The following is a 69,660-nucleotide window of genomic DNA, read 5'->3' as shown; positions in this document are numbered from 1 at the left end:
GCCATTACAAATTGAAAAGAAAAATTACTTTTAATTAAATAAATTTTCCTTTTCAATGGCAAAAGAATTAAGGAAGTTTTTATTAAATCTTCCTTATTTGCCAAGACCAAGGATTATAAAAGAGGGGGTAGAGGAGGCTTCAAGGCTAAGGACTCTATTCTATTTTTCTCCCTCTTTTCCTTGGTGTGGTGGTCGGCCCTTCCCTTTCTCTTCTCTCCTCTTGTTGTGGCCGAAATCTATCATCTCTTGGAGCTTGGAGGATGTGGCCGGATCAAGGAAGGAGAAGAAGGAGAGAAAGCATGCATCCCTTGGAGCTTGGTTGGTGGAAAATTCTTCATCCTTTGAAAGTTCTTGTGCTTGGCCGAAACTTGAAGGAAGAAGGAAGAAGGTGCCTAGGTGGTTCTCATCTCGGAAGATCGTTGCCCACACAACGTCCGAGGTTAGAAGAGGAATACGGTAGAAGATCAAGAGGTCTTTCTATAAGGTATAACTAGTAATTTTTCCTTTCCGCATCATACTAGTTATTTTTGGAAATAATACTAAATACAAGAGGCATACGATTCTAGTGTTTCGAATTTGTTTTCAATATAGTGTTCTTTGATTTTTCTTTTTCTTGTGATCTGATTGTTCTTTTCGGTTGACCTAAAGTTATTTTAGGAAATTAAATATTAGCTTTCCTTAAAAGGTTTTGTCTAGTCGGTGGTGGTTGCTCCCATATCCAAGAAGGTCATGTGTCTCGCCACGTCAGTACTGGGAACCAATTTTGGAAATTAATATTTAATGGAATTAATAACTTAGGTGATTTGGATCAAACGTGTTAAGTTCCGCAGGAGATCCAAGTCAAAACCTAAAAGAACAAATAGATTAAGTTTTGGATCAAACGTGTTAAGTTCCGCAGGCGATCCAAAATTCAATTTAAAAGAACACATGGTAGCTAGGAAAAGGTTCAGACCTTTGTACAAAATTTTTTGTACAGTGGAACCTCTAGGTTTTCCGAGTAGCAACCAACAGACCGACCCTAAATGAATTCCAGACAATCATTTCTATTGGGACCTTGATGCCTGGTTAGAGGGGGTGAATAGTTTATCACCCACGTCGTTCGCTTCCTACACTTGCTAGCGCAACGGAAATACCAAATAAAAAGTATGAAAGCTAAAGACTATAAAGAAATACAAACAAATCGCTAACACAATCATTTACGTGGTTCGAAGATTAGAACTCCTACTCCGTCGGTGGATGACTCCCTAAAAAATCCCAACTAGCTCAAGTAGCTCATTGTGGGTGGAAAAACCTCGCCACAACCTCACACAAGCACACTTAATCACATGAGAGCTTAGAAGACTCTAATCGACTTTAAACAAGTCTACTTTGTCACCTCATCCAGCCACCCCGAGCTCTATTAAATAGAGCTCAGAAGGAAAATAGCAAGCTACTTTCTCGCCATCAGTCGACTGTTAAAGTCACCAGTCAACTGACCTCTATGAAAAAATTGACCATTACAACCCAAACGCTCGATACTAATCGACTAGTCTTCATGGGCTAAGAGAACAAAAACATTTTGTTCGCTATCAGTCGACTGCTAACTTTAGCAGTCGATTGCACCAGTCGACTGGTAACTTTAGCAATCGACTTATAACTCTACAATAGCAATCGACTGAGTTATTAGTTTTTAACCATCAGTCGACTGAGACATATATCAATCGACTGGTAAATCCTAACTTAGGATTTTACCCCCGAATACAATCACTCATGCATTCGTTCTTGCCCGCACAACTCTCGACCTTTCCTTCAAGCCTCTTCCATCAGTCTTTCATCCTTTACGTCTTGCATTCAAGAGCTTTCATCGGCCTTGTTCTTGTTGTCGGATCTTCCCATGACCTTGCCTTCTAGTCTCCTTCGGCCTCGGTCTTTATCCTTGTCAAACCATAGTTGAACTTATACCGCCAAGACTCAAGCTTAGACTTACATCGTCAAGACTCCACTTGGACTTTCACCTTTGCACTTGGACTTTCCTTGTTGTATCTGCATCCTGCATACTCACAACGCATATCAAATATAATAATAAATCTAATTTAAACTTTTGCCCAAACATCAAAACCTAGGGTCACACTGATTGCTCCAACAATCTCCCTCTTTTTAATATTTAGCAACTCGTTTAAGTTAGGAAAACATATTCTGCAATAACATGTAGATAAAACATGCAATCTACACATGCGTGAGTCAAGGAACCAAACCCTAGACTCCCCTTTCACCTAAACTCCCCCTTTAGCTATGATTTCTTGCACAGATATGTAGGCTTCCCACTTAAATATAATACTTCTCCCCTTTTACCATATATTAAAAAGAGCTCCAATAATATTTCAATTATTGGACTCTTTAACCTCTAATGATCATAATTATCATGTATTAATTCCCTTTAAGATTGCATACATGTACATAAACTTTTTAGTTATTTTCTATTGCTAAAAAATAATTTCAGATTGTATCAGTCCACTACCATAGGCCTCAATCAAATGCCCTCATGGAAATAACCTCATAGAATCATTTTGTGTTCGATGAACAGTGTTACCAGTCATCTGGTAACTGTATCAGTCGACTGTTATACTATTTCAACCCTAAACGACATTCTGAACCCAATTTCAGAAATACATCAAAAAAATTCATAGACCCTCAAAAATTCTCAAATTTTGTGGAGAGGTTTGCTTTACCAATATATACATGGAAAAAATATATATATAAATATTTATCATAGATCCCAAGATTGAAACAAAACCCAAAATAATTTAAATGGTTCAATTGAACCTTAACATAAAGTGCTAGTTTTGTCTTTCTCTTGATGTAACTGCCTATACTAAACTATAATGCATCCCTAGTATTAATTTATATAGCATTATACATCCAAAATAAATTGTCATATAATATGAACCTCTTTTCATATTTTTCATGTATGATACTCAACCCAATTGTGCTAATTCCTTATATTTGAGACTCAAGTTCGTTTCTAAACTATTTTGGCACATTTCATGACCTATCTATAATCCCAAGTAAGGTCCGCTTAAGATTCATTAACCATGGGTCTTGAAAAGATTCTTTAAGCTCCCCCAAAGCTCTTAATTTTAGCCACCTTCCTAGGTGACTCATCCACTATGGCTAAGCCACTTCGGTGCACCTCGGGTGACACTTTGCCTACAAACCTTATCTTCTTAACCTTAGACACTTTGTTCTTGGTTAATTTTTCCTTATCCTTAAATACTTTCCCTTGCCATTTCTTGGCCTCTTCTTGTTATAATCATATATCATCCTAGCATATTTCTTTTCACGGGCTTTGGATAACACTCTCTTACCCTTGATCATTCCTCCCTTATCAATGTCATGTGACACCCTAGCACTTGACCTCATTTTGGCCTTGGAGGAATCCAATTTAATATTTTTAAATCTTTGACCATCCAAACACATATTAAGTCCTCTAGGTCCAATAATGAACCTATCTAGGACTTTCTCCATTTCTTCAAGCCTTGTCCTTAAGGCTTGATTTCCAATTCTAGGGTTCTAACCCTAGAATCAACATATCCATCTTGGACATTTCTAGACCTATCCTTCCTAAGAATATGTCTCATCTTCTTGGGATTAATGTCTAGATTTCCCACCACTTTCCTCTCCTTAGGTAAAGTGGATTGTTTTTTATTAGGTCTACTATTAGCATATGATTTCCTAGGGTTATCAACATTGTTAACTCTATTCCTATTATTATACTTAAATCTATAATTATGCATGGGTACATAATTTTCATTATTTCTAACAAGTATGAAGGAATTTGAAATTAGATTAAACTTCAAATTAAAGATTACCTTCCCTTTTACCTTTGGAGCTCCCCCTTAACTTAAGCTCCTTTTTTTCTCTCATTTCTTTAAGTGCGCCAATTTCTTGACCTATCCTCTCCTTGGGCACTTCGTGTGATAGTATCCTAGCTCACCACACGTAAAACATTTAATGTGTTTCTTCTCCTTTACATTATCCCTACAACCCACGGTAGTTTTCAAAAGAACTTTACCGGATTTAGAGTTTACCTCATTTACTTTCTTGAGCAATGGACACCTACTCTTGTATGTTGGACCTTAATGCCCGACTAGAGGGGGTGAATAGTCTATCACCCACGACGTTCACTTTCTATAACTTGTTAGTGCACAACAAAATACAAAAATAAAATTAACAAGTAAAAAAGTTAAACCCTAGAAGACAATAAACAAGAAAATAAACCAACACGTTGTATTCAACATGGCTCGGAGATTAGGGCTCCTACTCTATGACTGTCCGTAAGGTGGACGATCCCAATCATTCGATGGATGACTCCCCAACAAACCCTAGCTAGCTCAAGTAGCTCCTTGTGAGTAGAGAAACCTCGCCATAACCTTGCACAAGCACGCTTGATCACATGAGAACTTGGAAGACTCTAATAGACTTTAACCAAGTCTATTTCGTCTAATAGAGCTCGAGAGAAAACACAAGCTATGTTTCCCGCCACCAGTCGACTGGTGTATGCACCAGTTGACTGGTCCTCTGTGGAATTAGACCGTTACAATCCAACGACTCGATACCAATCGAATAATACCAACATTAGTCAACTGCTCCACATTGGTTGAGCAAACAGACATTTTGTTCCCTCTCCAATCGACTGAGCCCATACAAGTTGACTTGTACAACCACCAATCGACTGGTCAAACCCTAACCCTAAGGTCTTGACCTTGGAGTACATTCACTCAGCACTCATCCTTGTCCGACCAACCTATACCTAGCCTTCTAGCCTCCTCCATCAGCCTCGCGCCCCTTAGATGCCTCCCCAACCTTAATGTTTTACCTTCAGGAGCTTCCATTGACCTTGCTCTTATTGTTGGGTCTTCCATTGCCAAGAACTCCTCGCTCCGGGACTTTAACCTTGCCAAGTCACACTTGGACTTACGTTGCCAAGACTACATACTTGGACTTATGCTGCCAAGACTCACACTTGGACTTTTTCCCTTTGCCAAGATTCCACTTGGACTTTCTTGTACCTACACACTCAAAGGAACATCAAATGTAATAATAAATCTAACTTAAACTTTTCCCAAACATTAAAATCTAGGGCACCTAGATTGCTCCAGCATTGTAGTATCACATCTCACCACAGTCAAAACACTTGATGTGTGATTTCTCGCTTTTCTTGGTAGTTGAGGTTAAGGGTTGGACTTTCAAGACTTCTTCCTCCCTTGTCTTGGACTCTTCTTCCTCCCTTGTCTTGGACTCTTCTTCCTCCCTTAAAGATATGGGCGGTTCTATTCTTCCTTCTCTTCGGATGTTGAGCTCGTCTCCATATCCGATTGGTCCTTCTCCTCCTCTTAGACCAATGAACCCTTCTCCTTGGGCTCCTCCACTTCTTGTTCTTGTGTAAGGTTTTCATGAAGAGCAATCACTTTGCTCGATAGCTCATGAGCATACTTGTGCTCACCTACACATGACACAATATTAGGAGGTAATACATTCAACACAATTATGGTTACCTTCATATTTGTCTCCAATTGCTCCATTTTCTTCTTGGTCCAATACCGAGGTCGAAGACGCTTCCCCTTCTTGTCCATCGGAACTTCAAAGGAAACTTCTAGCAAGGTATAATGGTCTCAATCCATTTGGAACCAAGTCTCCAACCGCTTCCTCCAATACTCAAAATCATCTCGATTGTATGGAAGTGGGATTCGGATATCCCATCCTAATGGTCCTTCTAACTCCATCTTCTTCATCTAGCGTTTTCTCCTTTAGGCGATTAGTCCTTCAAGAGCACTCCTCGCTCTGATACTAATTATTAGGATCTTGATGCCCAGCTAGAGGGGGGTGAATAGCCAATCACCCACGTCGTTCACTTCCTACACTTGTTAGAATAGCGAAAATACCAAACAACAAGTATGAAAGCTAAAGACTATGAAAAAAAATACAAACAAACCGCTAACATGTTCATTTACGTGGTTCAGATATTAAGACTCTTACTCCACGACTATTTGTAAGATAAACAATCTTGATCCATCAGTAGATGACCCCTTGGAAAATTCCAGCTAGATCAAGTAGCTCCTTATGGGCGGAGAAATCTCACCACAATCTTGCATAAGCACGCTTGATCACACGAGAGCTTGGAAGACTTTAATAGACTTTAACCAAGTATATTTCGTCACCTTAGCCAGCCACTCCGAGCTCTATTAAATAGAGCTCGGGAAGAAAAGACCAAGTTATTTTCCCACCACCAGTCAATTGCTAAAGTTACCAGTCGACTGACCTCTATGAAAAAATTGACTGTTATATCCCAATGACTCGATACTAGTCGACTGTCATATTTAACAGTCGACTGGTCTTCATGTGCTAATCGAACATAAGCATTCTGTTCGCTACCAGTCGATTGCTAACTTTAGCAGTAAACTGCACTAGTTGACTGGTAATTTTAGCAGTCGATTGGTAACTCTGCGATCACAAATTCTCCATCCTTCTGAGTTGTTGGTTCTCAACCACCAATCGATTGAGACATATATCAGTCGACTGGTAAACCCTAACTTAGGGTTTTACTCGCGAGTATAATCACTTATGCACTCGTTCTTGCCCACATAACTCTCGACCTACATTCAAGTTTCCTCTATCAGTCTTGCGTCTCTCAGATGTCTCCCATCCTTCACTTCTTGCATTTAGGAGCTTTCATCGGCCTTGTCCTTATTGTTGGATCTTCCCATGACCTTACCTTCTAGCTGTTGGGACCTTGACGCCCGCTAGAGGGGGTGAATAGCGTCTCACCCAAATCGATCGCTTCCTATAATGTTAGTGCACAAGGGAAATAAAAAAATAAATACTAACGAGAGAAAACAAACCTAACACGTTGATTTAACGTGGTTCGGAGATAAAGCTCCTATTCCACGACTGTTCGTAAGGTGGACGATCCCGATCCGTAGGTGGATGACTCCCCGGAAAACCTCCGGCTAGCTCAAGCTCCTTGTCAATGGAGAAACCTCACCACAAACACTTGAATACAAGCACACCGATCACACGAAGGTTTGGGAGACTCTAATAGGCTTTAACCAAGTCTATTTCGTCAACCATGCCCAAGCACCTCGAGCTCTATTAAATAGAGCTCGAGAGGAAAACACTAAGTTGTTTTCCCGCTACCAGTCGACTGCTAAAGTGTACCAGTCAACTGCTACAGTAACCAGTCGATTGTTGCAGTGCTGCTACAATATCACAACAGTACTGCTATAGTGCCGCTACAGTACTACTACAGTGTCGCTACAGTACTGCTGCAGTAAATCCTAAACCACATAGAATTTTGCCCTGAGTACAATCACTCAGCACTCGTCCTCGCCCGACCAACCTAGACCTAGCCTTCTAGCCTCCTCCATCAGCCTCACGTCCCTCGGATGTCTCCTCATCCTTCACGTCTTGTCTTCTGGAGCTTCCTTCGGCCTTGTCCATATTGTCAAGTCTTCCTTTGCCAAGAGGCTCCTCACCTCCGGGACTTCATCCATTGTCAAGTCACACTTGGACTTACGTTGTCAAGACTACATGCTTGGACTTACACCGCCAAGACTCATTCTTGGACTTTCCTCCTTTGCCAAGATCAAACTTGGACTTTCCTTGTTATACCTGTATCCTGCACACTCACAATGCATATCAAATACAACAATAAACCTAACTTAAACCTTTGCCCAAACATCAAAACCTAGGGCACCTAGATTGCTCCAACACTAGCCTCCTTCGGCCTCGGTCTTTATCCTTGCCAAGCCATTCTTGGACTTACACTGCTAAGACTCACTAGAAGAAAAATGCTCATAGACACTAGTGGAACAACAACAGTTTTAAGCAATTTTCGATGTTTTTGAGTATTTTAAATTATTTTTTTTCAAAAAAATGGTGTCTATGAGCGCATATTTTTGCTCATATACATCAATTTTTTAGCCGGGGGTATATGAGCGCTCTTATTTCGGAAATAGACATCAATTTTAATAGTATTTTTTAAAATCCAGTGTCTATAAACGCTTCCTTGTCCTATCTACGAAATCGTATAGTAAAAAACGCTAAGAATAAAAGTGATGTTAATTAAAAAATAATAATTAATTTTTCCCACCTATACTTAGAAAAATTTTCAATGCTTTAACTCTTCCTCCACACCAAACCCACTCTGTCGTCTGCTATCGCCGCTGCCATCTACCGTCATGCCTCTCTCCCTCTCGTCTGCAACCCATTTCTCTCACTTATTCTTTTGTTTTCTTGCCCTTTCTTCGCACTCGCTCGTCGACGAAGTGATCAAAGAGGGGGTGGAGAGGCAAAACCATCGTCTGTGTGTTCTGATCTGACGCTATTCCTACTAATCCACCAGCATTTGCTGGAAGATGAGGTAGGGTAGAAAGAAGAAGGGGGAGGGGGTAGATAGCGGCGACGGCGACGGAGAGATGTTGATAGAGGAAGAGAAGTTGTTGAAGGAGGTGAAAAACTTCCATGGGAGGATCAGCTCCTTCATAAGAATTGGAAGGTGCAAAACAAAGCCAACATCAATCTGGCTGCCATTTGTAGCTCCATTACTGATCCGAAGGATCCGCACCTCAGAGAGTTTGGTAAACCTTGATCCTTCCTCGATCTGAGTCGTTCCCTTTTCCTTTTTTCTGTGTCTGCTTCCACCTGATCCATGGTTTTTTTTGCTGGTCCGAGTGGTGACTTTTGTTGAATAAGTGAATGGAGAAGAAATGGAAGAGGAAAGAGACTCCATTGTGAATGAGACTTTAGTCCCACATTGGATGTTTCAAGTCATTTTTGTTGGTTTATATTGATTCACATACATTGAGGATGTAAACAAATGCACGGGGAGAGGCTCTCTCTCATGAGTGGGTGCGCAAGGGGGAGGGGGGTGCAAATCCAGGGCTCGGATTGCACTAAACCAAGTTGACTCATGTGCGAGCATGACCTGCGCACACGAATGCCGGACCGGTCGGGCCAAAATTTACCTAAGTGGAACAACCAACATTTTACCCAATTGATCTTTTGTTGTTGTGAAACGAATGTATTAAATTCGAGATTAATGTAGAATAAAACCGGCCGAGTAATATTGAGTGAAATGGTGGTCGTTTCACTGCTTGGCTAATAATGACCATTAAGATCATTAACTTTGGCCATTGATCCGAGCTCCTATATAAGGAGGCTTCGATCATAGGCAGAGAAGACACAACAAGCAAAGCAAAGGCTCTCCATTTTTCTTCCTCCTCCTCTGTCGTGCATCTCCTGCTCGGCGGAGTGCCCGTGGTAGCATTCAGGTACCACTCAGCTCGCCGTGACCACCAGTGCTTGGTCATATTCACGGTCGGTCGTTGTATCCTGGAAAACAGACGACCCTTGTAAGGCTCGAAGCACAGCCGGAGGTGGGTGAATCTGTTTCAAGGAAACTGCGACTCGCAGGCCTCGGTCAGCTCGCCCGGTCGGTCTCTTTATTAGATCAACAGACTTCTCTGCCCGCTTGGGATCTTCGCCCAGCCTGTCAGCTCGCCCGGTCGACCAGTCTCTTTGACAGCCCGACCTATCTGCTTCACTCGGCCTGTCTGCTCGACTCGGCCGACTTCTCTGACAGCTTGACCTGTCTGCTTCGACCAGCCTGTCTGCTCGACCCGACCGACCTCTCTGTCCGCCCGGTCTATCTGCTCGACCCGACCGGCCTCTCTTGCTCGGCGTGTCTGCCTTGTCCGATCGACCTCTCTTGCTCGGCTTGTCTGCCTCGTCCGACTGGCCTCTCCTGTTAGGCCTGTCTGCTTCGTCCGACCGACCTCTTTGCTTGGACGCTCTGCTCACTCAGTCACTTTAATGTTTACATTTGGATAAAAATCAGCCCCTGCTGACAGCCTGAGATCATCTGCTCAGGTCATCTCAACTATAAGTTGAATTTAAATTCTATTTAATATTTTAAATTCAACTAAGTCCCCTAAAAATCTCCGGCAACAGATTGTTTGTATTCCAACAATCTTGAAATAGACTCGCTTCTGTTGAGATGGTCACGGAACGAAATGTTGAGGTGCAACAGACTCAACACGTGCAGGCACCCTCCGCCCCGATTGAAACTGTGCCAATCACAGGGAAAATCCAAAGAAGTTCAGTGGACTAAACTTCAAGAGGTGGTAGCAGAAGATGCTCTTCTACCTGACTATGCTCAACCTGGCTCGGTTCTTGACCGAGAACCCTCCCAAGCGTGCTGCGGATGCTTATGCGCGGACCATCAGTACAGTGGAGGCATGAGCTCATTCTGAGTTCCTCTGTCGAAACTACATCCTCAACTGCCTTGCCGACTCGCTGTACGCTGTGTATAACATGAAGAGAACGGCTAAGGAACTGTGGGAGTCCCTGGACAAGAAATACAAGACATAGAATGCAGAGGTAAAGAAGTTCATCGTAGGCTGATTACTTAGAGTTTTTAAACAGAGGCCATGAGATACTTTATCATTTCAGACGTTTGATTAAAACAGCATAATCATTGGCAATCGTTGGATTGCAAAGAAGGGAGTATCATTGGTCCGTATAAAAAAATTGTGCATCGGCTGTCTCTTCAAATAATGAGGTAATGGGACATATGACACTTACCCATAGGTACTTATGATGGGCAAGACAACAATATTATTAAGCTGAAAAATCCTTCCTATTTATCATTGGCACGTTACTTGGCTTGCCAAAAGCCTAGCATGTATCTTTCCAAGATAAAAGTTGGTCGCGATATTTAACATGAGAGCGGGAACATGGCTAAACGATTGGACCAGAAGAACATTCAGCCAGTCAGACTGATAAGGTGGGCGATCGGGCGAAGATAAGACTTGAGTCTAGTTAGTTCGCTACAAACCTCATTCAACTAGACTTAAAGGGGAGGCTAGTGATACGAGGTGTTATTAGCAAACCCAGATATGACGTGGTAGCCAAAGTCAAGGTGAGAGGACAATCAAAATCAATGTGAGGTGACATCCAGCGCATTACCCTCATCGAGGTTTGCCTTCACTAGATAGTATTCTAATAAGCGACCGACTTAAAAATTGATCGTAATTGAAGGGTCCAATACTCCATTTATAAACAACTAGTCGACACAAACGCCGATCGAAATCATGGCTTGCATCGTATAACTCTGTTATATACTAGCCCGATCTAAAGGTCGTCTAGACATATTTAAGCCTAGTATTCACTCTCAATATATAGTTGAATGTCTCTATAGTCGGGCAAGCTTAATAAACATATCTCTCCATTCAGCACCAAAACATGCAAACTAAATCCGAACGACCTTGAAGTCGATTGAGCATATGAGGTTCAATTCTCCACTTCTGCAATATTACTTTCAGCTTACAAATGTTGTATTTCAGTATAAATCAGATCATCACAAGGCCAGTCGTGCCTACGAGTCCAAGCGCCTTATTATCCAATAGTCAATCTCTCATCATATAATTAGTCAATCCTAGAGCTGACCAACCCCACGAGAGACTTGACTCCTCATTACTTATCAAATCTCCAACATGAGCCTACGAGCATATTGCTAACCGTACTTATGGCGGTCAAACTTATGGGGTTTAACTCCCTCTTCAAAGAGTAAAATACACAAGGTTATGTCCATTATAAAGCCGATCGGATATAGAGATGGTCGGGATATCCCGTTCGTCCAAATATCCACCCAGATTATATCCCAGGAGATAACATTATCAGAAAATCCTAATAGATTATCAAAATAACAACTATCTTTTAAAGAATATTCTTTGATTACAGCATATAAATTCAGTAGAACCTCCTCACAAAGATGACTATACAATTTCTATCATTATTGCGGAGATTACACAAAACTATTCATATACATATAACAGAAATTTCCTTGAAAGACAACTATACAAATGTCAAACTGTACATCTTCCATTATCCGACATCTTCTGATACTGAATATTCCTTGTCACCTCATCATTACGAAATTATTAAAGGTGATATAAAAGAGGGATTATCTCCACTGGAGGTACATTTTTTACACACTTAGCAAAGCACAAGATTTCTCTCTACTACGCTCACCCAATTTTATCGTAGTCTTTCTTCAAATTTCACTTGGTTATCTACTAATTTGAGCATCAAATGACCTATATCAAGGACCCCTTTTTTTATTTTTACCCTAACGTTCTATTGGCTTGTTTAAGTGCACGCAAAGAGAAGGGAGGCACCCAGAGCCCTTTTCTTGCTCCAGCTCATCATCTTTTTTCTCCCGTGCAAAGTCTTCTTCCGATCAATAGCATCGTCACCTACCCAACACATCATCTCCTCCTGTTTCAAATAGAATCAATAAGTAAGAAGATAATGAAAAAAATTGATAAATCAAATAGCATTGAATCTAGGATGAGTAATTCAATTTCATAGAAATTTGTTATTGATAGTTAAAATAAATCAAAAAATATTGGAAACACTCGCGACTAAAAATTCAATATCCCATAATTATGAATTTCATTTTAAAAAAAATCTCTAAATATATTATAACCAGTGATCCAATCATAAATACTTTCATAATAATTTGACACCCTCTGTTGTTCGGTAGCGGAAAAAAAATCAAAAATAAAAAATAATGGGAAAGAATCGATAGGAGGGGATCGATTGGTCGTGGATGGGACGCGTGCCGTGGATAATGGAGCATGTGACGGGTAGAGGATCTAACCTGCACCAGTCGTTACCCAACGCCATCGGGTGCCGTTCGCCCAGTTCGGCAGGTCCACCTCAGCCAACGCGGGGCCTCGTTATTGTGGCCACGTGACCTCGCGTGAAGGCCACGTGCCCCCATCCGTCGCGTCGGCCCACCCTCGTAAAGTCGCTGTGGAAGGCGAAGGAGAGGACGACACGTAGAGTGAAAGTCGGACTGGTCCCTGTAGACCACCCATTCAGTGATTTTTTCTGAGATATTTCTTTCTTTTTAAAAAAAAAAACTGAAAATTACGGAAGCACCACCAGTCAACAATGACAATTGTGTTTTCATAATACTTTAAAAAAAAAACAGATGATTTTGCCATTATTGATTTTCACAGGCTAAATAATTAGATTTACTTTTTAACAAATTAAAAGACAGTATATTTAAAAAATGAAATAGAAAGCAGTCACTACCTTCTAAGCAAAGATAGAATACGAGTAGAAGAGTTAAGCAAAACCGAGCTACAAATTAAAGAAGCTAAATGAATAAACATATACGATGAGTCAACTGAAACTTAAGCTACTTACGATTGAGTCAGGTAAAGGAAATAAGAATAAACTAATTAGAACAAGCAAATTCTTCGGTAAAGGTCATTATTTTAGCAAGCAGGCATTGTTCCTTTATAAAGATCAACTATTTTGAAGTCTACAAGTAACATTATTTGTCTTCTTTATATTTTAGCCAGACAGTTACATTAATTATCACCAGCTAATAGACAGCACTTGTATTATTTCTTCCTGTTTCCCTGCGCCAACTTGGTTGAGTTGGTTCAGACAATATAATGCATCATACATAATTTAGACTACTAGAAAGATCAATAGTGATAGGTTCATGGATGATTGAATTTGAACACTAAAGTGATTAAAAATGATAACTTGGCAGAAAAACTATTGGGGGAGTTATGTGATCTGATTGACGGCCTCTCTACCAGAATGGTCAGTGGTGACTCAATTGAAGATACTCCCATGCCCAAGTAGTTTTGTCACAGTAGGCATCCATTGATGAACAACTTGTTCAGTAATGAATCCCATTAAATGTGTGCTGACTCATCACATTTAATGCTCCTTGGTGGATCTCCACTGACTGCATATAATGCATCAGTTGCTCCGTCAGTTAACCCATCACATTTAATGTCTCCATTGATCAAAGACATAATCAGTTAGAAGATCTCCCGTTCATGGAGATTCTACTGGCCAATGCTCTTGTGAGAAGTGGAGAACTTCTATTAGTCAAGATTATTTTACCTCTTCTCTATACGAAATTATTCCAGTCACCCTCTGACCCGATCCCACAAATCCAATAAACTTCCCGTGGATAAGGATCAAGCATCACAACTTTAATATCCATGTGTTCACAAGATAAATAGCTGAATTGCTTAGACTACTACTTTTCAAAATCTTATCAAAGCAAGGGACAAAATAGATAAAACCAAATGATTTGAGAGAAAAGTCGGTGACCTCCATTTTCCTTCTGTAGCAGTCTTATTCCATCACAGTCCCCATCACACGTCCTTTCAGTCTCTTCTCATTGCAGCCCCAGAAGCAGCCCTCGCTGAAAGAATGAGACATTGCCACGTCTACAAAATAAAGATGTAACGAGTCGTCTTGGTGAAATGTTTCAAAAGATTTAACTTTGAAAACTTAACCTTGCCGAGATGACAAACATTGCAAATCTAGGGAGGTTAGTATAAGATTTCAACTAAGTGAAAGTCAAATCTCTTTAATGATTATTACACTATGAGGCCCAGCAGAGGTGATAAGGATGTCAGACCATTGATTCGTGGTCGATATTTCCTCCACAATGCGAGCTGCCACCATCATGGGCGAGGGAGAAACATGACAATGTGTCCCTCTCACTGCCTCCTTCCTCTGCGGGTGAATAAGAAGTCAATCTATCACACACTCAATATAAAATGTAGTGGACCTAAGATTGGACCGGTAGATGAACCGGGTGGACAATGGGTTCCTGGTTTGGTTTTTATACAAACGATTAAACCGGCCGGTTCAGTATAGACTTGATTTTTTCCCCTCCCTGTTGTGCATATTTGGATATTAAAATGCACTACTTGTGGTGATGAAGTAAAACACTCAAAGCTGAGCAATAAAAAGATTAATATTTAAATTTCAAATAGGATAAATATTTTAGAAACTGAATTATGAGTATGCATTAAGTGAACTAAAAAGATTAATTGAACGACAACTGGATGCTTAAATTATAAATAAAAATAAAACTCTGATCTTTGAGTCTGTTCTCAATTGAACTTGTTAAATTAGGTTGTTGGTTAACAGAAAAAGGTAAAAAGCATAGGGTATGCAATAACTCCCTGCCCATCCAGGTACATCACTACGTTGCTTTCAGTGTTAACAGCAGGCGTAATCTTCAGTTCTAGAATTCAGTTGTCACACACACTTTCATGCTAGGATAAGAACTGGGAGTTGGTACCTTGAGTACTATACGCGCTATGTGCTAGAAACCAAGACAAGACGTGGATAAGCAAAAAAAAAGAGAGAAAAAGAGATCAATTACCTCGCTTTGTGCCTTTGTGCTCTGCCCTGCCTGTTGATGGTGTTGTCGTCGAGATCCAGCTGCCGAGCACTCAGAATATATCAACATTTGAAAAGAATTTTTTCGGGAATTGGTAGTACTTGAGGTCGCTTCCTGTTCCCTTTAGCCACTTTTGCAGGGTTGAAGCTTTTTTTTTTTTTTTTTTTTTTTTACCATTTTAAACTTTTTGAAGGAATTGGTTTCTTGTTGTATGGATCAAGAGTCTTAACTTGCTGTTAGTGCTTTTGAGTGTGCTCGGTTTCGTCCTTTGGGTAATATTTGTGATCCATTTTCTGTTTTCTGGCAAGAAATTTTGGATCTTTCTTCTGTTCTAGTAAGAAAATTTGAATCTTTGGCTGAAACATCTCTGTGTTTCTGCAGGTCTCAGTGTGAGATCTGGAAGCTGAGCTGAAACATTGTATCTCTGGAGACGTAAAAATAGATTCCGTTTATATCATGAACTCCTTCCCTGGACGATGAGGCAAAAGCAAGAAACCATACAATCAAGGATGATAAATGGCACATCTGACCTGTTCTCTATGTAAGTGTACAACTTATCCAAGTTGACTGCTAGATGCCTTGGTTCAATTCTGTTCTTGTTTATTGCTGTCTCTCATTGCATGCTCCGGAATGATATCTTACCTTGTTTTTACATGGATTTGTGATAAGACCTGATGATGAATTCGCCGAGTTAGCATGGGAGAATGGTCAGATTGTGATGCAGAACCAGAACAGTAAGGCGAGAAAGGGCTCCTTCCCAAGCGGTGCCTTCTCCTCCCGGTATGGCACTGTTCAAGAAAAGGATACCAGGGAAAAAGTTGGTAAATTTCCTCATCCTGGTGCAGTTGATGACCATCAGCTGTCAAGAAGTTCCGCTGACAACGGAGAGAATGCTCAAGATGATGATATTGTGCCGTGGATCAGTTATCCAATTGAGGAAGTTTTGCCAAGTGAGACTCTCCAGAATGATTATTGCGCTGAGTTCTTGAATGAGTTCTCTGCATTTGATGTGAATCCTCTATCAACCCACAGGAGTAATGTTGTTGGAACTGGTCGAACAGTGGGGTTAAGTCAAGAAATTAGAAGGTCAAACAATGTGGAACATGGCCATGTTCCAAAAGCACCTACATGGAGCAGTTTGGGTTCGAGCAGAATGAGAACCAGCCATCCACAGCAATTCCAAGCTCCAGCTCTCAATTCCAAGTCAACAGTAGTTGACATCAGGAGTAACGATAATAATGTAGCTCAAGAACTCAACAGAAGGCTGCAGAATCAGGGACCAGCGGGTTCCAAGCAGAAGCAGCAACAAGGCGGTATGGGAACTCTGATGAACTTCTCACATTTTGCAAGACCCACTGCACTTGCTAAAGCAAACCCCCATAGTTATGCTGGATCGCGAAGCAATGAGAAGGCATTTACTCCAAGCAGCAATCCTGTCACTCTGAGACCAGTTGAAAGTAATAGTGGCAGTAAGGATATTAACAAGGTACCAGGGCAATCAGGCTCTGGTCCACTCAGGTTGGAATTGGGATCATCCATGAAGAATCTTCATGGAGGAGGCTCAGCTGAATTTTCCAATAAAATCAGTGGGGAAGATACTCTGAGGAGCAGTAAGAATTGTACTAACTTGCCAGATGGTCTTCCAAGTTCAAGCTTCGCAGCCAGTGTGGCTCTTTGTAGGCATGACAACAGAAAAGATGCTGAAGCAGTTATGCCATCTTCGTCTATGTGTTCAGGGAATATCAATGTAGCTGCATCTAATGAACCCAAACATGGTGAAAAGAGAAAAGAATATGATGCAGAAGACTCTGATTACCTCAGCCACAGCGAAGTAAGTCAGTGATAACGACACTAGTTTTGCCAAAAAAAAAAAAAAAAAGAACAGACTATTGGATTTCCATTTCTAAATTGGCTAAGGCAAATACGTGTAGGATCTCCAAGATGAGTATGCCGACATAAGGAAGCCGCCAACTGGACGTGGTGAAAGAACAAAGCGAGGTCGGGCTGCAGAAGTTCATAACTTGTCAGAAAGAGTGAGTACACAAGCATATTTCATCACAAGTGTTCTAAAAAATTCTATTAATAAATGAAAAAACTAGCTAAGATGCTTTCTATTTCTTTTGTTGGGTTGATCACAAAGTGAATGTTTACACTGTCCATATGCAGCGGAGGAGGAACAGGATTAATGAAAAAATGCGTGCACTACAAGAGCTTATACCGAACTGTAACAAGGTAATCTATATTTCAATCTTTGTAGAAAGCAAAGCTATTGGTGTTTCGTACCTAAATGTAAAATATCAATGGTATTAAAGGCCTACTTATAGTATTTATGTTGATTAATAATATATATGTAGAAAAATAATCTGATTTTATCCTTATAACCTGATGTCAGGGCTAACCCTTTACCTGCAACAATGTTGAGCCCCTTGGTTCAATATAAAGCAAATAGAAAGTTAGAAAGAGAAAACAAAATGCTGAAATGAGTGTCTTTAAATATATTGAAAATATCAACAGATTTCCCACCTAAGATTGAGCTTGGTACACATGAATGAAATATCGGAATGCTTTGTTCCCTCTAGAATTCCATTTTAATGTTTGGATGGATACTTTGAGTGGCATTGATGTATTCAAAGAAATGACTCATTCTACAAATTGTATTTCATACTTTAAAAGGGAAAAGTTTCGTTCCACTTAAATGGAATATAGTTTTTATTAACAAACTATCATCTCAAAAGTTAAAAATAGTTAAATAAAATGGGTGAATTGGGCAGGCCAGTTGAGCTAGCCAAGCCATGTGATCAGTGAGAGCAAATTGGTTGTGCCAAGTAAATGGTTGGTTCAGTTAAACCGAACAAGATGGGTGGATAGATCAGGCCAATCAAGTTGGTTGAGCTAATGATGTCTAATGAACCAGGCAAGTTGAGCAAGTTAGACGATTTAGTGGAGCAACTAAGTCAAGAATGTCATGTAGATCAATGAAACTAGATGTGTCAAATGGATGAGGCTAATTGGGAACTCCGAAACAGATGGACCATCTAAGTTAAATTGGTTGGAAGAATTAGATGAAGACAAGGGTAAAACTTAGATTGAAGCATTCAACTAGCTATATATCATTCTAAATTACAACCAAACAAAGAAATGTATTGGATGTTTTCCCCTTTCATTTCATCCATTTATTGCACACCATTCCATTCATGTATGAATTTGTGTTGGATTGTGTTTTTGCTTGAGCCTTAACTGTCTAGGGAGGTAACCTTATTTTCTTAAATAGCAAAGTGGACTATCAGGTTATGTACAGAAGTAGAGTATAGAATCATGGTGCTAATAATAACATGAGAACTTATTTGGGTGAAACAATTGATGACCAAAGTGAGACATGATCCCATTAGAGCTAATGGAACTCTGCTCTGGGAACTAAATTATCGTGCACATAGCTTCTAATTCGGTATTGTCATTGGACATAGTTGTAATATTTATGCAGATTAATAGCATACATAAGTGCAAGGGGACTACCAAGGAAAATAACCAAAGTTTGTTCCAGTAACAGTGTCAGTGACTAAAATAAGTATGATCTAATTCAAATATACCATTTTTTGAAGGTGGACAAAGCTTCAATGCTTGAAGAGGCCATTGAATATCTTAAAACTCTTCAGATGCAAGTTCAGGTAAATACTTTATTAGATGGATTTGTCAAGTTTGATTTGCATCTCAGCAATTCTATCATATAAAACAGATCATGTCCATGGGGAGTAGGCTGTACATGCCACCTCCTATGATGTTCCCCCCTGCAATGCAACACTTGCGCGGACCAATGGTGGCTCATTTCCCCTCGGTAGGTGTTGGAGTGGGCACCAGCATGGGATTAACCCCAGGTTGTCCAATGATTCCAATTCCACCGATGCATGCACCACAGTTTCCTTGCACTCCAAGTTCAGGGCTATCCTGCATGAACGGAATACCAGGACCTATAAATCCTTCAATGTTTGGAGTCCACGGTCAGGGATTTCCAGTTCTGATGCCCAGGCCCCCGCAATTTGGTACTTTAGCAGGACTTTCTCTGAATATGAATGCTGAGCCCGATGGACATACAAACAATGCTGTTGGAATTACCAGTGATCATCAACAGCAGCAGAACTTAAATGGAGAACCAAACGCAAGTACAGATAAAACACATATTCAGGTATCCACCCACATTCTTGATCACCAAGTTTACCAGTTATTCGATGCTCTAGAGGTTTCATCTCACTTAGTGTCGCATTTATTGAACTTCATTAAGCAATCACGCTTAGTTCTTCTTTCCTTTATCAACTATTTTAATTTGCCTGCATTCATTGTTGCAACCAGATAACAAAAGATTGCCTATGATGATCAGTAGTGGCAGAGAGAAAAAGCTCCACATCTCGATCCAAGTAGATAGATGGAGTATTCAGGCCGTTCAAAAGGTACGTCTTTGTAGAAACTTGGAATAAGAGATTTTGAGCAACTTACTAGCAAATAAGGATATAAATCATATGTATTGATTGTCCAACAGTGGTTAACAGGTTCCAGTTTTTAGTCATTTGCAATTAACACCGCTTGCGGATGGACACTCCATGGAAAAGATGGTGCATTAAATTGCCAGACCTAATCTCAAACAAGTTAGCATTGCTGCTCTGGCAAATGTAACTAGTGAAAACATCACTTATCATTATGCACCCAACATAATGATTTGTCACTGTCATCGTCTACAAATCCTTCTCTAGCACTATACCCGTATTTTTGGTTATTGAATGCTTGCATTTATGTGGCTAACAGATAAGCATGTTAGTTTATTTGCCAAATGAATAGTGTGATGAATGAGAGAGTAGATACAAATCAATCACAGAGTTCCATAAGGGTTATTGATGCATGTACGATTGCTAAAAATATTATGCGTAAGAGGCTGAAAGGAAGGCTAACAGATGAACATGTTAGTTCATTAGCCAAATGGATAATGTGATGTTGGAGGGGTCATGACACGAAAATCAAGAGCTTGTACAAAGGTTCCTGGTGTATCTACTACTATTTCTACGCTCTGTGCAAAGATTCGACAGTGGCCAAGGATTAAGGACAGAGAAAGGAAATGAAAATACCGGTGTAATTTGATGGACAACTGCATTGCTTGGAGAAATCCTAGACTACGATCTATTCAAGAACACTCAACAAGGAGCGTAAACCATACGCTGAAACTCAGAAATGTTACGGATGGACCAAAACTCAAAAGGAGGTACTCACGGATCACGGAGCGGAAAAACGCCGTCGGTGTTCTTGGATTTCTCTTCTCCTTCTACAGCTCTGCTAAGGATCGGCATGATGCATTGCAATCCATCAACGACGCGATGCAGATCCATGGACTTCGACCAATACCGTCGTCCATTAGCGATCGACGTCGGAGAGGGGAAGGGACGAGGAGGCATGGATGAAGGCTCGCAACAGTGATTGAATAGACCCCAAAAATGAGCATTTAGGGTTTTTTTGTTTACCATTATACTCTGTTTATAAGGTGCGCCCAAAGTTCCAATCTTTCATCATCTAACCAACCAGATAAATGATCTATCCAGCCCCGGGTGGTGCAGCGGCATTCTGTTATTTCTTAGATATTCATAATTTAATCTTCAGTTATGACATATTTATTAAAAAAAAAAATCTCCAAACGAAACTTGCAATTAAGGGATTGGGCTTCTGTGTCGTCCATCACATATACTTTCTGATTTATCCTGATGATTGATGAAAAATTTTTATGAGACTGAGTCATATGTTTTCCAATTTATCCTAGTGGCCTATAAGAAATTTTCATAGGATCAGATCAATTACGCGAGGTTTGATGTTACCAACATGATTAATTATTTTTTAAAAAAAATGATCTAACCAACCAGATAAATGACATTTTATGAGTAAAGAGAAATTATTTACTCTTTTGGATAATTCTTATGGTAAAAAAGGTGATGCGCTCACTTGAGACACCCCTCCACGCCCGTCCAAGACATTTAGAAGGGAAGTAAATTATAGTGGCAAAGTTGCATCTCTTTAGATGGGAGAAATCTTATTCCCTAAGAACCTCTACATCGTTAGTCTATCTAAAGATTTTACTTAAAATTTTAGATAGAGTAGTTAAAAATTTTTTACATTGGTTACCTTAATCATTTTCTAAATTTAGTATTTATGAATAGTACTTTTCAAAATTTAGAGAATGGATTACATTCTCTAAATATTATAGAAGAAAGAGAAAAAAAGAGAAAATTGATATTCAATGTAGTTGAAAGTGGATATCTAAATTTAATAAAATAATTTTTTACCCTAAATTATATATTTTGGATAAAAAAGTTGGTATGGATGTTTAAAAATTTGTTTTCCTAACAGTTATAACCATATCCGTGGAAGCCCCTTTTGGATAATTGTTCTCAAGTAAACAATGGATAATATCTTTTTTTTTATAATCCTCCTTTTTAATGATTTATCCTTCGTAATAAATTGAGCATTACCCTTTTTATCATTAGCTTGTAATGAAAGAAAGGAATTAGTTAAACTTGTATGTTGAGTTTATTTGGGAGGAATTGAATCAAATGATTTTGCGTAAAGAACCTGAGTCGTTCTCCCTTACATTCAAATATGGATTAAAGTTATTTTCACAGATGTGATATAGTGGTAAAATAATTGGGAACAAATAAGAGGATCAAAATTCAAATTTCAGTAACAACTGATGTTGAAGGCAAAAGAAGATGAAAATCAAAGAAAAGTTTAATATTGAAGCTAAAATTGATACAAAATACTAATAGTAGTAATAAAGCAGAAAGACCCAAGTGGACTATGTGTTGGGTGTTACAGGAGATAAAAGGGTTCGTCTCTCTCGTTGATGTAAACGTCTCGTTGTTGCAAACGCCAAGGAGACGAAGAGGTGTCATTTCCTCTTCATCTTCCTCAACCTTCCTATAAAAGGAGTGTCTAAGCAATGAGAAAGGGGATGGATGAAGCGGAGGTGATCAGAGAGCGCAGCGAAGTTGTGAGGTGATCAGCGAGCGTTGAGAACGTTTAAAGGCTAGGATTTGGTTCGTGAAAAAGTTCGAGGAGGTTCCAAATGGTGATCTTCTCGATGACAGCAACAGCGACGTCTTCGACGATATCTTCAGCGAGTTCATCGGAAGATCCATGTAAGTCATTTACAGTTTACTTTTCGGTTATATTTCATGTTATCCGAATCAACAATGGTATCAGAGCGATGTTTATGGTTCCGAAAGCATGAAATAAAACTGTGAAATGGTGACATTGCGATTTCGCAATAATCATCAATGAGATTGATTGGCGATTTCCTCCTTGACATATGACGGCATAGGAGCACCGATGATCACGTTAAAATATCGGTGGGAGTCGGCTGCGGGACGCCTCGTGTTTATCGCGAGAATGCTCGCGTTTTTTTCCGTCGAGAAGAAGATGGACAGTACCTACTGTTCATCCGTCAAGTGAATCGATTAATGAATCGACTCGATTCAAAATCGTAGCGTACAGTGCTTCCGTTTTTTTGACGAAGCACAGTATTGAATCGATTCATGAATCGAATGAAAAAAGGGAGGTGCACAGTATTTTTGACGAAGCACAGTGAAGAAGAAGAAAAAAAAGTGTTTTAATTTTTTTTCTCCTTCGCGTACATGAATAGTGGCCTAAAATTTAATTAAATATATTTATAAATTAATTAAATACATGAAGAAATGTATTTATTAATTAATAAATAAATATTTAATTAATTTATGGTTCAATTTACTGAAAATAGAGTCATACCAACTTGTCCAATCAAACTTAGGTCTGATTTAAATTATTAGTTGATTTAAGCAGACCATTTTGATTCAATGATACCTAGATCTTGTTCAAATTATTTGTTAGTTTAACCAGTTTGGTTTATTATTGAATTAATTGGGATGATCTTGATTACAGAAGTTGGGATGATCAAATATGACCAGATTAGTTCTGTTATGTCAGATTTGATAATAAAGATTAGATTTGTTTTAATGAGTTAGACTTAATCCAATGAGCAATTGGACGAATCAAATGGACCTAAGTTTGATCAATCAATAAGTCTGAGATTGACTCAAATGGGCTTAAACAATAACAGAACATAGGTCAGAAATCTCTGTCCAATTAGATTAGTTCTAATGAGGACAATAGATTAATCTTAAGATCCGGATTCCTGATCGACCGATCCAATGTGTCAGTCACATGAGACTCCCCAAAATAAGGAAATTTATTTTTCTTAATTGCTTGTGCATTCTGTATATTTTGTTCTATATATGGGAATTGAATTTGATCGGTTTTTATTATTGGTTTGTCGGTTTTGTACTGACATCATGATTTTCAATTCCAGATACAAAGAATGATATACACGATGACTGGTCGCTATGAACGACAACATGAGCTATGGAAGGAGATCAAGAAGCTGGAATATGACCCGGATCACGGAGTTGGTAGGCTTTTTGGTCGGCTCAATTGGTTGTTCTAGAATCTCGAGCAAGAAGGGTATCCAGTCCAGGAAAAAGAAAGAAGATGGTCTCTGGTTTATTCATTATCGGAACATCTAAGGCAGATAGCATTCTAACTTTGGGATGATTCTGATGGACACATCTCATATTCAGATATGTGTAGGGAGTTACTTCATTTGGAATTGGGCCCTGAAGAATCTGAAGAGGATCCAGATCCCGAAGACATGGACCTCGAAGAATCTGAGGAGGATCCAGAAATGGATTCTGAAGATTTAGAGGAGGATCCAAATCCAGCAGAATTTGAGGATGATCCGGAGATGAACCTTGAAGAATTTGAAGAGGATCCAGAAATGGATCCTGAAGATTTTGAGGAGGATCCAGAGATGGATCCCGAGGAGGATCTAGAGATGGATCCCGAAGAATCAGAGGAGGATCCTTAAGAGTGTGTAGAAGATCCAAAAATAGATCTAATGGATACATCTGAGGCTGAACCATCCATTATAGAATCCGGGATAAACAGAATGTAATTATCCACTGCTCTAGCATTTATCTTAGTGGGAGTAGTGCTAGCTTATCTATGTTGCTAGTGTTCTGTTTATTGTCATTATGTACGAACAGTGTTAGCTCATCTAGTTTTTGAGTTATGTAATAATTTCTGTCGTTATGTACGAACAGAATTATATAATGAAAAGTTATGTTATATGTTAACAAACTTGGAAATAATTAGTTCATTTCATGATATGATTAGTTCATATGAAAAATGATTAATTCATTTTAATAATGATTCGTTCATTAGATGGGATATGTGTAATATGATTGATCAATGTTGATTAGATTATAACATACAAATGATGAGTGGAAACAATGTTATCACTTGATTTTGTAAACTAACTCTAATTTACACTGAGTCAATAAATAATTACACATATATAAATTACACTGAAATAATAAATAATGTGTTTATTTATGTAGATCATGATAACTAAAAACATCATAACTGAGCTCAATAAGGATGAGAAATTATATGGGGATAACTATAAAATCTGGCACCTCAAGATACAATATGTTCTTGAGGAACAAGAAGTTCTAGAGGCTGTAAATCAAATCAGGGAGGAACCGATTGATGGTTCTATAGCACAGCACATACGTGACCTTGATGCCTATAAGGCATGGAAAAGGAAGGACTTTATTGCTACGGGTATATTGATTAATTCAATGGTGGATGACTTGGTATTTAAGTATGAGTCATTATCATCTGCTCATGCTGTCTGGGTAGCCCTTAGAGAGAAGTACAGTGGAGTCGGTCTGAGTAAGCTCTGTCAGCTAACTATCAAGTTTGATAACTATAAAAAATGCTCGAATGTTACCATGGCCCACCATCTCAGGGAGATGGGTAATATGATTCGAGAGCTTAAGACTGCTGGTCATGCGTTGACCGATGAACAATAGGTTCAAGCAGTTATCCGTTCCCTTCCTAATTCTTGGGAAACGATGAAATAGAATCTGACCCATAATGAGAGTATCAAGACTTTCACCGATGTCTCAAATCATGTTGAACTTGAGGCTGAGAGGATTGAATCCGCAAGGGGATTTTTGGTCAAGCTTTTGTAGCTGAAGGTTCTAGTTCCAAGAATAAGAAAAGATGGTTTAAGAAAGGAAAGGGAAAATGAAAGGAGGCTAGTGCTGTTGATGTTAAAAACCAAATTAAGAAGAAAGGAAAGAGATATAGACAAAGACCTATGAGCAAGTTGACCTGCTTCAACTGTGACAAGAAGGGTCATTTTGCTCGGGATTGTACTGAGCCTAAAAAGGTATGTCCATTGTTATCTTCTTTCCACAAGCAATATGTTGCAAGTACAGTGTTGTAATTTGATTCATATCCTTTGTGGATTGTAGATTCAGAAGCAATGAACCACGTAGCATGTGATCAAGCTACATATGTGGAGTACTGTCAGGTACAGCTGGCAACAAATGGATATATGTAGGAAACAATGCAAGAATTGAAGTCAAAGGAATTGGCACTTGCAAAGCTCAATCTACGTGGTGGGCGCACCCTGTTTCTACATGATGTCTTGTATGCTCCTGAGATTCGACGAAATCTGGTTTCCGTCATTTGTCTTCTTGATTTAGGTTATAATGTAAATTTTTATAGTCGTTGTGTGGAACTTTGAATTAACTCTGTGTTAATTGGGTATGGTTATGTAACAAATGGTTTTATGATTCTTGATGTAGAACCAAATAATAATGATGGTTGTTTTTCAAACATTGCTCTTACTAGTAATGCTGATGTTAATAATGAAATTTGGCATGCTAGGCTAGGACATATAGGACAAGAACGAATGAATAGATTAGCTAAGGAGGACCTTTTAGGCACTCATACTAAGATTAACTTGTCTATATGTGAGCATTGTCTTGTTGGAAAGACGACTAGAAAATCATTTGGTAAAGCTATTAGGGCTGAATCACCATTGCAATTAATTCATTCAGATATTTGTGGTACGATGAATATGAAGGCTAGAAATGAGAGTTCTTATTTCATTACATTTATTGATGACTTCACACGTTTTGATCATGTGTATTTGATTTCTCACAAATCTGAAGCATTGGATTGTTTTATTCGTTCCTTGAACGAAGTTGAGAATCAATTGGAACGTAAGATTAAAACCTTACGCACTGACCGTAGAGGTGAATATTTGTCTGATCAGTTCAAGACAATGTGTAATGAGAAAGAGATTATTAGACAGCTAACTATCCCTGGAGCTCCACAGCAAAATAGGGTTGCTAAAAGAAGAAATAGGACTCTTCTTGAAATGGTTAGGTCTATGATGGCACAGGCTAATTTGTCAATCTTCTATTGGGGAGATGCATTATTAGTTGCGGTCTATATACTTAACAAAGTACCTTCAAAGTCAGTTCCATCTATCCCACATGAACGTTGGACAAGCAGAAAGCCGGATTTAAGTAATCTGAAACTTTGGGGGTCAGCTGCCTACGTTCATGATAAAACTCACGAACATGGAAAATTATGACCCAGAGGTAAAAAGTGTATCTTTATTAGGTATTCTGAGACTTCTAAGGGTTATGTTTTTATTGGTAAGCAACAAGATGGAACCATCTATGAAATAGAGTCAAAAGATGCTACTTTTCTTGAAACTAAGTTCCCAACACGATGTGAGGTTGATAAGACAATTCCTCTATATGAGATAGAGGAGGAGGATAATGTTCCTTTATCAACAAATTAGGAGATGTCTGAATCTAGTCAACCTAGTGGGAGTAATTTGCCACTGAATGAGTCAATTTCTCAACAGTCTAACCTTTGAAGAAGTAGTCATCATATTATTCCTCGAAGAAGGTTTGATATTGAGAATGAGACATTGATGATTCTCCCGGTTGATGATGAGAAACCTTGAACAATTGAGGAAGCTTTGAGAAGCTCAGATAGAAAAGAATGGAAAATTGCAATGAATAAAGAAATAGAGTCAATGGGAAAGAATCAAGTTTGGGATTTAGTCGATCTTCCTCCAGGCCGAAGGGCTATTGGGAATAAGTGGATTCTCAAAGTAAAGAGGAAAGCAGATGGATCGATTAATCGATACAAAGCTTGATTAGTTACAAAAGGATATACTCAAATGGAGAGTATTGACTTTGAAGAGACATTCTCCCCAGTTGTGAAGTTTGTGTCAATACGTGTTATCCTAGCTATAGTAGCACAATATGACATGAAATTACATCAGATGAATGTAAAAATGATTTTCCTTAATGGTAATTTTGATGAAGAAATCTATATGATACAACCAGAAGGTTATATTGCTGAAGGCCAAGAAAAAAGAATATGTAGACTTAGGAAGTCTATATATGGGCTAAAGCAAGCGTCAAGACAATGGAACATAAGATTTAATGAAGTCATTTTGTCTTATGATTTCGAAATGATCAATGAGGATCATTGTGTTTACCTAAGAAAGAAAAAAGGAAAGTTTGTCATTTTATCATTATATGTTGATGATATGCTAATAGCTGGAAGTGACATAAAGTGTGTAATAGAAGTCAAAAGTTGGCTTTCATCGCAATTTGACATAATAGATATGGGAGAAACAGAGTATATCTTAAGAGTGAAGATCGTTAGAGACCGATCAAAAAAGCTCTTGGGTTTGTCTCAAGAAGCTTATATCACTAAGATGCTACAACACTTCAATATGTCAAATTGCAACATTGAACAGACGCCTATAACGAGAGGTACTGTTTTGAGCAAAAGTATTTATCCCAAGACTCCTGAGGAAATAGCCGAAATGAAGAAGAAACCATATGTCAGTGTCATTGGTAGTTTGATGTACACTATGTTGTGTACTCATCCTGATATAAGCTACGCTGTTGGCTTAGTTAGTCGTTTCCAGTCAAACTCAGGATCGAGACACTGAAAGCGATGAAGAGGATATTCAGATATCTCAAAGGAACAGTGGATTATTGCCTCTGCTTCCAAGGATCAGATATGAGTCTAAGTGGTTACATAGATACAGATTGGGCAGGGGACCTTGATGGCAGAAAATCCACATCTAGCTATGCCTTCTTGCTAAATGGTGGCGCCATCTCATGGAACAACAAGAAGCAGGCTTGTGTAGCCTTGTCGACAATGAAAGCTGAGTATGTGACTTGTGCAGCAGCTGTGCAAGATGTTGTCTAGCTAAGAAGGTTCTTGAAGCATCTGAAGATTGCTTATGACAGTGGAAGTCCTGTTATAGTCTACTGTGACAATCAAGCTATAATAGTTTTTTCCAAGGATCCCAAATATCACAGCAAAGGCAAGCATATAGAAATGAAGTCTAATTTTGTAAGGGATATTGTTGACAAGAAAAAGGTGATTCTTGAGTACATTCCTACACAAAATATGTTTGCTAATCCTTTCACTAAGCCATTGACTAAAAAGTCATTTCATGGACATGTGAAGTCTTTGAGACTTTGAAGAATATAACTAATTGTAAAGACATTTTGATAAATGAAAAATATCATGATCTATTCAGTGTATATGTCTTTGTTACATTCGAATAAAAATCTCGATAAACATGTTGGCAGATTGAGATTGGTCTACTCACATGGACAATCATCTCTATTTGTTAAGTACAAATAGAGGTAAGACTGTTGCTTATGGGATAACTTATGTAGTTGTGAATAGAGACATATCCATAAGTTAAGGTCATCTTGATAATTGTGTCAAGATGAGATCATTTGTGTAATGATTGGAGTAAATGCGCCTACCATTTACCGAATCTGCTTAAAGGCCAGATTAAAATTCATATGTTGAATTCAGGATTAGACATTAGGTATGTCTAGATCAAAATCTATACGATGTTAAATTTGAGAAAAACATGCGCTCTTTTTAATAAAGAGAATAACATCGTAACATGTGATTCATACCACATGTGTTATGGCGACAAGAAGGGTAGTAGGAGAATGGATCCCTACTTATCTACTATGTGAGACCCTTGAGATTATAAGTTAATCTCAATCTTACCCTAAGTGACTATTTAGCTATCTACTTGAAGTTTTGATCAGTGTCTACTACTTTAGCATGTTTCCTATTGGCTATGGGTGATTCAGTCTATGGAGTATAACTAGGAAAGCGGCTGATTAGAATGAATAGATTCTAGCTAAAAATGAAGATTAGGATTAATTTACATCTGTGATATTTATTCACTAGTACCAGTTACATTTTTAGTTCAGTACATAAAATGTAATTATGAATAATTTGTTTGATTGAAGATGTTGAACATGCTCTTAACATATAGTTAATATGAGGGATTAGAAATGTTCATAATGATGTAAATAATTTAATCTAGGGTAAAGGCAAGTCATTTATATCTCTGATTCGTTCTATGGACATTTATGTCTCTGATTCGTTCTATGGAGCAGCTAAGTAAGGTGTGACAATCTTCTTAGCAGTTGAATGCCCAATGTGTTTGCTGTTGCACGAACCATTTTCCCTAATGTATGGAATGAATGTTCTTATTTGGTCTTTGTGACTAATTAATTTTGCTCTGGTCTTCGTGACTTGATCCTCATAAAGTCTACGCGACTTATTTGGTCTTTGTGACTAATTTTGCTCTGGTCTTCGTGACATGATTACCTTGTAGTCTATGTGATTGACATGGTCTATGTGACCATATAACCTTATGGATTGACTTGGACGATGGGAGATGTTGAGTGTTACAGGAGACGAAGGAGTTCATCTCTCTCGTTGTTGTAAACGTCTCGTTGCTGCAAACGCCAAGGAGACGAAGGGGCGTCCTTTCCCCTTCGTCTTCTTCAACCTTCCTATAAAAGGAGCGTCCAAGCAATAAGAAAGGGGGCAGATGAAGCGGAGGTGATCAGAGAGCACAACGAAGTTGTGAGGTGATCAGCGAGCATTAGAGAACGCCCAGAGGCTGGGATTTGGTTCGTGAAAAAGTTCAAGGAGGTTCCGAGTGGTGATCTTCTTGGCGACAGTAGCAGCGACGTCTTCGACGATATCTTGAGCGAGTTCATCGAGAGATCCATGTAAGTCATTTACAGTTTACTTTTCGATTGTATTTCATACTATCCGAATCAACACTATGAACCTAAGGGAAAGAGTTCAGTGGAGAATAGGAAGAAAATGCATCTATAGCTTAATTTTTTTATTAGCTTTGCATCTATTCTTAGTCAATTATATTATTTTTTTCTCTTCATTCGGCCACTATGTGATGTGTTGTATTCTTCGATATGTCTATTTGGTCAAAGATGATCGATATTCATATATTTTTTTTATTAGATGACTTGAATTGGACCAATGAATCTACTATTAATAATGAAACTTTGCAAATTTTACAATAACTACATCTAGTTTAAGTAAACAAGAATTTTTTTTTACCACAACGGGTGATTTCCAATGTGTGCGAAAAGCATCTCGGGGTCATCTGACCCGATGCAAAGGACTACTATGCTGGGCGAAACTCCCCATGATTTACTTCTCTTCCAAATCACATGGGGTGGTCCTAGAGGGACTCTGGGGTGAGTGTTACCATTTTTTTTACTACAAATAAGTAAACAAGAATTTTGGTTCCCACAAGTGTGGTAAACGAAATCCTAATGATCTTTTTTTATCTAATGAATGAGAAGTTCATTTAGAAATTGTGTCCCGCACTCACCTCTCTAGTATATGATTTAAGAGGAATCACACAAGGTTCAATGCTAAAATACTCAGAGAAGTAATAAGAGGACTAAGATTCAAATTTCAAATACTTTCACAGGCTGGCACAGTTTATACTTGCATGTGGTGTTGCTACAATAGATCATGGGATCAATTCCTAGAGTGTTCGAAATGCATCATAGGCCCATCTCCCTTCTAGATCGTATGGGCAATCTTGAAGGGGCCCTTAGGGTGAGAGTTATCACAAAATATGAGCAGATAGTAACTAAATCAATTTAGCATAGCAATAATAATAATAAATTAACTTAAATTAATTCAATCAAGTAAAACTAAGACAATAATGAAGTCTAATAGTTTAAGCATGGAAGTTGATCCACCAAGCCATAAGTATAGACATGCAACAATTTTTAAAATTAATTTTATTTCTAATTTCTTTTAGGTGGAGAAACCTTATAAAAAAATTTAAAAATTTAAGCACAATAAAAAGATTAAGGTAATACTAAAACAAAAGAAAATGTTACTCTAGGTATTATCAAAATGAAATAAAACGCAAGTCGTAACGTATCACAGCACAAAATGCGAAAGAGTACTAAGAGCACAGAAACAGAACTAAATGATTGAATAAGGGATTATTCTCAAGCTTTTCAACTGGGAGCATCTCGGTCGCTTGTGTAGATGCTGACGTGGCTACACTTTCTATCGGGTAGATAATGTTAACCTTGGCTTTCTAGTCGACTGGACTCTTCTCAGTTGCTTAATCTCATCTTGACCGAACTCGTTCGGGTTGCCATTAACTTCATCTTTCCAAATGCCTGAAAGTCACTTCGGTCACCCATATACTTTGGTCTTCTATACCCTATATGGTCGCTTGGACCCTTTAAAATTCCTTTGTTGAGAGTTAACACCGGCCAATCACCATTGTACTCCATCCGGTTGCCTGGAACTATCAAGCATGCTTTTCTGCAATTGTTGCATATAACGAGTATGATATAGAATATAAAGTTACTCACATTTATTTGACTAGATTAACCTGTCTAGTTCGATTTTGCCAAACAATTAGTCTCTAACTAATTTCATACACTTAGATTTGTGTCAAGCAATCAACCTCTAACTAATTTCACATACTTGGACTTGAGTTACCTAGCCTCCGGTTAGGAATTTGGCTGCCAAACTTTAATCACTTAGATTTGATTCACCTAATTTCGAGATAGGAATTTTGTCCGCTTGGTCCCAACCAAGACTTAGGGAGCCTAGATCCACTAAGACTTAATTACTGTCTGGTTCACAACCAATACTTTATCTATATATATATACACTGGTTGGGTTCAGGACGGATTCATTGAAATCCATAATCTACCCCCAAACCCGCTTCTAAACCTGGTCAACAAGTTTAGACCTGCGTCATAACCCATTTGACCAGGTTCAAACCTGTCGCGAACGGGACAGATTTAATACGGGTCAGATTTAAACTTAACTCATTATCATTCCTATTTAAACTTAACACAACTAATTAGATCACAACTAATCTAATTTTAACCTTAGTTATATCTCAAAATCCTAAGTTATATGTTATGCATTCAGTTTTTAACCTTAGTTAATCTATTTTAGAGGTCTATTTTTAGTATGCATAGGCTATAATATGAATATATTCAGTAAATGAATATGAAGAAAATTATTTACCTCCAGAATTAATTAAGATGGACACTAGATTATAAAAAGAATAATAAGAAGAATTCGGTCTCATTTTTCTTTGTACATATGCAAACAAAACCCCCTAAATTTATGTCCATTTTGTATCTTGTAGATCCGATCTGGTAAATAAAATGGGCAAAAATTAGAATGTGCCTCTATTTTTATTTTTTAGTCATCAATGGGTGCTTCTTTTTGTGATTTGGTATGAAAAGGGCGTTCCACCCTAGCAACTCCTATAAAAAGACATAAGTAGGGTCAAGCTGAGTTTTGGGGTGTTCAAGTTTTTTTGATAAGATAACCGAGTCGAGCCGAGCCAAGCTTAAAATGAACCGAGCTTAAAATGAACTAAGCTTTTGAAATGAGTGTTCAAGCTTGTTTTATTTTTTATGGACTTGAGCTTGTTTGAAGCTTGGCTTGAGCTTGGTTTGTTTAGATGTTATCAAGCTCTCAATTCAAGCTCTGCTTGAGCTTGGTTCGAGCTTGGTTTGAGCTTGGTTTGTTTAGATGTTATCAAGTTCTCAATTCAAGTTTGTTTGATCGTTTGAAACTTTTTATTGTTTGATTGGTTATTAAGATTGATAATTTAAATTTATTTATTTATTTTATTGTTTATTTAGCATATTGAAAAGAGTTTTATTAATAAATATGGTTCATGAACGTTGTTCACGAACGTTGTTCACGAACCTTGTTCACGAACATTGTTCACGAACATTATTCATGAACGTTGTTCACGAATGTTGTTCACGAACGTTAATGAGCTGAACACATATGTGTTCAAGCTTGTTTGTTTAGCTTAACGAGCTGTTCAAACTTGTTTGTTTAATTAATCTAATGTATATTGAACGAACATAAACAAGCTCTTACCAAGCCGAACACTAAGCTTGTTCACGAACGCTTGGTTCATTTACAACCCTAGACACAAGCTCCTACCACACTAATTAAATTCGGAACTGGTCAGGTTTATTGTAATAGTTAGGGGGTGCAAATAAGTCGAATCGAGCCGTTCACGAACGGCTCGATCAAAGTTTGACTTAAATTCAAATTTAACCGAGCTCGAGCCGGCTCGTTTAATATTCGAGCTGAGCTCGAGGTCATTTAACACTGGTTCGAAGACTCGTCGAGCCTTATCGATTCAGGTTAATTTAATATTTTAATAATTAAAATTATTATTATTTTTAAAATAAAAAAGAAGTTAAGGAGGAATTTACGGCGAGAACATGCCATTTGCTGTAAACCGATTTATGATTTAACACGTGTGGTGAAAGAAAATAATATTGCATACTATATTCGAAGATAACTATATGATTTTATTAGAGATAGTGGAGTGGGGTATGCATTTGATAAAAAAATAAAATAAAGACATCTTTTTAATTATTCCTAAAAATAAGGGTGCTCTATCGATTATTGCCCAAATAAAATTTATGTTGGAATGAACTGTAAAAATGATGCTATATTATCTTCGAATTATATGAAATAAGTCATACGATCAACTTATAATTAATCGTCAAATAATTAAGGAACGGAAAGGATACATTAATTAATTACAGATTATTAAATTAGAGATGAGATCCTCTGTCCCGAAAATATTATATCCCTGTATCTCAGCATCGATCGGATAGTTATGACATTTTCATGATGTACACTATATCTTTGAGATGTGATTTAGTTCGTCTGATTAGCGCTGGGACACGGGAATACAACATTTTCTGGATTAGAAGATCTCATCTCGTTAAACTGTGGCATCACAATGTGATGGACGCCCACCATCGCACCATTCATCCAACGAACGCTCAGGATTTCGTTTGGATCGCAGTAAGTAATAAAACCCTCTCGGACCCAAACGACCGCATCAACCTTCCACTCCCGCCTCCGCTCTCAGCTCTCAGCTCCGCCTCCATGGGAATCAAGGTGAAGTCGTCTCCCTCCACGGCCCACCCTTCGCTCTCTGTCTACGGTTCCTTCCTCCTGATCTCCTCTTCTCTAACTCCCTTTGGTTGCTAGGGTTTAACGAAGCTCATAGCTGAGAACGCCCCGGGTGCCATCCGGGAGCAGACATTCGAGAGCTACTCTGGCCAGTGGATCGCCATGGACGCCAGCATGAGCATCTACCAGTTCCTCGTCGGTTCACTTCCCTAATGGCCTTCTCAGAAGTAGTTACTACTAGTATCGTTCGTTCTGCTCTTCTGGCTTTATTGGGCACGGATAATCTCTTTGGATTTCACTTTCGAATCAAATTTGTTGTCGTGGCTTTCTTCTTTCGGAACAGTCTTCTCGATTTTAGCTTGACGTATTGAAATGGAATCTCCTTTTTTTTCCTTGAAGGATTTGTAGGTTCCTCGTGATTACCGACGGTCTATACTATATCTGTAAGAATTGGGTCCCCCATATTTCATTATTGAACAACAATCTGAGAATATTAATAAACAAATTAAATTTGATGAGTGTAATTTTAGTATTATTATTAGATTTCTGATAGAATCAGGAAGGGTTTAATGTGAATAAGATCACATCTGTTCTTAAAAAATGGTAGCGAAGAAATACTTCTATTCTAGTGAATCTGGTCTGATTTCCCTAGTTGCGTCTCACTGAACTAGTAATGATTTATGGGCATGGCTAATATCTTTAGATGTGACTTTTTGAATCAAATTTTGTTGTATAACTATAATTTCTCAGGTGGCTGTTGGAAGGAATGGGGTTGAGACCCTCACTAATGAGGCTGGTGAAGTGACCAGGTGAAATAAGGGTTTACTTTACATACTGAGTTGGATAGTTTATCTCTTTTTTGTTCCCAATCCTGTGATAATGTATAGTTACGTAAATTATTGATTTATGTATAGCCATTTGCAAGGAATGCTTAACCGAACAACAAGATTGCTGCAGGCGGAAATAATGCCAGCGTAACAACTCATATATCACTGAACAGTGATCATCACTTTTCCAATTTCAATGTTTAAGTTCATATAATTCTCATTGATCCCTCATGTGTCTTAATTCTAGATATATTTTTGATGGCCAACCACCAGAATTAAAGAAGAGAGAGCTGGTAAAAAGGCATGCATCAGAAAAAGATTGTTGACACCCCTTCAAATATAATGATCTTTTATTGATACTTGTTTTATCTCATCTAATTCTGTAGGCATGTGAAGAGATTGGATGCAATGAAAGATCTAACAACAGCAATGGAGGTAAAGTCAGACGCTCAGTCAAGATTTATTCTTACATTAAGCTTCTTGTGAATTCTTGTCAACCCTTCTCCTTCCTATTGCATTTTTGCAAATAATGTGAAATGAAAAAATTTCCTTTCTTTTAGAATGGGAATGAAGACGAAATTGAAAAGTTTAGCAAAAGGACCGTCAAGGTAACATCCAGTGTTTTTTATGTTCTAGCAGAAATGCATCAGTTGTTGACTGATTAAGCTATGTTGCTTGTAGAAATCTAGTATCCTATAGGTGATCTAAATTAATTACAATGGGATTAATTTTTTTTTCTTACTAAAATTTCCTCCTTTACTAATGGAATTCGAAACCAAAGAAACTTTTAGGATTAGTATCTCAAATAAAAGGGAATGGCATTTGATGGATGATTTTTTCTGCCTTTTTGATCATTTTAACAGATGACCAAGAGGCACAATGAAGATTGTAAAAGGCTATTAAGACTGATGGGCGTTCCAGTGATTGAGGTGATGTTATTAAATATTTGTGATTTGTACTAAGGAAATGCATTTTTAAATTTGACCTTTCCTTAATTAAAGCTATTTCTCTTTGCCATTGCAATTATTACCAAAAACACTGATTAGAAATTTAGCAAGCTGCTGCTTTTTAGATATCTGGTTCTGTTCCACGTCAACTGAAATTTCATGTTTATGCTAAGGCACCTTGTGAAGCAGAAGCTCAGTGTGCAGCTCTTTGCAAAGCCGGGAAGGTATGTAAATCAAATTCTTCATTTGCTTTTTCTTTAAAATTCTAATTATACCATTCCATAAGAAAGTTCATATACCATTTCATTTTTGCTCTTCAGGTCTATGCTGTAGCATCAGAAGATATGGATTCGTTAACCTTTGGAGCACCTAGGTTTGTTCGTCATTTAACGGACCCAAGCTCTAGAAGGATACCTGTGATAGAGTTCCAAATGTCTAAGGTCCTCTAATTTTCAAGCTAAAATACTGAGTTCTTGTTCTGAAATTCTTTTATTTTCACAGTATTCAACGCATTAATCCTGCAAAGCCTATCCCTTGTTCTGAAATCATTCTATCATTTTTAATCTCTCAGATTCTTGAGGAGCTGAAACTCACAATGGAACAATTCATCGACTTATGTATTCTCTCTGGATGTGACTACTGTGACAGCATTAGAGGTAGCTTTTTAACATGCATCATGCATTTTTAATTAAGCCTCTAATACCTTTGGCTGTGGCATGCCAAGTTGTGGTTTTGCTATCTTGTACTTCGTACACTTGACTCAATCATTTATAAATGTTTTATTTTTCTTTATAGACAAATTCAATTTCTATCAATTTTTACATTTCCCTGGCTTTGGCATAATCCATAACCAAGTTCTCCATTCACAAAAATGTAGTTTTACATTCTTCAAGTGTAGGTGTATGGATGCTTGCCTAATCCACATTCATATGTTTGCATAAACAAGATTGTATCATTCCTCTTTGTTGGTCTTGTATGCCTTTGAAACAGGTATAGGGGGGCAAACAGCTTTAAAGCTTATTCGTCGACATGGTTGCCTGGAGAACATTTTGCAGAACATAAACAAGGAAAGGTACTGGCATTGTCATTCCTAAACAAAGCACAATGATGTCTGTTCTAGACTATTTGATATAAATTTCTGATACTGAACACTTTAATGCTCATCTTGATCTAATTCTCGGGAATCTGAAAAACCAGTGAGAATAGGTTTTGCAGTAATAAATTTTAAACCATCTTGAGATCCGATTGTTTGCTTAATTGGAATTGCTGCTTCTCTTCCTTCACCAGCTGTCTATGCTTTCATTATGTTTCATGGTGTACATAGCTGCTTTGTTGCTTTTTCTAACCTCGTTAGAGTCAGTGTTGCATGTTGCAAATCTTCAGTATCTTTTTTCAACTTGTCTTTCATCACCAATCACAGATACCGCATACTGAAGGATTGGCCTTATCCAGAAGTTAGGCAACTCTTTCAAGAGCCAACAGTTTCTTTGGAAACCCCTGAGCTGAAATTGACACTTCCAGATGAGGAGGTATATGCGTCAACATTAAGTTAGTGCTGAGAAATATTCTACAAATTTGATATCCATCTGTTTTTCGCCATTTAGGGTCTTCTGAATTTTCTGGTGAATGAAAATAGCTTCAACAAAAATCGGGTAGCAAAGGCATGCACTGCATACCTTTTCGTGTTGCACAAATTCCACCTTCATATCCACAAGAGTGCATTCTGATATCTACTTGATTCTGTGTTAATCAGGCAATAGAAAGGATGAAAGGAGTCAAGAATTTGTATTATCAAGAAAAGTAAGAGAGCTGACATCCTCATTGGTCCGGTACATAATCATGAATAAGCTATTCCATGACGAATTTAAGTTCCATTTCAGGTCGGAGACTTTTTTCAAACCAGTTCTAAGCGCATCTTTGCCTCTTAAAACAAAGGTTTGTCTCGTGCTATCATGTATTTTGACTGAATTTGTTAGAGATTTACGGCTTCTCAGATCTCTGGTTCAAAGTGAATTGCTCCATAATTAATGCATGTAGTTCTACCTAAGCAAAGCTCCCCCGAGAACTGATCCATTAATTCTGTTAAACTCAAATCATCTAAAATGTTCCACGTCCAAGTTGAAGTTGATAATATGGTTCTCTAGTTTAGATTTGTAAATTCAGGTTCATTTCTCCAAGGCTGAAATAGACTTTAACAGTTCATTTGCCCTATGTTACACGGACTCGAATACGAATATCCAGTATGATTGTCAATTGGCTATCAGACAGTACTATGGTTCAAATTAATCTCTTAACTTTTAAGTTTCATGTCATAAGATGTATAAGTTGCAATTTATGATTAGATAACTTGTTGTTAATATATTTAATAACATTTGTATCTTATATTTTTGTCTAAACTTTAATACTAGAATGTCTGGTTCACAGGAAAGGAAATGCTTGGTTCACTTGCCCAGGGCACTCTTCAAATCTGGATTCATGACTGCTGTTGATGTCTCTGTGATCTGTAGCTCCCAAATGAACATTTTGCCGCCTGTTCGAGCTCTGCGACTGCCAAGCTCGACGCCTGCACATCTCGGTCTCGGACTGTGAATTCCGGTAAGCTAACTCTTGACCGAATACGAACCAGTTTGAAAATTTTTCATTTCACTGATCGGAATTTAGCTTTCCTTTTTGAAATGCTTCTCAGAATTCAAAATGGCTAATACATTCTTCAGAATTATAAATCATTTCACTTCTTTTCCATGAACTGTTGTGTTAGTTGACTCCAAAAATGAAAAAGCAAACATGTGATATATACGGTCTGTTAGATGGATCTTCAATGCTGAAGAGAAGAAATGAGAATAGTTTAAAATCTCTGAGGGATGTTTTGGGAATCTTGGAACTTTAAGGGGTAAAATGACTATTTTCAAACAACAAAATCATAAAAAATCATAAATGTAAAAAAGAACAGTTCATTAATCCCCTTCAACTAAAAATACCTTACTTAATCCCAAACGCCTTGAAAAATATTTAAAATGTAAAGATAAAAATAAAAATGGAAAGGGAGCTTTAATTTTTAAAAATATTAAAACATCTTGAAAAATTCTTACTTTTAGTAATATAATATAATATAATATAAGCTTTGAAGTGGCATTTTAAATTATTACACATGTTTTTTTTATTTTAAATAAAGTTTTGAGGCGAATTTAATTTAGAGTAATTTTAATTATATTAAAATATTTTTTAAAAATGATATTTTGGTATATAATATTCTATATAATAATAATTTTGATATAATTTTGTTTTACAAATAAGGATATTGTTGGATGAAAATAATGTGTTTAAAAAATCACTCTATTTCATATTAGGCAAAAATTAAAAGAACTCTATGTTGTTTTTAACTTGTCTTGTACAATTAGCAAGTGTTTTAGTTATTATATCTGGTCTAAATTTCTTATTTAAATTTTGAATTTCTTGAATGTGTTCAAGCAATTATGAAATCATAATTGTTATTTGATAGTAGCTATAATTTGTAATTGTTATAATGTTTCGTAACGGCTACACTAAATAGTAGGTTATGGTTGAATCAATATTGTAATAGTTATAAAATTATCATTATTATGGTGAACAAATTAAATATGTATTATAGTAATTACCAAATTATAGAGGTTCTAGTGTGTCCGCCTAAATTACGCTAACAGTACTAAAGACTGTTCGGTAATTAATAAAAAAAATTAAACTGTGATACTCTTAATTTGGAAAAATAAAAACACTCTCTATTGACTTTTGCCCTATATTTATTATGGTTACTTAGTGGGTGGATCCTCTGGTCTGGACCAATTCATTGGTCCAGCCTTTACATTGATGGAGATGAATTGGTCCAACCTTTACATTGATGGAGGATAATGGTCCCCATCTATTAACAGGTGGGGGACAATAAAACACTCTCTATTGACTTTTGCCCTATATTTATTATGGTTACTTAGGGGGTGGATCCTCTGGTCCGCAAAGGCTGGACCAATGAATTGGTCCAGCCTTTGTATTGGTGGAGGGTAATGGTCCCCACCTATTAACAAGTGGGAGGTCATTGTCCCCCTCCAATCCCTTTGTCATGGTCCAGGAGCGGACCAGGATAAAGGGATCAGAGGATCCGGTCTTGTTACTTAGGCCTTGAGACTTAGGCGAGGATAAATTCTCTGGTCCGTAATTTACGGACCAAGGGATGATCCACTATTGTAGACCGTTGATTTGGATGGATCCTACCAACTTAAAGATGGGGTCTATCCAAATCAATGGTCCTCATACAGTGAACCATCTTCTGGTCCGCAAATTGAGGACCAGAAGATCCGGCCTGGACTTAGGCAGGATCCTCTCGTTTCGTCTGCCCTGGTCCATTTCTGAACCAAAGATAATAGGCGAGATTCAATGGACCTCACCTATTTAACAAGTGGAGATGATTAAATTTCACCTATCACTGTATTGAATCAGGATCTTGATCCACTAAATACAGATCAAAGGATCCCTCCTCATGAGAATTGGTGCAGCGGTGTAGGATATCTTTTTAATTTTTTTTATATCTAAAAATTGAGTAATAAATTAATAGGTTTGATAAATTAGTAGATGTTTTTTTTTTAGATACATGATTGAACAAAAATATTAGATCATCCATTGCCAGTAAATTTTGATGGGATCGATCGGACTGATGGATCGCAGTTATGGAAAAAAAAAACAATGTAACAGCAGGAGCATGATCCAGATCGATGGCGGCGGCGATGTGCCAGGGATCCAAATTGCTCCGCCTCCTCCAGGGCTGCAACACCATGCACCGCCTCCGCCACGCCCAGGTCCTCCTTCACTGCTACCGCCGCCTCCGCCTTGACGTCGCCCATAAGCTCCTCCTCTCCTTCTGCTCCACTTCGGCGGCCGGAGACCTCGCCTACCGCATCCCCTTCTCCCATCTCCCTCTTCCCCCCTCCACCCGCCACTGGAACGCCCTCCTCCGCACCGCCTCGCCTCTCCACGCCGCCTTCCTCTACAACGCCATGATCCACTCCCCATCCCGCCCCGACGCCTTCACCTTCTCCTCCCTCCTAACGGCCTGCGCTGCCCTCGCCAACGCCGGGCCCAAGTGTCGGGAGGCTCACGCGTCGATCCTCCGCCGCGGCCTCGCCTCCCACGTCGTGGTCGCCACCAACCTCGTCCGCGCCTACGCTGACACCGGCTCCATCGACGACGCCCGGAAGCTGTTCGACGAGATGCCTGGCAAAGACCTGGTGTCCTGGAACTCGATGCTCTCCTGCTATTGCCGCGCCGGGCTCCACCAAGATGCCTTGTCGCTCCACGACCGGATGCGGCTTGCCGGCGTCGACCTTGATGAGTACACCGCCGTCGGATTGCTCTCCTCTTGCTCTCACTTGGGCGCATTAGATTTCGGCATCCAGATCCACAGATTTGCAGCGGAAAATGGGTTCTTAAGACGGAGCTTGTTCGTCGGCAATGCCTTGATCGACATGTATGCTAAATGTGGCAGACTGGATGAGGCAAGCCAGGTGTTCGATGGAATGCCGAGGAGAGACAATGCTACCTGGAATGCGATGATCGTCGGACTGGGAATCCATGGCCATGCTAATGAAGCTATCTCCCTTTTCCAGAGGATGTCGATGGCCGGAGTCCGACCAAACTCCGTCACATTTCTCGGTTTGCTGATGGGTTGCAGTCACCATGGCTTAGTTGAAGATGGTGTTAGATATTATCACTTGATGAGCTCTGCCTATGGTATGAAGCCCGATCTCAAGCATTATGGATGCATGGTCGACATGTTTGGTCGTGCCGGTAATCTCAATCAAGCGCTTGAATTTATCGACGGTTTGACCTGCAAGGATGACCCGGTCCTATGGCGAACGCTGCTAAATGCATCCAGGATCCATGGGAATGTGGAGATCGGTGAAATTGCTATCGGAAACCTTGTTGAAATGTCAGCTCATAATGCGGGGGATTGTGCTCTTCTTTCGGAGATTTATGAGCAATCCGGCGACCAAGAAGGCGTCTCTAGAATGAGAAAATTGGTGAAGGATCAAGGAATCAAAACTACCCCTGGCTGGAGCTGCATAGAGATAAACGGAGAAGTTCGAAAATTTGTCGTCGGTGATGTTTCGCATCCGGAGAGTGGAGATATATTTATGAAGGTGGAGGAGATGATCAGCCGAGCATTGTTTCTTGGCTATGTAAAGTGTCGATCCAAGCTCTTTGAGAAAGGCTACGCAAACAGCGAGTCCGACTACCATAGCGAGATGTTAGCCATTGCTCTCGGGCTGCTCCGAACTCCCAAAGGGATGACTCTTCGAATCGTGAAGAATCTGAGGGTGTGCAAGGATTGTCATTCTCTGACAAAGTTTGCTTCCAGGATATATGATCGAGAGATAGTTGTTCGGGATCGCATTCGGTTTCATCATTTCAAAAACGGCATGTGCACCTGCAACGACTATTGGTGAAATCTTGCTGAGAGCTTGAGCGTATGATTCTCTTATCGGATAAAAGATAGAAGATAATTTCAATCCGAGCGAGCTACTTCAACATTATACACTGAATCAAAACAGAAATGCAAGGGATTGCCATGCTGCTCAGAAAGCACCGAACATCGCCAAACACCAAGTATGAAGGATGTTCGATTGGTAAAATGCTCTACACTGTACACAAATACACAAACAATCAAATTTAGAACGAGGATTGGAGCACCATGAGGGAGCATGGACAGAAGAACCTCCCTGTAGCTTAAAACACATGCCCAGATGCAAACTTCTCGGTCTTCCTAGCAAACAGTGACATTAACATGTTCTCAAAAAGCCCATCGTCGCGGAACACCACCTCCGGCATTTCGCAGTCGGAGATCATGAAATGGGTAGTTGTATAGATGCTTCATGGAATACTCTAACCATAAGAAAGTAGGGTTAGTTTGGAACATAGGCAAATTTCTTTGGAAGTGAGCACAGCTGTTGTCTCTGTGTAGTAGTGAGATTGAGGCTAGGGTTTGGCATATGAGGTTAGGGAATGAACAACTTGGCCATGTTCTTGTTCAGTCATTTAATGTGGAGCAGGATAAACAGATTAATTGCTTCCACATAACAGAACAACTGATTGGAATAATTTAGAGATCAATTTTTATTTTTGAGTATGCATAAGTTGTGTTTACTTTTAGGATTAGTTGGGCAAGGTTGGGACATAAGTTTATAATTTGATTCTAAATATCAAAATAAAACCCAAGTTAAGAATGTAGGAAGAAAAGAAAATTATTCAGTTCAAGGTTAGATGGGTCCTAATGTAGCGGATACTTAAGGGGGTTACATGCCGGGCCCAAGACTGGGTCAACATAGAGCTAAATTAGCTCAGTTCTAGTCAAGTCAGTCTGAGTCATGGGGAACTCGAGTCAATTCAAATTGACTCACAGTTGAGCTCAACTCAAGTCGGCCCACCTCTCTGCCAAACCCGAATCAAGCCCATCGAAAAGAAGCTCTTCCGATTTAAAGATAGTTTCGACTATGAGCACGAGGATCTCTTTGCATTCAATGGGATCGGCCTTGTTACAATCCACAAACGTCAACAAAGGTGGAAGGCTGATAGCACCGATCTGGATTCTGGAATGAGAATTGAAAGAGCAGAAATGATCCTCCAACTTCTGGTAAGAACAGAAATAGAATTCTTCCAACGATATGAAAATCACGGTTTTAGGAAGGCATCAGCTTTTGATAATTCTAAGGAAAAAATATCCGAAGGGATACAGACAAAAAATGAAGAAAATTTGTTCTTTTTATGGCCCAAAAAAAAAATGGAGCATTATGAAAGGAGGAGGAGGAAGGAGAAGAGATGTGTGGATTAGAACTATTGGTACTGCGATCGCAGTTCTTGAATTCGCTTTTCCAGCTCCTCGATCCGTGTCTCCCAATCGCTCCTGATCTCGATCGGCCGGACTTGCTCGAATGAGTCGAAGCCCTTTTCTCCTCCATCTCCTCCGCCGCCGTGCGTCGTCGGCGTTCTCCTCTTCCCCCTCCTCCTCCTCTTCTCGCTCAGCCTCCGCGCCTCCTTCTCGGCGACGGCTCTTTGAAGCGCCAGCAGAACGTCGGATCCCCTTAAAGCTCCTCCGGTGGGAGATCCGCTCGCGGGATCCGGAGGGCGAGGAGGAGGGTTCCTGCTCGCGGAAACGCGGTTGGATCGGGCGGCGGAAGGGTTCTCCGACGGACCATCGGCCGTCGGGAGTTTGGTGGCGAGGACGACGGAGCGGCCTCCAGGGAGAGGCACGCGAGGGAGGCGGAGCAAGGGCGGCGCAAGAGCTCCGGCGAAGAGCATCGAGGAAGATGAAACGATGCCGCAAGAGAATAGGAAGCCAAGTACTATGACAACAGAGACAATAAATGGGGAAAAGTAGAGGGTGATTTTCAAATGACCCCCAACACTTACCATTTTTTTAAAAGGATCCAAAGATTAAGTCCAATTTTACACCTACACCATGGTAAAATTCAAAATTTTAAATAAATATCATACAAGATTACTTCACAATTTAATGGATAATATAGCTCTAGACTTTTAAACACATAAAAAGGATTGCAACACATTTTACGTTGGTTATAATTCAAATAGTCGAAGAGGCTAATTGTCGCCTATAGGGCTTTCTTCTTCGTCTGCTTCTTCTTCTGGTTTGACAAAGAACTCAATGTAAGCGATGTGGCCAGGCTGCTGATTGCCTCGCGAATGTTGGGCCGATGATCTTCTAACCGATACCAAGTGCTGTATCTTCAGCATCCCTCCCCTCCCCACAGTCACTTTGCTTCCTCTGTTGTCCTTCAACACACTGCTTGGAATGTTCGATGTCATTGCTCGGAGAAATTTGTACTTGTACCTGTGTATAGGCACGCGAAAAGAACAGCATTATGTTCTCGGCATTGTCAAGGAGAATCTTGTAAGGAGAGTAGATACCTGTTAGAGACAGATCGAGTACACTGGAACGCAATTAGAAGATCAGTATTTGCGTAATGCAGGAATTCTATCTGTCGGTAACGTGAAGATTATCAAAAGGAAGCTCTTCGCAGCACAATGAGTTCGACATAGAATAGAAACCTTTCTAACCTGCAAGTCCCCATGGCCTTCGCCTCTAAATGTCACGGAAGGGGGGTCAGGTTGTAGGCTTATCTGGATGTCGGAACCAGGCCATTCAAGATCGTCGATAGCTTCCTTTAGAATAGCAGACTAATAATCATAGCAGAGTTGATCGACGATTAATCGGAACGACTCTTGGTTCAAAATAATCCAAACAAAAGATAAGGAAAAACCAGGATTTACCTTGACTGTAAAACTAACAGGAACATTTCCGGTGGGTTCGAAGTTACAGTCCCAAGAAACGGTGTCGGGGATTCTCGTTCTAATCTCAGCATAAATACAGGCATCGGGAGAGTCGACCGACCTGTAAGTTCGAACTTACAAGATATCAACTTTCGTAAGAACAAATATTTTGCAAGGACAAATGTAGTAGTGATTTACAATGCCAAAAGATAGTTTCAGGCATACACTAATAGTCAATAGATGGTTTATCAAAAATGCAACTGAAGTTTGAATTCATCAAGGCATACATTGTCAAGTTTAAAGATCTATATCATACAAGTATGATACATCGAATAAATTTAAAACAATTGAACATCAAAGGTTAGGACCAATGTATCGTTCATCAATTTAATGGAAATTGTCGCCGATAATAGTAAAATATAGCAAGGGTAAGTAATAGTAGGAGGAACAAGTTTTTCTCTTCTAACATACTCAATATCCTAATAGTGTTGACAGAAAAACTAGAGAATGTTGACTAATCGAACAATTGAACACTCACCAAGATCTTAGGGCACTGGTTTTCATCACAAGAAGATCTCAGTTTTTATAATCAAGTACGAAAATTGTGGGCTGTTGAAGAGCATCTTTCAAGCCTAAATAACTCTATTGGCACTACTTCAAATCAAAGAAAACTTGGATAAATCATCAAAAATGTTGAAATATCGAACTAGGTGATGTCTAAATTTAGATATCACTGTTAATAACTGTAAAATGTAGCGTGGATACAGATCTTATGAACAGGTTCGTCATTCAAAACATGTTTTGCTACCTTCAAAACCTTTTTCATCAGAACACATCTAGTTGTGTAGCATTATACATCTCATTGAGTTGTCATCCTTCCCTAAAGGCAGATAGGAACTGTTCATAGTCATCTACAATTCCTCCTATTAAAGCAACATCATCACAATGTTTTTGATAGATTTCCTTTCCTCCACGATTTTGAAATCATGTAGAACCTCATGTTAAACCATAAGGAAGTTCTACACTTCTACTATAGAAATGTAGATATTGTACTCTTTTTCACTAGAACCGATCGATAATCTATTAATACACCTTGTCTGTAGAGACTAGAGTATCTGAACTCACATCAAAGGGATTACTAGCAATGGTAAATCAATAGGATTAACTTAAACCTGATAAGAACAAGGAGCAGCCTGACCAGAGTTTGCGAACATAGCAATATAGTAATGGCATAAGGTCTGCTAGCAAGAGAGAACACAGGAGAAAAGAACACAGAAGGGGAAAAACAAGAAGCTTACTTCAGAAGCAGTTGCATGTCAGGGCCGGGGTAACGGATTTCAATGGCAGGGGCATGTCCAGGAGTGGAGAAGATGTTGAGGCAGTCAACGAACAGCCCCAAGCTCAGGCCGAACCTCGGTCGCCCCTCCGCCGCGAACTCATACGCAAGAAACAGCTGCGGTGAACCAAACGCGCACCATTTCAATCCGAGAAAACCTAGAAACCAAACCAGAAGAAGCGTTTTTGGTCTTGCCCTCGATTAGGGTACCTCACGCTTAAGATACACCTTGGCCTGGAGGCAGCCAGACTCCTCCACGACGAGGACGAGCCCGTGCTCGGAGATCTCGACCACAGCATCCTGATTGCAGGGAGAGGGTGAGACGAAACCCTAACGAGAAAGGGCGAGAGAGCGAGTGGGGCGCGGCGCATGAACCTGATTGCGCTTCCAGCGAACGGAGGAGAGCGCGTCGACCATGCCCTGGACGCAGTCGAGCTGGCACACGAGGTCCGGCGAGTCTCCGTCGCCACCGCCCCTTCCGGTCGTCGAGTTCATCGCCTTTCTCCTCTCCCTCCACTTTCACCACCACCACCACCGCTCTAGTTCCCGCCCAAATCTTCGCGTTCAATAGATTATATCCCTTCTAATTGGGCCTCCAAGGCCCAGCCCATCGATTTAAGGCGAATTTTCGATTTTCTTATACAATATTTAATAATATCTTTTCGAAAATTATCACAATTATTAAATTTAAACCATAAAAATAAATAATTTTTAAGAACAAAAGAGGAAAAAAAAAAAACAGTTTTTCGAGCCTGAACATGAACCCTAGCGTCAAAATTATGATCAGATGAGAACGGTAAAGGAAAAGGAAGACATAATTGAAACCATTCCATTAAGGTGCAGTGTCAAGATCGAATTTTGTTAAGATTTCTGGTAGAATTTATACCAAATAAACACAGGCCTGACCAAAATCGAAACTTGAAACGAGATTTAGAACTGCAGTAACCATGTACAAGCAGAAACTATGATCAGAGCTTATCTATCCACAAAGTAGAAAGATGCATAAAGCTACGAGGAAGGAGGAGATTGAACTAGTTTATCTACAAAGAGAGCAACGATCTCGTCGCAGAAATCAGGATGACACCATCAAGCTGCGGCCTTCCGGGTCCTCTTCGCCGCCGGGGATTTGATCGACTTCGGCTGCTTGGGTTTCGGAGAAACCGCCAGTGACTTTGCCTTCTTCGCCGGAGCTCTTTTAGGTTTCGAGGGCGCCTTGGGAACCTTCTTTGAAGGAGTCTCAGATGAAACCTCCTTTCTCTTCCTGGTCCCCCTCGGCTTCTTCGCTTCCTTCTCGGGCTTCTTCTCAGGTTTCTTAGCAACCTCCTTCTTCTTCTTCTTCTTCTCGTCCTTTCCGGTCTGCGACAGCTTGAACGAGGCCTTCACCTTCAAGAGTTTCCCTTTCGATGCGAAGTTCTTCAGCTGGACGAACAAAACCTTCTTGTAGTTCTCCGGCAGCACTCCCTTGTGCTTCTCCTCCATGAACTTGGCGATCGCGTAGGGACTCGATCCAGTCTTTTCGTTCAAGGCCAAAATCGCCTCTTTGATCATCTACTCACATCAAAACCCTCAACTCTGATTTCCCGCACAAGAAGCAGCAAATCGGATACTAAAATCCCAAAAAATTAAGAACATTTGAATGCTTAACCTGGAAATAAGGAGGATGAGCGGGGGCGGCGGCCTTGGAACCCTTGGGCTTCTTCTCCTTAGGGACCTTCGCCGGCCTGGTCTTCTTCTCCTTAACGGGTACCTCGCCAACGGCCATGGCTTCTTCAGTCGCTTTGCCCTTCCACTCTATGGGGAGAAAGCAACGCGAGAAATGAGGCCTTTTATAGTGGAAGGAAGGTAGGAGGGTGGAAGTTAGTAAAGGAAGAACGCTATTCGTGAAGAGAGCAGGCACACGGATCGATGCCTTTACTAATCATCGTGGCGGTCCAGGTGTACGGTGCGATTTGGTAAAGGGTGTAGATTTTAATCGTTGTCGTGTGTTTCTCATAGGAGACGATAACCGACGACAATGGCGACCGCCAATGGATTAAGAGGCGAACGTTAAATTGAAATTTTCAATTTTTTAAAAAAATTTGATTTTGGATTAAAAAGTAGTAAATTTTTAAATTTTATTCGATTTTCAATTTACATATTAATGCAATTAATAAAATTAAACTAAATTAATTGATAATTATATATAAATCTAATATATATTTAAAGTTAAATCAACAAATCACATATAGATTTCTAATAAGTTGGTCCCACATCCATATAAATTAGAGTAAGATATTACTATATTAATTCATATGATCAAAATTTACTATGTCTGAACGTATCTTTTCCATACCTTGGTCACTGTAATAATAGTTAATAGTCATTTATGATTTACCTCTTCTGTATTACTCTACAGACGGATTAACTAGGATAAGTAAATCAACTTTGGCACTTTGCCATATTAGAACAGGGTCATGTAGCCCCAGGGCTATGGTGTAGTGGAAGGATGTCCAATTGTCACCAAGGTACACCCGGTTCGATTCTCAGCTACGGCCTATTTATAGGGATTTTTTTTTCAAATGAGATGCACAACCAAGGGATACTGGACTTCGAGGTCGCCCACTGCGAGAGCGTCCCATTTACCCTAAAGGCAAGTAGGAAACTTTCGTGGGATCAGACCGGTCATCCCAAGTTCGACGTTACCTGACCTGGTTAATTTTTTATTAGAATAGAGTCATGTAGCCCCCGAGGCATGGTTGACTTGTACACCCGGTTCGATTCTCAGTTACGGCCTATTTATAGGATTTTTTTTCCAAATGAGATGCACAACCAAGGGATACTGGACTTCGAGGTCGCCCACTGCGAGAGCTTCCCATTTACCCTAAAGGCCAGTAGGAAACTTTCGTGGGATCAGACCGGTCGTCCCAAGTTCGACGTTACCTGACCTGGTTAATTTTTTATTAGAATAGGGTCATGTAGCCCCCGAGGCATGGTTGACTTGATACTACAATGTAGATATTGTTACAATGGGTAAGAAGTCGAATCTCGACAAAAGCCTAGAAAAATACCCTCCGCATAGTGGCCAATTGTAGCTTTCATATTTACCTCTTCGCATATGATCGTGGGGCTAGTCGTGTGGGACAGGCCCGGCTCATTAAGGCCTATGCCTAGGGCCTCCCATTGATTAAATAATTAAGTAGACATTAAAAAAATTAAATTGGGTCATTAATATTAATTAATGATAGTATACATATTAATAAATAGCATACTAACTCATTAATTGCATCTTATCAATTAATTCATTATTCCTATTTATACCTTATCCTTATTTCTTCATCATTACAATAATTAGCTAAGATTTTATTTTATTTAATCTTATTTTCTTATAATTGCACTCAGCCAAGATTTTATTTTATTTAATTATATATCTTATAAAACTAATAAACTCTTCCATTCTCAATATCTCTAAAAAATCCTAATTATTCTCTCACTAGTGTTTCGTGCCTATTTCTTTTCTGATCATTAATTTTGTATGTTTATGCTCTTGTCGGTATCTTTTTTTCTTTTTACATCAATAATTCTGTAAGTTTATGCTCTCTCACCGGTGATTTTTAGAGAACGCTCTTCTCCTCTCTCGCCGATAATATTTCTTTCTCACTCTTTCTTTTTCTTACTCGATAATAACATGAATCAGAGAATTTTTTTTACAACGTAAAGTAAAATGCTTCATCAAAAAAAAAAATCAAAATTAAAATTAATAAAGTTTTATTTACGTTCACCAATGTCTAAAAAAGATTAAATAATTTAACAATGTTAAAAAAATTATCTAAATATTAACGAGAAAACTAAATTTTATATAAAAATAATATTTTTTTTTTAAAAAAAATAAATCATTTTTTAAACCGATTATTCTTAATCCCAAATTCAAATGAAAAAAACTTGAGCAAAAAATTTAAAAATATATTAAATGACTTATTATTATTATTATTATTATTATTTAGGACCTATGAGAATCTTGAGACGACCCTGGTGTGGGGCCACTGGATGGTGGATTCCACCTTTACTATAATAGAATAGGGTCATGTAGCCCCCGGGCTATAGTTCAGCGAAAGGGCATAAAATTATCACCCAAGTACCCGTAGTTTGATCCCTAAGTACGACATATTTGTATAAATTTTTCCTCCAAATGGAACACGCAACCATGAGATGCTACGCTTTTGGGTCGCCCACCGTAAGTGCTTCCCGAGTTACTCTTGACGACCAATAAAAAACTTCCGTAAAATTGAGTCGGTCGCCCCAGGTTCAATATTACCTGGTTCATCAATTTTTTAGAATAGGGTCACATAAGCCCCCACGGACTAGCATAGTGATATTTACATGAATGTTTATGCTAATAGATCTTGAGCTCAATCTCAGAAGATATAAAATATCTTATTGGATGTGTGACCTTCCTAATATAAAGAGTTGTTATGTTAAAATAAAATATTAAATATCTCTCTTAATTTATTTGTGCATATCTTATCAGGGTTGACGATATTAAGCTGTTTGGAGTGGACGACCTCACATTCTATTCTAAGAATAAGGTCAAGTACATACTTGTTATTATTATTATTGGTCATTTAAACATCCACAAACTTGTGACTAGACGACTATCTCACTCACAAGTAGAATATAATCACATACTAAACTTTTAGAAGAAACATATATATGAGAACCAAACTCTTTTATAAGCATAGTCGTGAATTTAAACCTAACTTAAATGTTTCATATATTCACAAATCTTTAATTACATGAGGTGGCAAAAGGTGAAATTGTCACTTAATAGCTCCTCCTAGGCGTCCTCAACACATCTCTAATTATCGAGTGCACATTATCTCGTGAAATAGGAATCAAATTCAACTCCTTATCTATGAATGCATTAGTGTTCGTATAAACATTACAAGGCATCGAAGTAGTCTAAGTTCGCTTTTGATTCCTCACTAGTTTGATGACCAATGCCGCTAGAGATAAGAGAAAAGCCGATACTACTAACGATGGTGGTGGCACACCTAGTCCTCTCTGCTCCTTTCTCCTTCTTTTACCCTTCATTTCTTTCGTCGACAATTCATCCTTCTTGATCGTCTCAAGTTCTTCGATACGTTGTCGTGGGAGTACACGAATTTGCTCTTCGGCCACATCTCTTTTCTTATCGTCATGTTTCTCTTGCTCTTCTTGGTGTTCTTTATCTATATGTTGGTGTATCTTGGGGTGGCCTAGAGTTTGATTTACTTCGGAAGCTTCCCTTTCCTTGTCGATTTCTCGAGTCTCTCTTTGATCGACTTCACCCTTCACTTCCTTCATTGGCAATTTATCCTTATTGCCCGTCTCAAGTTCTTTGTTAAGTTGTTGCGGGGGACCTTTTTCATCTATCAGCTTATTGTCTAATTCATGTGATTTACCCACACCACCTTTCTTATCTTCTTGTTCCTTATCGATACTTGGGGATATCTTGGGTTGGTTGAGAGCTTGATTTACTTCGGAAGTTCTTGGACTTTCGTCTTCTTTTAACGGTTGGCCATTGTGCTTTTCCTCCTCGATTTGTTGTTGTTCTCCTTTCGGTTCGAAACCAAATGAAGGGGACAACTGTTCTCCGATACTTGAAGCTTCAATCTCGACCAAGGGCCGTTGGGGTAGATCAAATTTCTTGTTCGACTCATCAACTTCTTCATTTTTCATTTCTTCATCTTCTTCTCGATGAGTGTCGGCCTCTGACCCATTTCGGTTTACTTCATCTTCATCAACTTTGCCACTACCATTCGCTTTGACACCAAATGAAGGGGGCAATTGTTCCCTGATATTTGGAGCTTCAATCTCAATAGACGGCCTTTGGGGTAGATCAAATTTCTTGTTCGACTCATCCACTTCTTCTTTTTTAGTTTCTTCATCTTCTTTTCGATGAGTGTCGGTCTCTAACCCATTTCGATTTAATTCACCTTCATCAACTTTGCCACTAGCTCTTTCATGGACTTCACCTTCCATGTTGGTGGATTTGGGCATCAAAATCATTAGGATGGCATCCTCTTCATCGAAACAAACCTCAATCTGATCCAATGCCACACCATCGGGGATACCAAATACCTTTTCGAAAGAATTGGTCTCGAGCTCGTTCTTCAACCGCAGTCTTCCTCCGATCGCCATATCCAAGGATGCTTTGTCTCCTACACCACTGATGCAAATCTCTTGCCTCACTTCATTTATGAATGTTTCAATCTTATCTTGCATATATCCTAAAACATCAATACATCATCGATAAGAATCGAACATTGTTATCATCATCATCATCAAGTCAAGTTAGTAGTAACTAATTGAAACTTAACGATATAGCTATTTCATGATACCTGGAAGATGTCCAAGGAGAAACACAGTAGTTTCACCCGATAAAAGTGAGATCTCGAGCGGATCGTTTTACATTCACACCCAATTCTATCATTAGCAAGGAACAATTAGAAGAGCCTTGCGCTGAGAGTGATTGTTTCTTCTTCTAGTTGGTTGAAGTGAATCACTCTGGAAAAAGAATGAAAAAGAAAGAAAGATTAAGAGTCGAAGAATATAACTTTTCTAAATTTATAAGCAAAGAAAGGTATTATTCTTTTGACGAAACAAAAAGAAGGATTGAAAAACACAAGGAAGAAAAAAATGCAACCTTTATGTTGATTGGTATGACCTTTCACTATTTTCATTGAAACAGAAAAATCAATTGAACTCAATCTCAATCGTTCGACTTCATCTTAGTTACAATGATTGAGATTCGAAAACCTACTTTCGTAGAGGGTCTCTCCATAGAAATCACATTAGAATGGAAGTAAAAGACATACTCTACCAACAAAAAGACTCATAGGATATAATCTTAGTTACAATGACTCAGATCAAAACCGCTGGAATACTACTATTTTCATAGCAGGCCTCTCCAAAGAAATTGTGTGCAAAAGGAAGTAGCCATCAAACTTTATCGAGAAAGACCGATCGGGTTCAACCTCAGCCATCAAATTCAATCTTGTTGGAATGCAACCTTTATGTTGATTGGTAGGACCTTTCATAATATTCCTATAGAGAACCACTCCATTGTCATCTAATTCACTACCGAATTCGACCTTAAAATCGAACTTGCCTAAATAAACTTGCTATTTTCATCGAAACAAACTAGATGTCAAACTTCACTAACAGAAATATCAATTGAACTTGATCTCAATCTTTAGAATTCATCTTAGTTACAATGATCTTAGTAAAAGCCATACTCTACCAACAAAAAGACCCATAGGATACAATCTTAGTTACAATGATTGAGATAAAAAAGGGCAGCCTGGTGCGGCCAATACATGATCCTAGGAAAGGGTCAGACCATATTGGGCCTATTGTACACAACCTTACAGTGCAATGAGGTTGTTTCTAATACTAAAACCCGTGAAATCCAGGTCGACATCAACTTTACTATTGCGCCAATGACTAAGGTCACAACCACTCGAATATGGATCTACTACTATTTTCATAGCGGACCTCTCCATAGGAATTGTGTGCGAAAGGAAGTAGGCATCATACTCTACCGAGAAAGGCCGGTCGGGTTCAACCTCAGCCATCAAATTCGATCTCGGTGACAATGGCCAAGATAGAAACTGCTCAAATAATCCTCTATAAACTATTCACATTCAAAAGAGAACTGCCATACCTTACCAACAGAAACACAGAGAGCCACTTCATGCTAAGGTGACTCCGGTCTCCGTCGTCGTCGTCGTCGTCCTTTGCAACTGCAGCTCTGCTACGTATATTTGCTTCTCGATGAAACAATGGGGTTATGTATGTAGATTCATAGGATTGAATGGCTTTGGAGTCTTCTTCCACAGCACGCATTCCTGCCTTGAAGAGTGTAGAATTTGTGATCTCCTGTCGTCACGGGCAATTCATCGAACACCTTGCGTGCGCATGCTAAAAGAGGAAAAGTAGGTCAACCGAGCAGATCTCGTGGCGTCGTCGCCGTCCTCCGCCGTATTCTGCTTCTCCTCGATTGAAAATCAAGATGAGATTTTTCGAGCAAGTGTTTGGCCAGCGATGGCGACGTCTTTCACAAGCTAAACGCCGCCGCCGCCGACAGCCGCAATCTGCCACTTCGAGTCTGAGCAACGAGTAATGTTGCAGTTTTCCGCATTCTAATCTCCGATTTAGCCCCCATTCTCCGTTCAAGTTGCCACAAGACTACTCATTTCGATCGAATCGAGCGCGAGATGAGGACTGTAGATAAAGGATCGCGTCTACGCCGACGAGGCGACCATCCCGGCCGGCGACGGCGACTGTTTTAGAAGGTCAAACATTATTTTCTAATAGTCAAAAGTGTATTTTTGAAATATATTAAAAATATTTACTTTGCAGTATAATAAATGCTTGAGTAATTTATGTGCCCGCGGCATTTTATTAAACCGCTAAGTTTTAGTATTACTCCTTTTATCTAATTTTCATAATTTTAATTACCTTTTTTTTTTTTTCTCAATTTACAATTTAGATATCAAGACATGTATAGATTTATTTTTATTTGAAGTTATTTAAAATTTTCTAAGTTGATCGATCAATTTCGAATAAAACTAATTACAATATAAACTAAGGACACTAATTTTTTGAATGGAAAAGATAAAATTTTAAATGTGCAAAAGAAGGAATATAAGTGATTCATACTTTTTTTTAATTATAAAAGTTGAATACGAGCTTTCTGTTTTTTTTTTTTATTTCTCTATTAGACAAATTTAAAATACACCTCCAGTTAGAGCTGTAATCTTGCTAAGAACCTCGGGATTCCGGTGCACACAAGAGTATCAAATTATCATCTAGATATCTGTGATTAAATATGATTAGATTTATAAAAAAAAATTCTCCAAATAAGAAACACAACTACATGATGCTAAACTTATGGGCAATCCACTATGAATACTTCCCAATTTATTCTATCGGTCAATGAAAAACTTTAATAAAATATGACCAGTGAATCAAGTTGGGTGTTCCCTAGTTCATTATTTTTTTTTCCTAGTCCACTAAGACCATTAATGAGATATGTACATGGGGATTTATTTTTGAGTGCTTACAAACTGTGGGATTGGTACAGAGAAGCATTCAATAGAAGTTTCTGTCCCATGAATGCTTTAGGTTCTTAGTAATGCAGTGTGGCAGAAGCCATAGAATTGGTGCAGAGAAGCATTCAATATTAGTTTCTGTCCCATGAATGCTTTAGATTCTTAGTAATGCAGTGTGGCATAAGCTATGGAATTGGAAATTCCTGTCCCATGAATGCTTTAGATTCTTGGTAATGCAGTGTGGCAGAAGCTAAAGAATTAGTACCGAGAAGCAGTCAGTGGAAGTTTCTGTCCAATGAATGCTTTAAAATTCGGCAATTTATCAAAAACAAAAAAAAAACACATAAATTTTAAAATTTATTAAAAGACATATGCTACTTATTTATCAAAGAACACAACAATTCTTATTTTACCCTTTTGACAGACTTTTTCTATTATTTTTTTCTCTATTTTTTTTTTATTTTTTTATTTTTTATTTTTTGACCGACATGCAAAATATATGAATAACATTGTATAAAATTTAGTCGAAACCTATTGATGAACCTAAAAAACTTCGATTGTACCCATTTCAATTTCTATAGATTTCTAAAGTTACAAGGAGTTCAAATATAATATTCATTATTTATTTCGACTTTTCATAGATGTTAACATATAAAATGAAAAAATCATAAAAAAAAACCCACGTCGGACCTGATATGATTTCATATCAAGCCCACGTCGAGCCTGATATAATTCCATATCAGACCCAATGTGAACATTTTTGACGATGCTTCGATTTTATATATTAACATATATGAAAAATCGAAATAAATAATGGACATCCTATTTGAACTCTTTGCAACATTAGAAATCTCTAGGAATTAAAATAAGTGCAATCGAAATTCTCTAGGTCCATCAGTGGGTTTCGACCCGATTGCACTTTCAGTTCCTATGGATTTCTAAGGTTGCAAAGAGTTCAAATATGATATCCATTATTTACTTCGACTTTTCATAGATGTTAACATGTAAAATGAAAAAATCGTCAAAAAAATCCAACGTGGGCCTAATATCATTCCATATCATGCCCACATTGGGTCTGATCAATTTTATATATTAACATCTATGAAAAACTGAAATAAATAATGGATACGATATTTGAACTCCTTACAACATCAGAAATCCATAGGAATTGAAATGGATTTTGACCGAAACTCACTGATGGACCTAAAGAGCTCGAATTACACTCATTTCAGTTCTAATGGATTTTCTAAGATTACAAGAAATTCAAATATATTATCCATTGTTTATTTTGACTTTTCAAATGTATTAAAATATTATTAAAAAATTGACTAAATCTTATATAATGTTATTCATATGTTCTGCATGCTGATAAAGAAGAGAAGAGAAAAAAAAAATAGTGGAGAAAAGAAAAATAATAGAAAAATTTAAATTATCAGGAGGGTAAAATAAGAATTACACTTGAAAAAGTACGTTCTTTGGTAAATAATAAAGTAACATACGTCTTTTAGTAAATTTAAAATTTTAGGTGCGATGTTTGGTTGCCGTTTAAAATTTAAACAAAGAGCTTTAATATGGAGTTGATGTAGCACAAGGATAAACTTATAAAGAGATAATTATCAAACTTACAATGAAAATTTAAAGTTGTTTTTATAGAATAGTAAACTTTTAAAAGATTAAAACTTCTTGACCTAAAGCATCAAGTGGTCGCTTTGTCCACAGGGATAATCTTTCAACCTTTAAATGTAATGGATCTTCAAATATAATACAATGCATTCATATAAAAATACAATATAGAGATATGGATCAGGCAATTTTAAGTCATACCAAAAGCATAAAACAAGCATCATAGCGAAGGAATGCTGAATAAAGTAGCAGAGATCAGCTGGTAAATGCATCACTGTTGCTTAGACAATTTAGAGAAGAAAAGAGGTAAACTTTTACCAGCTACAGAGATAGGATTCAATCAGGTAAAACTCTAAAAGAGACTGAAGTTTGCTAAGTTTCTTCACCTCTTTTACCAGCACAGAAATAGGAGAATGTTCCTCACTGGGATTTCTGAGTCTTTGATCTCGCAGGCCTAGGAGGCTTAATGACGTAACTGAGGAGGATAACTGCGACGGGGACAATGGTCCCCACGAAATATACACTCTGGTAGGATGCAAGAGTCTCCTTGAGGCTTAGAACCTACAGAACAAGGAAAATGCTGGATAAACATTCACTACAGATGAAAGAAAACTGCAGGCATACAATTTCATGTTCCCCGAATGCAATAAAACTTAGACCACTGTCGAGATTTTACCGGCACACACTCTTGATAATGAGAATTACCCAAAAGGTACCCTAATGTTTGAATTTATGCGAAAGCAGCTCAGCTTCTTTTGTTTCCTTATAGATTTATTATTTCCCTAAAAACCCAATCTGGTTAACAGCTAAAACTTATTTTTAAATTAGTTTGCAGTATGAAAATGGAGAGAGAAACTATTTGTGGACATATGAAAAGCTTGATATGTTCAACTAGCGGTACCTCAAAGCTCAAATTCAGGAGCACAAGTTGATATGTAAATCATTTTGAAGCCTGGAAAACTACCAGAAAATAGGCAGAAACTGATTTACACTGTGAAAATACAAGCACAATATTATTTAGGTCAGATAAGAGGCATTGTATATTTAACTAGAGGTATTTCAGAGTTCAAAATGGTGTTGGTATGTGATTTTGGCAACACGAGCTAATTTGTAAATCTATGGAATGCCTCAAAATGGCCACAAGCTATGCAAATCACATAATGTGCACCGAGCTACCCTTTAAAACTATAAAGAGGACTAGAGCGGACAAGCAGGCACTATAATGGTTGTCAACCAAGAAATATTATTATGGAAAAACATGAAAGAAGCTGTTCAACAACTAACCATGAAACCAATGCAGGAATAATTAAGGACAAGAAGAGTGTAGGCAAAGTTTGCAAGCGTGAGCATCTTTCTCAGCAAAAAATTCTTTGCATTGACAGCTTGCTGCCATTTGTAGATCACTGTTTAATGCAAATAAAGAGCAACATTAGAAAAAGATAACAACTTCAAGTAGTTAAATTTGTGAACACAAGTAGAATATGATAAGAGGGTTATAGATTTAACTTTGGTAATTCTTTACCTCGTGAACCTGCAATCATCAATGCTGACTGAACGAAAAATATAATATAACCTGGATATAATCCCTGAGTAGAATAAAGAGATATTATTAGTTATAAGAAAAAAGTTTAATACATGATTAGTCTTCTTTTTGTAAATGTATTAACAGGAATGCTTGTGTTTATACTGAAATAACAAATTTTGGATTTTGTTGAGATCAAAGGACTACCTTTAAGGGATCCATGATGTACATAGATATGACAATTAGTTGCATATATGAACTACTATCCATCTTATTGGTTATTGGAAGTAAACTTCCACAAAGAATATGCTTATATATGAAGTACTATCCATCTTATTGGTTATTGGAAGTAAACTTCCACAAAGAATATGCTTAAATCTGCATATCTTAAATAGATTACATTGGTCCTAGGAAACTCTCTCTGTGGTAGTCCAATATTAATAATTTAATATTCAAGCAAAACTACTAAGCTAGAAATCAAATTAGGTTTTAATAAAGTTGCAGCAGGAAAGACATAATACAGTATCGTTAAGTTGTGCAGAATCTTAAGAACAAATTTCATCACTGACTTACATGCCAAACAGCACTAACTGTCTGTGTAGCCAGCAACTGAAAGAATCCAGGTTTCTTCCCTTTCTGAACTAGCCTTTCATAGACATCTGCAACAACATAGTCTCTCAGATTACATACCTCACACAAATATCATTATTGCCTAAGAAGATTTGATCATTATAAACTAGAAATTGACAAAAACTTAAGGTCAATAAAAAAAAAAGAGTATTGTCACAAATTTTAGAGTTGCAGATAATGAATGTTTCAAATCTGTCTTGGTTACAACCTGTAAATGGAATGGAACTCGATTAACAGGAACACCTTTCCTTATGTAAATGGTGTGGAACTTGATTAGCTAGACTTGTATATTTTAGTAGGATTATCCTTCATGGAAAATTATACACTAGAATTTTCTAAGTCATGGAACATTCTCACAAATGCTAACTGTTCTTTGGTTCATCCTCTAATCGAAAAACTAGTCCTTTGCTTTTCAATTGTGAAATTGAAATATTAATGGAAGCAACTTCTTCAAGCACACTGTCAACCATTTTAACATCAAAGGAAAGCTATATCTTTTGGATTATAGCATCTTCCTAGCAAGAATGATTGATGGAATCACATGGATCTGTTTCCAGTTGTCTGGAAGTCATTTGGCATCAACTCAACTATAGGATTCTTCATAGTGATTGTACCACTGCTGCATCCTGTTTTCTCCTGCATTGTAATGTGGGTTCTAGATGTAATGTCCTAATGTCTAGAAACTGTGTAACACTGCTTGAATGGATATGTAATCCAATCCCTCCTATAAAATCTTTTATCTTATCCAGGCTAGTTTCAGAAAGAAATGCGAGAAACAATATGACCGTACCAGTTAAATTGAGCATTTTCGGCATTATGCAATGGCAGTACATACACATTTGTGTATAACTAACCATCTAATTAAGACAGGAAAGTGCAAATCCAACAACCATAATAATCTCCAGGAGTTTCACAAACGACAATGATTCTCTAGGCTTGTCCTTATGAGACTACTGGATCAAATGTTTCATGGCACTTGTTCATATGGGACTAATGGATATAGTACATCCAGCTTCAACAATAACAATTGTTAAAGCTCCTCTATCTCAACTATATTTGTGTACTTAAACAGTAACCTCTTAAAAAGTGTGCAGCGAAACAAATATATATGTGTTAACACAGGGAATGAACAATATCATGGATGCTTTTCATATTAACAGCGATTATCCAGAGGCATTAGGAGATAATATTTAGAACAAATTGTACAAGATGCCCCAATGGAAAAGGTAGGTTATGAATATGGAAATGCATGGAAAATTCTATGCTTTTAAATATTTCAATAAACAAAAAGTATCAAATTCCATAAGAAACCAAAGTCTACAAACTTACAGTGACGTAGCCAAGTGCTAACTTGTATGTTCCATACTAGTGGCAATTGAACTGCACTTGTTGCAAACTCGACACCAAGAACATCCACATTTTTAGCACGGTCCCAGAGTGGTTTAGGCGGAGAGGAATCTGACCATCCACTAAAACCCAGACCAGATATGATAATTGCTGCCTCTGAAATTGACCAGATAAAGTAGTATTTCCACCGGGCAGTAAAACCAGACATGTATTGGTAGAACAACCTTTGCCAGAAACCCCAGTCCTGATAAATGGGTTCATTGAACCGAGAAAGAGGAAACTTTGGTACCAATAACAAGTATAAGCCCATACAAATTGCAGCTTGCAGTAAAGCACGCAAGGTCGCACCAAAAGGTGAAGGCCATCGGTTGTCATGGGAAGGAGCCCAGATCTGGCAAAAGTTTAAATATCATCAACTGGAGAACATAATCTAGCAAAGGTACATTTGATCTTCGTTAGAATATATGAAGGAAAAATGAAATATGTCCTCACCCCTATGCATTCTGTCCATTCAAGATAATCCTTCATTTCAAATACAGGCCCTGCAAAGTGGCTTCCACAGCAGAGACAATAACCAATATATTCAACCAAGGAAGGGCACCGTATTAGTTGGTACTTTTTTTGAGCCTCACTAAGGCGTTCTTCCTTAAGTAGCCCATCACTATAATTCATTGCACATGAAATGACTTTAAGAGTTAGCACCATCAGAGCACCTACAATGGAGAGTAGAGGTGTGTGATAACGAAAAATAGATGATAAACACAATTTTTTTCATCAAAATTTATATAACAGACAAAACATTAATACTCCAGAAAATATTAACAAAAGGATGACTAAGAACTTGATAATCATGATATTTTAATTCCATATCTCGATTAGAATAGAATATAATAGAGAAGAAGAAACAAAAGGCAAAGCAAGTGCCAAGTATCACAAAGTTCAGCAGGTGGTTAAAGATGGTACTGGAATATCTTCCTAGATCTGTCACAGATAAGTGTCTTTACCAGTATCAACATTAGACAAGGTGGATTACAAGAGATATAGGTTCAAGAGGAGGTTGAGAAGGAAGAGCTATAGGGGTGGCTACATTCAGACTTGGAAATTTTGGGTTATTCTTTGGCCATTATCCCTCTCTCACCAAATTTTTTCTTTCTTTTTCTATTTTATTTTATCCTAAATCCTAACTACGCCTAATACATACCAGTGCCATTTCCTTTTTAACTGTAAAAAGCTAAGTTGGTATATATGACTGTAAACATTAATTTGGTTTTTTATTATCCCAGAATTTTCTCTTAGAAAGATAAGAAAAGTGTGAACCTTGGTGATTGCTCTACCTGAAAAACTATTTCACTTCACATTTTCAATTAGTCATATAGTTATAGATATTAACAAATGTTATTTTTAGCTAGGAAATGCTACACCATTTATTCCAAGGAAAATAAGAAGAAGGGCAAAAGAGCCCATCGTCAAAGCTTCTTAGCAATTACTGCTGCATGTGCTGTGAACTTTCTATATTGCAAGAAGGGATAACCAAACTTCAAAGTATACTTCCAGAGCAACAAAGCTTTTGATCGGTATTACAATTTTCTTGGATATATTTGTTTCCTGTTTTTCATGAGAAAATAAGATTCGATGAGTCTATAAATTCCAGTCCGTACAAGAAAGGAGGTGCAGGATTGGGAGCATTTATTAGCATTCCTGTTTGCATCTGATTTTAGGGAGAGAAAAAAAAATGTCAAAATAAAGTAAGCTCACAGTCCAAGGCACTGCCAGACTGCCTGCAATAAGCTTCTTTTCTGCTATTGCATATAACATTTAGTTCATAGCTAAAAGGTACCACATAAATGGGTCTTTCAGAGGTTAACATTTAAAAATTTCACACTCCCTTCACAATCAAAAGGTAAATCATCATAAATGAGCTAATGTTGCGTATATTACTTGAATCAGCATAACCACAATCAGTCAACATTAGAAAAATATGATTGCTGTTACTGCTTACAGTAAGATAGCTGAAGAGTTAATCCATCTCAAAAAAGAGACTATATTCACTCAAGGAAATTTTTAACATCAAAACTATCAGAATTCCCAATAAATGTTAGCCAAAGATGAACACACTCCTTGATGTTTTAGAAAAAAAAAAATGAAGTTTTCAATTTGGATTTAGAAGGCAACTCCCTATAGAGTAAAGAGTACTTATATAACAAATGATTGATAAATGAAGCGTCAAACTAAAATCAAATGAGTAACTACCAGTTGCATCAATCCCTCCTTCCTTCCACGCATCGCCACTCATATAATATACATGGCTGCATGGAAATTGAGAAATAAATTAGCTAAAAAATCGAAAATTAATAATTCAGATCGTATTTCAATCTGGTGCCAAGACAAACACGCAAAATAGTTTTCCCCCCTTTCTGGAAGATCGGTTAGAGGAGACTTTTCGTGAAATCAAATCTCAATCTCCCAAACATCCAAATTTCAATCAGTAATAACAAACAACAAAAAAAACAGATCCGAAACGAAAAATTGAGGACAGATCGAGAACAAATCGGCTTGAAAACTGACCACCCGATGAGGTAAGCGAAGCCAGCGAAGAAGGTGATGACGCCGGCGTAGCGTCGGAAGAGAAGCATGGAGGAGTACCCCATAGACATGGGGATGAGGAAGTGGAGATTGGAGGAGGATCCGAACGAGAGGTAGGAGAGGACCGCCCCGGAGAATGCCGCGTAGAGGTGGCGCGGGAGCACTCCGGGAACCAGCCGCCAGAAGAGGCTCACCGGAATAGTAGCCACAAAGCAAAGAAGGAACCGGAGGACCGGTATGGATACCCCAATTGCCGCCGCCATGGTCGTCATCTCCACCGCCATGGTCGCCGGCCGTCGAAGGAGAAGCAGAGGAAGGGGAAGGGTTTCGTTGGCTGGACGACACGGATCGCAAACCGTGGCAGCTTATCTATTAATCCTATTTAGCAATAATGTTAAAGCACCTCTATAATTTTGACAATTCTTAAAACTACCCTTTTAGGAAAAAAAAATTAAAAAGTTACCATTATTATTTCAAAAATACTATACTCAAAAGAATACCTAAAAAATTAATGTGATATAATGATAAAATATTTAAGATAAGAAATACGATAACCATAATTCAAATTCTATTAAGATGATAATGCCCACCTCAAGTGTCCAATATCGGTCCTCTTTAGATATAAAAAAGTAAATCACGGGGTATTCATATCCTAGCACAATAAATAAATCTTTGTATAAGAGAGGTTAAACATCTAACAGTACGTTTTATAACCATTGAAAATTGACTATAAAATATATTAAAGCAGCCATCTATATAATAATTAACTGTGTCAATCTCGCCCCCAGGGGCTGGATCAGTTGGTAAGTGGCTGGGAAGTTGTACCATGAAGCAGCAGGTTCAAGTGTCGACGGTTGTAATGTGGGATAATATCCCCGTCTGCGGGCTTAAAGCCTCGAACCCCCAGCCACTTGTCAACCCAGCATTCACCCTGATTAACCCTCCTCCTACATCACCATGGGGCAGGCGTAGGGGGCCGTCGGGGCGGCGGATTCCGCCTTTTTTTTTGTACCATTAACTGTGTCAATCTCGACAAAGTCGAGATAAATATCTCCCTTATGTGTTAGTCATTATTCCAAAAATTAGTAGCCGTTCATGATTTAGCTCCTCCGTGTTAGCCCTGGGACGGATTGACGGGGACGTTATGGGCGGACGTATTCACCTTTTGTCATCATTAACTGTGTCAATTTAGTTTCAAATTCTACTCCCAGCCTTTAAGAGTATTCGCATCAATTATTTATTTAAAGATTTTATTCTAAATTTTAGATAGAATAATTAAAAAATCTTTATATTAACTATTTTATTTTAAATTTACTATTTATAAAAGAATTTCATTCTTTAAACATTGTAAAAAAGAGAATAAAAATAAAAATATTTATATATAATACAGTAAAATAATAGATATTTAAATTTAATAAAATAATTTTTTTATCTAAATTATATATTTTAAATAATGAAGTTGATGTGAATGCTCTAAATAAGCCTAAGTGGATTTAAAAATAATAGAGATGAAATCTAGAAGGAATATTTTAAAGGCATGAAAATATGAATAAATTATACTTTAAATTTATTTAATAAATTAATTAGGGGAAAGGTCATCAAAATTATTTTAAAATACTTGTAATAACAATATTGTTTTAAGGTGAAGCAATTTTAATCAAATTTAAGTAATTTTGATCGTATTCCGATATAAAAGTATTTTATGTGTAAGTAAATTTATTCAAATTAAATTTTAAAAAATAGTTATGTTGTATTTATGACAATAATATTAGAATAATAATATTTTTTTTTGACATCTTTTTAAAAAGATATCATAAATGATAATAAATTTTTTGTCCTTTCTATTTTATATTAAAATATATCTCTATGGACATTTTGATTCTATTTTATCAGTGAAAAAAAACTAAAAACTATTATTAAAACCTTAATAAGTATTTTGACAAATACGTTAAAAAGTCCATGTATGTTCATAATTTCTCAAAACTCAAAAATAAAATTGAATAACTAAATTATGGCCCACAGTGGAATATTCTCCTGTTAACGTGCGTCCCCAACTACCTCAACCACATTATAACCGGCGATGACTCTGAAGTTTATTCACGCATTTAACACCCCTTCGTCGTTTTTAGGACGTGTAGTAGTTATTGAATAATCAAGGACTAATCGAACGGCCAGCCTGTAAGATCCCTCATTAATTAAATTGGGAAACACATCGGGTCGGAAGCCAAGTGAGGTAGGATTTTATGGATCACTTTTGGTGGTCCAAAGGATGTGTCACTCGTATTTGTGGTCGGATCACGGTCCGGCCACAAATGATTGCGATTCTTTTCTGGATTCATCGTCCCCACCAGGTTATAGTTTTTATTCGGAGCGGACTACCTACCACCCGGAGGACACCCTCACTCGGCGCCCAATAACCTGGCTACTTATCGACCACCGGAGGTCTTCGGACAGACTCTGGCCGTCCGCTCCGAACAAAAATTATAATCTGATGAGAACGATGAACCAAGAAGGGATCACAACCATTTACGACCGAATCGCGGCCACGACCCAACCGTTACGAATGACACATCTCCTGGACCACAAAAAAATGGTCCAAGAGATCTGTGCTCGAGCCAAGTGGCCTAGGTATTAGAGAAATTCAAAAAATCTTAGCTGTATATTTCGTCCCACATGAGTATCTCCTGGACCACAAAAAAATGGTCCACGAGATCTATTGGATATTGGGACCTTAAATGGACCAAAACGATTTAGAGGAAGGAAGTCATCAATTGTTGAAAGTCGTAATTGACTTCAAAATTGAAATCTACGATTCGCGTAGATAGATTTAGACTATTAATTTACTCAAAACCGATTAAGGGTGAATGAGAAATTAATGTTTAAAGTCAGCCCAAAATAACATTTATTATTCATTAATAAAGTGCATGGGAGAATAGTCCCACATCGAAAATTCTCGATGTGTATTCTCTACTTATTAATGAAGATGTGTTAATGGAGTTAACACAAAAATAAAAGGACAGGTTACCCCTTAGCCCAGGGCGAGCAGGTGCTCGCACCTGTGAGCCCGCCACCCGCCACGTGCGCACGTGCGCAATGGGCGCTTTGTAGGCGCACTTTGCACTTGTGGCACTCGGGTGACGTGTCAGGCTCGTACCTGACATGGCAGTACCTATGCGGCATCCTCGTGGGCAAAGGGAGATGACTGGACAGTTGACTTAGGGAATGGATGGCTACCGTTGATCAACGTTGATCAAATAGGTATGATGGATCGCTTGTGATGCGATCTAGAGCGTTGGATCGCAAAGAGTAACGATCTGACGGCTTGGGATGAGACTTGATCTGAAGCATCGAATCAATGGATCCAGATCCGATGGCCGATGACAATAGGCGGGATCTGAGGGTCATAACTCCTCAGATCTGATGGATGAGATTGAAGTGGGCTTGGTGAAGGGTTACAACCCTTCAGAATGGATGATCTAGATCGATCCAGCCCATGGAACACATCCACTCACCCAAAGGACAATCAACCTCTTCATTCAGTATAAATAGAACCCTCCAGATGATGGAAAATTCACTCAATCCTCTCTTCTCTTCCTCAAGCATTCATCTCATCTTGTGCATTCAAGAGTCCAAGAAGTCTACTAGAAGGTTCACTGGTCTCGGAAGTCGGAGTGCTACGATTCCGAGACGTTCGTCGTCGTTGTATCTTGGGAACGAATTGCAACAATCCGTTAAGCACCGTAGCGGAGCAATATCGTTTACGGAGATAGTGTCGGAATGGCCGTTCCGACCGCCATTTCGACAACCATTCCGCACGGAGAAAAGCCAGAGAAATTCACCGGAACCGACTTCAAAAGATGGCAGCAGAAGATGCTGTTTTATCTAATAACGCTAAACCTTGTACGGTTTTTGCACGAAGACACGCCAGCCGCTACGGAAGGTAGTAAGGCTGCTAGCGATGCGTGGTCTCATGGAGATTTTCTGTGCCGCAATTATATACTCAACGCCTTGGACAACACGTTATATAACGTATATTGTTCTCTGGAGACGGCGAAATCTTTGTGGGAATCCCTTGAGAAGAAATACAAGACCGAAAATGCTGGATTGAAGAAATTCATCGTCGGTCGGTTTTTGGATTTCAAGATGGTGGACTCAAAAAGCGTCTCATCTCAAGTCCAAGATATGCAATTAATATTGCATGATCTGGACGCCGAAGGCATGAAGCTGAACGAGACATTCGCAGTTGCTGCGGTAATTGAGAAGCTCCTTCCGTCATGGAAGGATTTCAAGAATTACCTAAAGCACAAGCAAAAGGAGATAGGGCTGCAAGACCTGATCCTGAGGCTACGAATAGAGGAGGATAATCGAAAGTTATCCGACTCCAGAGGAACCAAACGGACTATAGACGAAATGTCCAACCTGGTCAAGTCGAACGCCAAAAAGCCGAAACAGTTCAAAAAGAAGGCTCAAGCAAAGAAGTTCAAAGGCTCCTGCTACAACTGTGGAAAGGCAGGACACCTATCCAAGGACTGCAGACGCCCAAAGAAGCCAACTAAGGGGCCAAAGGATGTTGCGAATCATGTCGCAACCTCTCTTGAGGACTTGGATCTCACTGCGGTTGTATTTGAAGCCAACTTGGTGGATACCAACCTGAAGCAGTGGTTCATTGATACTGGAGCAACTCGTCATATCTGTTCCGATAAAGCGATGTTCTCCAAGTATACTCCAATAAATGGCAGGAAGCTCTATATGGGTAATTCCATGACGTCGCCAATTGTTGAACTCGGAAAGGTTGTTCTGAAGATGACGTCCGGAAAGGAGCTAACACTCATTGATGTACTCCATGTTCCTGATATCAGTAAGAACCTAGTTTCTGGAGCGGCATTGGTCAAGGCCGGATTTAGGCTAGTGTTCCAGTCAGACAACTTTGTACTTATGAAGAATGGTGTCTTCATAGGAAAGGGGTACCTAGAAAAGGGTCTATTCAAAATGGTTGTAATGCCTGTACTCCGAAATTTTGATGGTAATAAAATAAATGCTTTCAGCTATGTTGTTGAGTGTTTTAATTTATGGCATGATCGACTCGGACATGTGCATAATAATACTCTCAAACGTCTCGTCAAATTAAATTTAGTACCAAACGTCAATGTTGACGGAACACACAAATGTGAAGTATGCGTGGAAGCGAAAATGACGAAACTACCTTTTCATTCGGTGGAAAGGACAACAACTCCTCTAGAGTTAATACATAGTGATCTATGTAACTTGAAATTTGTGCAAACTAGAGAAGGTAAAAAAATATTTTATTACTTTTATCAATGACTGCACAAAGTTCTGTTATGTCTTTCTTTTAAGAAGTAAAGACGAAGCCCTAGAGGCGTTCAGAACCTATAAAACAGAAGTTGAAAACCAACTTGACAAACGAATTAAAATAATTCGAAGCGATAGAGGTGGAGAATATGGTGCACCGTTTGATGAATTTTGTACAGAATCTGGCATTATCCATCAAACAACGGCGCCTTACTCACCTCAATCAAACGGTGTTGCCGAACGTAAAAATCGGACACTAAAAAAATGATGAATGCCTTGTTGATAAATTCAGGCTTACCTCAAAACTTGTGGGGGGAAGCAATATTATCGGCAAATCACATTCTCAATAGAATCCCTCATAAGAAAAATGATAAAACTCCATATGAACTATGGAAAGGCCGCGAGCCATCGTACAAATACCTGAAAGTGTGGGGGTGCTTGGCAAAGGTCGAAGTACCTAAACCAAATCATATAACTATGTATTATAAATCATAAACCAACACTATTTTATCATTAATTATAAATTTTCAAGAGAAAAAAATATATTTGAATTTTTAATACTCTTCTTTAACTATAAATCTCAAATTTAACATCTACAATGATTTACATTTTCTATTAATTTTT

General features: G+C 38.4%; 8 protein-coding genes and 1 long non-coding RNA gene across 15 annotated transcripts; 3 read left to right on the top strand and 6 right to left on the bottom strand.

Annotated features, from left to right (window-relative positions):
* Positions 1-12,263: 12,263 nt before the first annotated feature.
* LOC122031084 lies at positions 12,264-15,392 on the bottom strand. 3 transcript variants are annotated; one of them, XR_006125729.1, is made up of 5 exons: positions 15,254-15,392; positions 14,461-14,595; positions 14,185-14,303; positions 12,701-12,905; positions 12,264-12,315 (listed from the first exon to the last, which is right to left on the bottom strand). It is a non-coding gene; the product is annotated as an uncharacterized LOC122031084 (long non-coding RNA). The 3 variants fall into 3 exon arrangements; XR_006125730.1 differs by having other exon boundaries at positions 14,498-14,595; XR_006125731.1 differs by lacking the exon at positions 14,461-14,595.
* LOC122031082 (transcription factor PIF3-like) lies at positions 15,098-20,062 on the top strand. 3 transcript variants are annotated; one of them, XM_042590144.1, is made up of 9 exons: positions 15,098-15,377; positions 15,653-15,812; positions 15,941-17,102; positions 17,203-17,304; positions 17,438-17,503; positions 18,871-18,936; positions 19,005-19,451; positions 19,616-19,713; positions 19,803-20,062. In XM_042590144.1, the coding sequence occupies exons 2-8, from the start codon at positions 15,748-15,750 to the stop codon at positions 19,634-19,636; spliced, it is 1,929 nt and encodes a 642-aa protein (XP_042446078.1). In that variant the 5' UTR covers positions 15,098-15,377; positions 15,653-15,747; the 3' UTR covers positions 19,637-19,713; positions 19,803-20,062. The 3 variants fall into 3 exon arrangements, with proteins under 3 accessions (XP_042446078.1, XP_042446079.1, XP_042446077.1); XM_042590145.1 differs by lacking the exon at positions 15,098-15,377 and adding an exon at positions 15,407-15,543 and having other exon boundaries at positions 19,813-20,062; XM_042590143.1 differs by lacking the exon at positions 15,098-15,377 and adding an exon at positions 15,407-15,543.
* A 14,394-nt stretch (positions 20,063-34,456) lies between these two features.
* On the top strand, positions 34,457-39,045 carry LOC122031191 (flap endonuclease 1-A-like). Its single transcript, XM_042590334.1, has 17 exons — positions 34,457-34,516; positions 34,610-34,726; positions 35,282-35,340; positions 35,446-35,505; positions 35,606-35,659; positions 35,745-35,793; positions 35,919-35,966; positions 36,222-36,287; positions 36,479-36,529; positions 36,626-36,745; positions 36,877-36,961; positions 37,296-37,377; positions 37,726-37,834; positions 37,910-37,966; positions 38,059-38,105; positions 38,186-38,240; positions 38,730-39,045. Exons 1-17 carry the CDS (start codon positions 34,505-34,507, stop codon positions 38,892-38,894), a joined length of 1,236 nt encoding a protein of 411 aa, XP_042446268.1. The 5' UTR covers positions 34,457-34,504; the 3' UTR covers positions 38,895-39,045.
* On the top strand, positions 38,770-43,414 carry LOC122031190 (pentatricopeptide repeat-containing protein At3g56550-like). 2 transcript variants are annotated; one of them, XM_042590333.1, is made up of 2 exons: positions 38,770-38,900; positions 41,025-43,414. In XM_042590333.1, the coding sequence occupies exon 2, from the start codon at positions 41,045-41,047 to the stop codon at positions 42,773-42,775; it is 1,731 nt and encodes a 576-aa protein (XP_042446267.1). In that variant the 5' UTR covers positions 38,770-38,900; positions 41,025-41,044; the 3' UTR covers positions 42,776-43,414. The 2 variants fall into 2 exon arrangements, with proteins under 2 accessions (XP_042446267.1, XP_042446266.1); XM_042590332.1 differs by having other exon boundaries at positions 38,772-38,900; positions 40,998-43,414.
* A 655-nt stretch (positions 43,415-44,069) lies between these two features.
* On the bottom strand, positions 44,070-44,666 carry LOC122031193. The gene has a single exon (XM_042590337.1). The coding sequence runs from the start codon at positions 44,622-44,624 to the stop codon at positions 44,160-44,162; it is 465 nt and encodes a 154-aa protein (XP_042446271.1). The 5' UTR covers positions 44,625-44,666; the 3' UTR covers positions 44,070-44,159.
* Positions 44,667-44,769: 103 nt separating this feature from the next.
* LOC122031192 lies at positions 44,770-47,497 on the bottom strand. Of its 2 annotated transcripts, none has more exons than XM_042590335.1 (7): positions 47,326-47,497; positions 47,161-47,250; positions 46,913-47,067; positions 45,615-45,735; positions 45,402-45,521; positions 45,252-45,322; positions 44,770-45,174 (listed from the first exon to the last, which is right to left on the bottom strand). In XM_042590335.1, exons 1-7 carry the CDS (start codon positions 47,443-47,445, stop codon positions 44,925-44,927), a joined length of 927 nt encoding a protein of 308 aa, XP_042446269.1. In that variant the 5' UTR covers positions 47,446-47,497; the 3' UTR covers positions 44,770-44,924. The 2 variants fall into 2 exon arrangements, with proteins under 2 accessions (XP_042446269.1, XP_042446270.1); XM_042590336.1 differs by having other exon boundaries at positions 45,402-45,506.
* Positions 47,498-47,852: 355 nt separating this feature from the next.
* On the bottom strand, positions 47,853-48,780 carry LOC122032690 (histone H1-like). Its single transcript, XM_042592008.1, has 2 exons — positions 48,596-48,780; positions 47,853-48,498 (listed from the first exon to the last, which is right to left on the bottom strand). Exons 1-2 carry the CDS (start codon positions 48,710-48,712, stop codon positions 48,037-48,039), a joined length of 579 nt encoding a protein of 192 aa, XP_042447942.1. The 5' UTR covers positions 48,713-48,780; the 3' UTR covers positions 47,853-48,036.
* Positions 48,781-51,775: 2,995 nt separating this feature from the next.
* LOC122031002 (calponin homology domain-containing protein DDB_G0272472-like) lies at positions 51,776-53,320 on the bottom strand. Its single transcript, XM_042590051.1, has 2 exons — positions 53,307-53,320; positions 51,776-53,195 (listed from the first exon to the last, which is right to left on the bottom strand). The coding sequence occupies exon 2, from the start codon at positions 53,188-53,190 to the stop codon at positions 51,886-51,888; it is 1,305 nt and encodes a 434-aa protein (XP_042445985.1). The 5' UTR covers positions 53,191-53,195; positions 53,307-53,320; the 3' UTR covers positions 51,776-51,885.
* A 4,423-nt stretch (positions 53,321-57,743) lies between these two features.
* LOC122032147 (lysophospholipid acyltransferase 1-like) lies at positions 57,744-64,088 on the bottom strand. Its single transcript, XM_042591408.1, has 8 exons — positions 63,709-64,088; positions 63,394-63,449; positions 61,636-61,856; positions 61,126-61,534; positions 59,740-59,825; positions 59,167-59,230; positions 58,929-59,047; positions 57,744-58,205 (listed from the first exon to the last, which is right to left on the bottom strand). The coding sequence occupies exons 1-8, from the start codon at positions 64,008-64,010 to the stop codon at positions 58,065-58,067; spliced, it is 1,398 nt and encodes a 465-aa protein (XP_042447342.1). The 5' UTR covers positions 64,011-64,088; the 3' UTR covers positions 57,744-58,064.
* Between the last annotated feature and the right edge of the window lie 5,572 nt (positions 64,089-69,660).

The sequence above is a fragment of the Zingiber officinale genome, chromosome 11A (genome assembly GCF_018446385.1).
Source record: "Zingiber officinale cultivar Zhangliang chromosome 11A, Zo_v1.1, whole genome shotgun sequence".
Lineage (NCBI taxonomy): Eukaryota > Viridiplantae > Streptophyta > Magnoliopsida > Zingiberales > Zingiberaceae > Zingiber > Zingiber officinale.
The sequence above is the reverse complement of the archived record's forward strand: the minus strand, read 5'-3'. Positions and strand labels throughout refer to the sequence as shown.

What these genes read in the sequence shown, in the direction of transcription:
- LOC122031082 (XM_042590144.1), top strand. Translation starts at nt 15,748, where the DNA reads ATGAGGCAAAAGCAAGAAACCATACAATCAAGGATGATAAATGGCACA. An exon ending in ACATCTGACCTGTTCTCTAT is followed by an intron (nt 15,813 to 15,940) that starts GTAAGTGTACAA and finishes ATTTGTGATAAG; the next exon opens with ACCTGATGATGAATTCGCCG. An exon ending in TTATACCGAACTGTAACAAG is followed by an intron (nt 17,504 to 18,870) that starts GTAATCTATATT and finishes CATTTTTTGAAG; the next exon opens with GTGGACAAAGCTTCAATGCT.
- LOC122031191 (XM_042590334.1), top strand. An exon ending in TGACACTTCCAGATGAGGAG is followed by an intron (nt 37,835 to 37,909) that starts GTATATGCGTCA and finishes TTCGCCATTTAG; the next exon opens with GGTCTTCTGAATTTTCTGGT. An exon ending in AATTTGTATTATCAAGAAAA is followed by an intron (nt 38,106 to 38,185) that starts GTAAGAGAGCTG and finishes GTTCCATTTCAG; the next exon opens with GTCGGAGACTTTTTTCAAAC.
- LOC122031190 (XM_042590333.1), top strand. Translation starts at nt 41,045, where the DNA reads ATGGCGGCGGCGATGTGCCAGGGATCCAAATTGCTCCGCCTCCTCCAG.
- LOC122031193 (XM_042590337.1), bottom strand. Translation starts at nt 44,624, where the DNA reads ATGCTCTTCGCCGGAGCTCTTGCGCCGCCCTTGCTCCGCCTCCCTCGC.
- LOC122031192 (XM_042590335.1), bottom strand. Translation starts at nt 47,445, where the DNA reads ATGAACTCGACGACCGGAAGGGGCGGTGGCGACGGAGACTCGCCGGAC. An exon ending in TTCGCTGGAAGCGCAATCAG is followed by an intron (nt 47,251 to 47,325) that starts GTTCATGCGCCG and finishes CCCTGCAATCAG; the next exon opens with GATGCTGTGGTCGAGATCTC. An exon ending in AAGGCCATGGGGACTTGCAG is followed by an intron (nt 45,323 to 45,401) that starts GTTAGAAAGGTT and finishes CGTTACCGACAG; the next exon opens with ATAGAATTCCTGCATTACGC.
- LOC122032690 (XM_042592008.1), bottom strand. Translation starts at nt 48,712, where the DNA reads ATGGCCGTTGGCGAGGTACCCGTTAAGGAGAAGAAGACCAGGCCGGCG. An exon ending in CTCATCCTCCTTATTTCCAG is followed by an intron (nt 48,499 to 48,595) that starts GTTAAGCATTCA and finishes TGATGTGAGTAG; the next exon opens with ATGATCAAAGAGGCGATTTT.
- LOC122031002 (XM_042590051.1), bottom strand. Translation starts at nt 53,190, where the DNA reads ATGCAAGATAAGATTGAAACATTCATAAATGAAGTGAGGCAAGAGATT.
- LOC122032147 (XM_042591408.1), bottom strand. Translation starts at nt 64,010, where the DNA reads ATGGCGGTGGAGATGACGACCATGGCGGCGGCAATTGGGGTATCCATA. An exon ending in AGGAGGGATTGATGCAACTG is followed by an intron (nt 61,857 to 63,393) that starts GTAGTTACTCAT and finishes TCTCCATTGTAG; the next exon opens with GTGCTCTGATGGTGCTAACT. An exon ending in CAGTTAGTGCTGTTTGGCAT is followed by an intron (nt 59,231 to 59,739) that starts GTAAGTCAGTGA and finishes TATTCTACTCAG; the next exon opens with GGATTATATCCAGGTTATAT.